Consider the following 72,089-nt stretch of genomic DNA (forward strand, 5'->3'; position numbering starts at 1 on the left):
GCACCTGGGAGGCAACATACCAAACGTGAGTCTCTGACGCTCCCACAAAATCTCCTATCTGTGCCCCTCACTATAGAGTCCCCAATTACTAATGCTCTGCTCCTCTCCCCCCCCCTTCCCTTCTAAGCAACAGGGACAGACTCTGTGCCAGAGGTCCGTACCCCATGGCTTACCCCTGGTAAGTCCCCCCCCCCACAAGTATCCAAAGCGGTATACTTGTTTCTCAGGGGAACGACCGCAGGGGATCCCTGCACTGACTGTTTTTTCCCCGTCCCTCTTACAGTTACCCATCTATCTCCAATCTTTGGTGTAACTAATTCCCTGAAGCTGCTATCTATGACCCCCTCTGCCTCCCGAATGATCCGAAGTTCTTCCAACTCCAGCTCCAGTTCCCTAACTCGGTCTTGGAGGAGCTGGAGATGGCAGCACTTCCTGCAGGTAAAATCAGCAGGGACACTAACGGCATCCCTCACCTCAAACATCCTGCAGGAATGTTCGATGGGCTGAATGGTCTACTTCTGCTCCTACGTCTTATACCCTGATATTGTGTAAATGTGTTCCGGTTCTTGTGTAAAACTCTTGTTAAAGCAACACAGACACCGTATGCCGACTGCATCTGATTATCTAGCGCAGAGAAGGTGATTGTGGAATACATGTCGTACCCATCAAACTCTGCTACTCACCTGACTGAGATTTGTTCTGTATCTGTAAATCACAGGTAGTGTTCGCGAGTGGAGGGAACACTCTGCACCTCAATCTCTGGAACAGGTTGTGAGAGCAGGATTCCTTCAATATGAGTCAATGTCTGGTACTTTTTGTGAGAGTGGAATTCAGTCTCTATCAGACATTGGTACTGAATGTCAGTGTGAAAATCTTTCTGTATTTATCAATCACAGTTACTGTTTGGGAAAAGTGAGATTAATCCGTAACATCATCACGGCTGTGACAGACAGAGAAAGGCACACAGAAATGCAGGAAGAGACTATCAGGACACACACACAATGACACAGAAAAGGTGCCGAGATGGAGAAACTGTTTATTTAGGAAAATGTGTTTTCTGCTGCACACAGAGAGGCCCTGTTTGTAAATGTTTCCTGCTCTGCAACCTTGCTCTCTCTGTCGGTGACAGATCTTCACTGTGGTTGTGTCAAATCATTCTTCTGTTGTGTAAACGTGTTCCCAGTTGTGGAAATTGATCCGCCTAGAAGCAGAACCTTTATGAGCTATTACTGAAACGAAATTTCAAATCCAGATTTATTAAAGCTTGTCACCAAGGGTTAGTTCAGACCTCTGAATTCGCAGTCCAGCGACATAACCTTGCGTTCTTGTTGTGAAGACAGTTCATTCTTCAATCTTTTCCGATAACAGTAAGGAAGCGCCCAACATGGGCTCGAAACCACGACCCTGGGATTAAGAGTTCCATGCTCTACCGACTGAGCTAGCCGAGCTGGTACTGCATTGCCCATTAAACCTCTTCTTGTGGAGAGTGGCTGTGGTGCTCATTCGGACGTTATGTGATGACGTGTTGGGCCGAATGGCCTTCTACGATTCTATGATGCAAGGAGGTTGATGCGCTCAAATGCTTCTGCTATAATGTCCACTCCTGACACCATGTAGAAATGCTCGTCTCTGAATGACTGGCAACCAAGGTGTTGTAATAAAAAATAATTGATTTCATAATTGAGCTACTCCTCCTGGCTTGTGCTCTGACCGCGATCCGGGGAGAATTGCCGGAATCCAGACACGTGATCATTTAGTTGCGTCATCCCGCGACCATTCGGTCTGCACTGGTCTCCCTCTGTGCTCTCATTTCTAGATTCATCATTTTAATTTTCTTCCAGACTGGGAAGTGTAGTGCTTCTGCATTTGAGAAGAAACATGAATTTCTAATGGAACACAGATTTTCGAATATCTGAAGGCTTCTCTCCAAATCGAATGGTTATTTTCCACAAGATTCAACCCCTCCTCACATAAATCCCGGGGCCTTTGATCGCTTGAATGCAATGACTTCCTGGAGTGATTCCAGGCTGGTTTTAGAATGTAATCTATCGACCAAATTACTGTTGAATGATGCAGCTGTGATGGCCGAATGGTCAAGGCATTGGACTTCAAATCCAATAGGGTTTCCCCCCCGCAGATTCGACTGTGATTCGAAATGTTTGTTCAACTCCCCCGGGAAGCTGCCAGCTCGACAATGAATCGGAATTTCGGTTGGTTGTCTGTTAACGGTATGAACATTTATCGAACGCAATTTTTTGGAAAAACGTCCTTTTTGGAAACTAAACGAAATATACAGATAAATAAGGAGATCACACTCAAAGCAACAATCAATAAATAATAACGTTTCCTGCAACGTTTGGAAGGAGAAGCAGCAACGGCAGCGAATGGAAACGTGGTTTGGTTTCATTCAGCTGAATGTATTTCTGGGTAAAAATATCGTGGCAGAAATGGAACATATTTTAAAAATATTTCCTTGTTCTCTTTCCGTTGTCTCTCTATCTGTTTCTTTGTTTCCTTCTCTCTCCCTCACTCACTGTTTTTGTGCTTCTCCGGGGACTGATTGGATACACAGTCAAACTCAGCCCCATCTCATCCCAACTCTTCTGGACGAATGCGTCCTGGTGATGGACGATCGTGAATCAGTGGAAGAATCGACAAACTATTCCATTCTTGCTCTGTACGAAGTTCCATTCCTGGTTGTGAGGTGGCTCTGGGATAAAGGGATCGAGAGAGAACGAGTCTTACTCTTACTCTGAAAACCATTTCGTGCTCCATAAACACACCACTGACCACACAAATGATTGGGGCTCTTTGATGGTTTTCATCCAATTTGGCTTTTTCGGGAATGAAAGTAAAGCTTTATCACGTCTGGTAATTAGTATTTTTATATAAACTACTCTAAACATATGAAACAATACTTGAGAAATGATTAACCAATATTCATCAATATTAAAAAAGTGTTCTGCAACGTTTGGAAGGAAAAGCCCATCCCATCAGGGCAGGATATGTTGGGAATGGACCGGAGTGAAACATTCCCAGACCATGTCCAACATGTTTCTCCTCAGCATGAAAACTCCCCGCGGAAAGACTGAAACAGACACTCATTTGATCACATCATGATTAACATCACTCACACCTTAACCATGAGGTCACTGATGAAGTCATGATGACTTCGAATTTCTCCTAAAATGCCAACTGAACCCACTGGCTGGCAGAATTACATTACCCACGTGATTGGCGAGGCGCATCCACAGGCCGACTTGGCGAGTGGTGCAAACTGACATCACTGCTTCTGGTCAGCTCCAGAACAGAGAGATAAATGTCACATTGTTCATTCATATTTCTGATTTATAATTGTGTGGGGAAACTGATGGGCTTTGGACGCAATTAAAAGTTGCTTTAAGTGAGATCAAATCAGCGGCTGGCTCGTTGGCCGAGGGAGACCTGTGCCACACAAAGCAATAGAGACTGCAGATAGAGAATGAATCGAATATTCACATGTCACACCAGAGAACACGTAGGAGAACAATTCAGCAGTCAAGGGCATTGAGCCTCTGATCTCCGGGTAAGCGTTCTGCAAGGCGGCCTTCAGGACGCGCGACAAGGAAAATCGCCGAACAGAAACTTCTAGCCAAGTTCCGCATACATGAGTACGGCCTCAACCGGGACCTTGGATTCATGTCGCATTACATTTATCCCCCACCATCTGGCCTGGGCTTGCGAAATCCTACCAACTGTCCTGGTGTGAGTCAATTCACACCCCTTTAACCTGGGGTTACCCCCTATCTGGTTTAGCACAGGGCTGAATCGCTGGCTTTAAAAGCCGACCGAGTCAGATCAGAAGCACGGCTCAATTCCTGGATCAGCCTCCCCGAACAGGCGACGGAATGTGGCTTTTCACGGTAACTTAATTTGAAACCTACTTGTGACAATAAGCGATTTTCATTTCATCTCTAGATCTGTAAAGACTTAATTACCTGCAAATGCTGGCATTCAAAGCATTGTCTTGCATTTTTGACTTTGCCTATATATATGTTTCCGAAACATACCTCTTCATTCACCTGAGGAACGAGCAGTGCTCCGAAAGCTAGTGTTTGAAACACACCTGTTGGACTTTAACCTGGTGTTGTCAGACTTGTTACTGTGCACAGCAGGGACTGACAGATAAAGATTCAGTCACCACCCAAATGTCTATATGCATCTCCCCCAACACACGCGCATGCCCACTGCCACTGAAAGTCTTGTCATGATTCTGATATGCAGACGTTTTAACGGAAACTGGCAAACAACATAATGATTTTATCCACTCAATAACAATATTAGAGATTGATCATTACAGATTTAGTTCCACCTTCACACAGATTTTCAGAGTATGAAAGATATTAAATGAATGACAGACTCTCATACAGTCCCAGAGACTCTCGCAAAGCGATTTAACTGAATCCCAAAGACAGATTGTTGCAGAAGATCTGTAACAAGCCGAAGAATGATTGGTATATTACAAATATGGAATGAATCTGACTCTGCCATATAGTGTCAGGGACTGAAATATGCAGCAATTGTATTTCAAAATTGATCGCACTTAGCAGGGTGGTAGTGTCAAATAACCGGATGGTGCGAATCCTCAATGTGCAAAGGGGACCTTGTCGCCACAATGACTGTGTAATGGTCACTCTGAACGTCAAGACTATGGGAGACAGAGCTCCACAGACTGACTCCTACTTTCCACAGACCACCACTGACTGAATCATGGTGAATACCAAGAGCTGAATTATGTTGTCAACACTCACATAGAAATGGCACACAGAATAAAATGGCGAGATCGTGGAAAATGTGGACCGTTTTCCATGACCGGAAGCCACCACTGGAAAAAAGCAGATCCAGCAGATAGGATTCGCCCTCACCTCCAATGTGTCAGCTCAGCCTTCAGCAGATTGAGAAAGAGAATACTTGAAGAGCAGCTTCATGACAGAATCGTTCGGAGTGACCATTGCACAGTGCTTACTCAGCAACGGCAAAGACTGGTCCCGTATGTGTTTTATTCTGTTCGCAGTGGAGGCCAACAAACCAAAAATAACCCAATTTACCCAATGATCCCAGTACGAAAAGCAAGGGACAAAAATTGTTTCTTTTGATTTGATTTCAACAACGAAACAAAATTGAACAGAAATTAAAAAGCGCATTGAGCTGATACGATAGGCGTCGGGACGCAATGATAAGCTGGTTTGAGTGACGTTTGCCTGTCGGTTGGCTCGTTGGTCTAGGGGTATGATTCTCGCTTAGGGATTTCCGTTAACGGTAAAATGCGAGAGGTCCCGGGTTCAAATCCCGGACGAGCCCTGTTTATTTTTAATCAGTGCGATCCATGTGTTGTCATTGACTGAAATCGGGAGCAAGTTTGAGCTCCAGAGAATGTGTCAGTACAGAACACGCGAAGAAACGAACGCGACATTTAAAGACCGTTTCACCATGGTGGAGGACTCTGAATTTATCCTCAGATATCAAGAAAAACAAACGAACGCTTGCGCATCCAGGTAGTTGGCTGAATGCAATGTTTGTATGTAACCCCGATAAACCTTTGATTTATTTGCTGAATCTCCGCCTTAAAAATAATCAATGTCCCGCTTCCGCCGCCTTCTGAGGCAGAGTTCCAAAGTCGCACAACTCTCTGAGAGTGAGAAATTTCCACATCTCCATCCGAAAAGGGCGACATCCTTGTTTTTAACTGCCCAGTAGTTCTGGTCTCACCCACAAGCAGTGACATCCTTTCCACGTCCACCTTGCCAAGACCATTCAAGATCTGATGTACTTCAATCAAATCAACTGTCACTCTTCACATCTCCATTGGAAACAAGTGCAGTCTGTCTAACCTTTCCTCATTAGAAAACCCGCTCATTCCTGGACCAATCGAGGAAACCTCCTCTGAACCGTATTTACCTAAAGAAGGAAACCAAAACTGCACAGAATTAGCGAAATGTGGACCTCCTGGAATAAAAGGGACAGTAGCAATATGGATATAAATGTGGTTGAATAATCACAAACAGAATATAATGGCCAGTAGAGAGTTTTCGGACTGGAAGAAGGTTTGTAGTGTTCGACATGGGTTCCTACTGGAATATTTGCTTTCCCTGGTATATAACAATGTGCTAGATCATGGTGTAGAGGGAACAGTTTCAAAGTTTGATGATGGTACAAACTTGGAAATGTTCTGAACTGATACGTGGACAGTCTAGAACTTCAAACGACGAAAGATGATTTTCAGTCTGGAGACGTGTGAGATGACTGGTTTAGACTAAAAACCAGACAAGGGCTGGTTTAGCACACTGGGGTAAATCGCTGGCTTTTAAAGCAGACCAAGGCAGCACGGTTCAATTCCCGTACCAGCCTCCCCGAACAGGAGCAGGAATGTGGCGACTAGGGGCTTTTCACAGTAACTTCATTTGAAGCCTACTTGTGACAATAAGCGATTTTCATTCATTCATTCATGATGCATTTTTTAAGGGAATATAGAATCATAGAATTTACAGTGCAGAGGTGGCCATTCGTACCATGGAATCTACACCGGCTCTTCAAATAGCACCCCACTGAAGCCCACGCGTCCACCCTTTCCCCGTATCCCAGCAACCCCATCTAACCTAAGGGTAATTTAGCATGGCCAATCCACCTAAACTGCACATCTTTGGAGTGTGGTAGGAAACCGGAGACCCGGAGGGAACACACGCAGACACAGGGAGAACACAGACAGTGATCCAAGTGGGAATCGAACATGAGACCCGGCGCTGTGAAGCCACAGTGCTAACCACTATTCTACCGTGCTGTCCCTGAATCATGCTGAATACCAAGAGCTGAATTATGTTGTCAACACTCACATAGAAATGGCACACAGAATAAAATGGCGAGATCGTGGAAAATGTGGACCGTTTTCCATGACCGGAAGCCACCACTGGAAAAAGGCAGATCCAGCAGACAGGATTCGCCCTCACCTCCAACGTGTCAGCTCAGCCTTCAGCAGATTGAGAAAGAGAATACTTGAGGAGCAGCTTCATGACAGAATCGTTCATAGTGACCATTGCACAGTGCTTACTCAGCAACGGCAAAGACTGGTCCCGTATGTGTTTTATTCTGTTCGCAGTGGAGGCCAACAAACCAAAAATAACCCAATTTACCCAATGATCCCAGTACGAAAAGCAAGGGACAAAAATTGTTTCTTTTGATTTTATTTCAACAACGAAACTGCGAGGGCAGCATGGCGGCACAGTGGTCAGCACTACTGCCTCACGGCGCCGAGGTACCAGATTCGATCCCGGCTCTGGGTCACTGTCCGTGTGAAGTTTGCACATTCTCCCGTGTTTGCGTGGGTTTCGCCCCCAGAATCCAAAGATGTGCAAGCTAGGTGGATTGGCCACGCTAAATTGCCCCTTAATTGGGAAAAATTAATTGGGTACTCTAAATTATTTTAAAACAAGGTGAAGACTGCGGATCCCGCTCCTGCTGTTTAATACAGATCACTATAACTGGCACAGTGAGCAGAAAGAAATTCGTGTTGTTTGTGTGCATTTCACTCCAATTTAAAACGCTCCTGAATGAAAGTGTCTGTGTCACACGGCTCCCGATCAGCCAGGAGATGGCACCAGTCCACAATAAATGTATTTATGCAATATATTTATGATGTTCTGTGTGTCATTACATTGGACTCTTACTCTGGTCTGAGACATTACCTTGTCCTTGTGCCCTGATGCTGTCCTTTTCTTCCTGTTTCAGTAATAACTTTTTACTGGTATTAATTTTGTAACTTACTTAGTGATTAATTTATTCAGCCACTAGGAGTGTTTTAAGCTCATTTTGTAAACGGAACTTTGCGTGGCTCGTATTTTTGACCCGTTTAACCCACCTACTTACTATTGTTGCAGACTGAGAACTTAGTTATTAATGTTGAAGATTGTTCGTTTATTTAAACTAAGTTTCCACTCAAAACAAATTGATGCTGGTTATTACATAAGGAACCCATGGATGATGAAAACAATTGGTGAATTTTATTTGAGGAGTGTCCACTCCTTTTCTGTCCTGACCTGCGGTATCTAATGAAATAATTCACCACTGTGATGGGCAGGAACTGAATCTGGGTCAAATGCTGGGACAGTCACCACTATACCACCACCTGTCCCTGGGCAATGTTGCCCCCTCTGTATTTATAGAACGAATACACAAACAATGAAGCGGGTGAATGTATTCATTCAGGGATTCGATATTCTTGTAACCAATATGGCTGTAATGGGAATCTTTCATATTCCCATAGGTCGGGTAGAGCTGGGCAGCTCAGTCAGAAATCAGATATCTGGGGATTTCAAGATGATTACTACAATGATAATATTTAACCATGTTAATATTCTTTTGCTCCAATTGAAATGTGTTACGAATACAGCGTTACCGTGTTGTACAATTCGCGTTCAACCAGGAGATGGCAGCAGTGCGCAATAGTTTGGATATCCTGTTTGTGTCCACAGATCTCGACAGGAATGGAGCTGCTGCTGCACGGGCAGCTGGACAAGCAAGCGGCACAGATATTAACCAACTGCACCCGCTCCAAATAGATTCCCCAAATTATTGAACAAAACAAAAACAAGCACAAATCATATTTTAAGAAAGTATGACAGTGTCTCTGAAAACAATATACCAACACCTCATAAATAATCGGTTTGCCTAAACTAATTCAAGATCAACCGTTTCAATAACAGCCTTAATTCCTTGCCAGTTCTCAGACAGGCGCTGACTGGTTAGAAGATTGCATCACTTTTCAAGGTCCTGCTCTATAAAATCAATCACAGACCCATGATCTGCTTTCCTCCTGTTCTCAGACACATCCACTTTGTACAAGGGCGCACTAACTGGTTTTCAGAGTAAGAGTCAGACTGCAGTCACCTCTTTCTCTCTCGATCCCTTTATCTCAGAGCCACCTCACAACCAGGAATGGAACTTCTCACAGAGCCAAGAATGGAATAGTTTGTCGATTCTTCCACTGATTCAGGACCGTCCATCACCAGGACGTGTTGGTCCAAAAGAGTTGGAATGAGATGGGGCTGAATTTCGCTGTATCCAATCAGTCCCCGGAGAAGCACAAAAACAGTGAGTGAGGGAGAGAGAAAGAAACAAAGAAACAGATAGAGAGACAAAGGAAAGGGAACAAGAAAATATTGTTTAAAAATGTTCCATTTCTGCCACGATCTTTTTACCCAGAAATACATTCAGCTGAATGAAACCAAACCACGTTTCCATTCGCTGCCGTTACTGCTTCTCCTTCCGAACGTTGCAGGACATATTATTATTTACTGATTACTGTTTTGGGTGTGAGTTCCTTATTCATCTGAATATTTCGTTCAGTCCCCCCCCAAAAAAAATGTTAATAACTGACTGAACTTGATTAACGTTCACGCAGCTTATTTACAAACCATCGGAAAACGTATTAATTTTCGAGTCAGCGGCTTGTGCGGCGAGTTGAACAAACATTTCGAATCACAGTCGCTGCGAGCAGGATTCGAACCTGCGCGGGGAAACCCCATATGATTTCAAGTCCAACGCCTTAACCACTCGGCCATCGCAGCTGCGTTCAATGTGTCATTCATTAGTTATTTGGTCGATGGAATACATTCTAAAACCAGCCTGGAATCACTCCAGGAAGTTATTCCATTCAAGCGACCAATAGTCGGCCGGTGCAGACACGGTGGGCCGAATGGCCTCGTTCTGCACTGTATAATCTATGATTAATCTCGGAAAAAGGTTCGGCACAACATCGTGGGCCGAAGGGCCTGTTCTGTGCTGTATTTGTCTATGTTCTAATAGTGTTTATGTGAGGAGGGGTTGATACTTCGTGGAAAATGGCCATTGGATTTGGAGAGAAGCCTTGAGAGACTCGAAAATCTCAACTCCCTAAACGCACAATTCCACTGATTTAATAGTTTGTGTAACAACATCAGTTACATTGGAAATATATTAGAAATTCAAATGGAACAGGACCACACTTCCCAGTCTGGAAGAAAATAAAAATGATGGAATCTAGAAATTACGGCACAGAAGGAGACCTGTACAGGCCGAATGGTCACGTGATGACCTGATGAGGCAAGTAACATGATCACGTGTCTGTATTCGAGCAGTTCTCCCCGGATCGCGGTCAGAGCACAAGCCAGGAGGGGCTGCTCAATTATTAATTTAATTATTTTTTATTACAAGACCTTGGTCGCCAGTCATTGAGAGAGCAGCATTTCTACCTGGTGTCAGGAGTGGGCAGTATGGCAGAAGGACTCCACCGCATCAACCTCCTTGTATCATCGAATCGTAAAATGTCCAGCGCAGAAGGAGGCCATTCGACCCAACGAGTCAACACTGACCCTCCGAATGAGCACCTCCGCTACTCTGCAAGAAGAGGTTTAATAGATAGTGCAGCACCATCCCGGCTAGCTCAGTCGGTAGAGCATGGTACTCTTAATTTCAGGGTCGTGGGTTCGAGCCCCATGTTGGGCGTTTCCATATTAGCATCTTAAAATATTCATGCTGAATTAACTGTCTTCATAACAAAAACACAAGGTTATGTCGCTTGACTGGGAATCCAGGGGTGTGAACTAACCCTTGCTGACAAGATTGAATAAATCTGGGATTGAAATTTCGTCTCTGTAATGGCGCAGAAAGGTTCTGCTTCAGACGGATCGATTTCCACAACCGGGAACACATTTACACAACAGGGAATGATTTGACACAACCAAAGAACAAAGAAATGTACAGCACAGGAACATGCCCTTCGGCCCTCTAAACCCGTGCCGACCATGCTGCCCGGCTAAACAAGAGTCTTCTACACTTCTTGGGTCCGTATCCCTCTATTCCCATCCTATTCATGTATTTGTCAAGATGCCCCTTAAATGTCACTATCGTCCCTGCTTCCACCACCTCCTCCGGGAGCGAGTACCAGGCACCCACTACCCTCTGCGTAAAAAACTTGCCCCTCTCACCTTAAACATAGTAATTGACCCCTCTACACTGGGGAAAAGCCTCTGACTATCCACTCTGTCTGTGCCCCTCATAATTTTATAGACCTCTATCAGGTCTCCCCTCAACCTCCTTCGTTCCAGTGAGAACAAACCGAGTTTATTCAACCGCTCCTCATAGCTAATGCCCTCCATACCAGGCAACATTCTTGTAAATCTCTTCTGCACCATCACTAAAGCCTCCACATCTTTCTGGTAGTGTGGCGACCAGAATTGAACACTATACTCCAAGTGTGGCCTAACTAACGTTCTATACAGCTGCAACATGACTTGCCAATTCTTATACTCAATGCCCCGGCCAATGAAGGCAAGCATGCCGTATGGCTTCTTGACTACCTTCTCCACCTGTGTTGCCCCTTTCAATGACCTGTAGACCTGTACTCCTAGATCTCTTTGACTTTCAATACTCTTGAGGGTTCTACCATTCACTGTATATTCCCTACCTGCATTAGACCTTCCAAAATGCATTACCTCACATTTGTCCGGATTAAACTCCATCTGCCATCTCTCCGTCCAAGTCTCCAAACAATCTAAATCCTGCTGTATCCTCTGACATTCTTCATCGCTATCCACAATTCCACCAACCTTTGTGTCGTCTGCAAACTTACTAAACAGACCAGTTACATTTTCCTCCAAATCATTTATATATACTACAAAGAGCAAAGGTCCCAGCACTGATCCCTGTGGAACACCACTGGTCACAGCCCTCCAATTAGTGCAGTGCAGTGCAGATCTGTCACCGGCAGAGTCATTGTTCCACGACAGAGAGAACAGTCACACAGCAGAGAGCTCAGTTACACAGCTGAGAGCTCAGTTACACATCAGAGAGCACGGTTACACAGCAGGATATACATTTACAAACAGGGCCTCTCTGTGTGATTACATAGATTACATAGAACATACAGTGCAGAAGGAGGCCATTCGGCCCATCGAGTCTGCACCGACCCACATTAATCCCTCACTTCCACCTTATCCCCGCAACCCAATAACCCCTCCCAACCCTTATGGACACTAAGGGCAATTTCAGCATGGCCAATCCACCTAAACTGCACGTCTTTGGACTGTGGGAGGAAACCGGAGCACCCGGAGGAAACCCACGCGGACACGGGGAGAACGTGCAAACTCCGCACAGACAGTGACCCAGCGGGGAATCGAACCTGGGACCCTGGCGCTGTGAAGCCACAGTGCTAATCACTTGTGCTAGTGCAGCAGAAAACACATTTTCCTAAATACCCAATTTCTCCATCTCAGTATCTTGCTGGTTTGCACTGCACCTTTTCTGTGTGTCACTGTGTGTATCCTGATAGTCTCTTTCTGTGTGACTTTCTCTGTCTGTTACAGCCATGCTGATGTTACGTATTCATCTCACGTTTCCCAAACAAGAATTGTGATTGATAAATACAGAAAGATTTCCACACTGACATTCAGTACCAATGTCTGATAGAGACTGAATCCCACCCTCACATACAGTACCAGACATTGACTGAGAGGGAAACCGAGAATGGGAGGCAGTGTCATACTGGACTCGGAACTGTAACTTTCTCTCTCCACAGATGTTGCCAGACCAGCCGAGTTATCCAACATTTTATATTTCTCTTTCAGGATTTTAGGAAGAATTTCCATAGCGGCATTGCCCTTGTGCTCGACGCTTCTATTTATAAAGATTGGTCCCGGATGTCTATTGTTCTGTTCGCAGCGGAGGCCAACAAACCAGAAAGAACCAAATTGACCCAATGACCCCGATAAGAAAAGCAAGGGACAAAAAAGAGTTTCTTTCGATTTTACTTTAACAACCAAACCAAATTGAACAGGAATTAAGAAGCCCATTGAGTTGATAAAATAAATTTTGCTTGGGAGGTAATGGTAAAATGGTGTCAGCGGCACGCTGACCACCGGCTGGCTCGTTGGTCTAGTGGTATGATTCTCGCTTAGGATCTTCTGCTGCCATAAAATGAGAGAGATCCCGGGTTCAGATTGCGGACTGTGCAAATAACTTTTTAAAATCTGTACGATCGATATGGTGCCATTGACTGAACTCGGGAGTAGTTTGGAGGAAAGGGCGGGAGGGAGCGAGGGTCATGTTTAGAGCTTAACCACTTCTTCACGCCAGTTCTTCGGCTGCCAACAGTCCAGTCGAGGTGACCCAGTTGACCTCGTCCAGAATCCTCCTCTGCCGCTTCCACTGGATGAATTTCCTCATGTTTGTCCACTGGAGGGGTTCTTCGGCTACTTGTCTGTGAAAGCAACACGGGTAGCAGCTGTGGAGACAGATTCCAATCTCCAGGATGCAACTCTCCAATTGGATACTTCACTTTGATCAGATCTTACACTCTCGTTTAGAGAATCATTGAATAGTTACAGATCAGGCGCAATCCATTTTGCCCACCGTGTCCACGTTGGTCGCCGAGAGCTGGCGGTAGTCCCGTGATAAAAACAGAAAGTGCTGGAAAATCCCAGCAGGCCTGGCAGCATCTGTAGAGAGGGAAACAGAGTATGAGAAGCAGGGTCATACTTGACTCGGAACTGTAACTCTCTTTCTCTCTCCACAGATGTTGCCAGACCAGCCGAGTAATCCAACATTTTCCAATTCTCTTTCAGAATTTTATGAAGAATCTGCATTATGAAGAATGTGCTCGACGCTTCTATTTATAAAGATTGGTCCCGGATGTCTATTGTTCTGTTCGCAGTGGAGGCCAACAAACCAGAAAGAACCAAATTGACCCAATGATCCCAATTAGATAAGCAAGGGACATAAAGTAGTTTATTTGGATTTTACTTTAACAACCAAACCAAATTCAACAGGAATTAAGAAGCCCATTGAGTTAATAAAATAAGCTTCGGTTGGGAAGTAGTGGTAACATTGTTTCAGCGGGACGTTGATCACCAGGTTGCTCGTTTGTCTAAGGGTATGATTCTCGCTTTGGCGATTCTCACGTAGGCAATTCTGCTGCGATAAAATGCCAGAGGTCCCGGGTTCCAATCCCGGACGAACCCTGCAAAGCACTTTTTAACATCTGTGCGATCGATATGGTGCCATTGACTGAACGCGGGAGCAGTTTTGTGGAAAAGTAGGGAGGGACGTGTTTGGCGCTTAACCGCTCCTTGACACCTGTTCTTCGGCTGCCCACAGTACAGTCGAGGTGACTCAGTTGACCTCTTCCAGAATCCTCCTCTGCCGCCTCCACTGAATGAAGTTCCTCCTGTTTGTCCACTGGAGGCGTTCTTCACTGAGTTCTGAATTTGGTGCATTTGCGTGCTATAGTGAGAGTTTCGTGACTGAGGGTGTATAAGGGTTAATTTTGATCTAAAGTCTAATCTTTCTTTTATTTAGTTAATTAACTTAAAAGTTCCTGTTTGGTTGAGAAGGTGAATTTTCAACAAGCTTGAAACAAAGGTTCTACTTGTAGGTACTTGCAGCTGGAGCTTAGTAATTAGCTAATTGGATTAGGCCAGTCTCCATAGGCTAGATTCACAGTATAAAAGTGATCCAGCTACAGTGCACACTTTGTTTGCTCTGAGTGATGAATTTGGTGCATTTGACTGCTACAGTGAGTGTTTGGTGACTGGGGGAGTTAGGTGAGGAGGGAGTAAGGTGCTCCTTTAATTTCATTTCAGCAAAGAGCGAGAACGGAACCAGAAGTTTATAGAGTGTGCAGCTGACTGGGAGCAGAGTCAGAGGCCGGAAGTCCAGTTGATCCACAGGGCAGCTAAATTCTGTAAGGTAAGAAGGGTTGGAGGCTAGGGCAGTTACATGCTCATCCTGTAGGATGTGGGTGGTGAGGGATACCACCGGTGTCCACGCTGACTGTACCTGAGGGAAGTGCACCCAACTCCAGCTCCTCAGAGACCGTGTTAGGGAACTGGAGCTGGAGCTGGATGAACTTCGGATCATCCGCGAGGCAGAGGGGGTTATAGAGAATAGTTACAGGGAGGTAAGCACACCTAAGGTACAGGACAAGAGTAGCTGGATTACAGTCAGGGGAAAGAAAACAAACAGGCAGACAGTGCAGGGATCCCTCGTGGCCGTTCCTCTTCAAATCAAGTATACCGTTTTGGATGCTGTTGGGGGGGGGGGGGATGACCTACCGGGGGAAGGCCTAAGCGGCCAGCTCTCTGGCACTGAGTCTGGGTCTGGGGCTCAGAAGGGAAGGGGGAGAAGAGAAAAGCAATCGTAATAGGAGATTCAATGTTTAAGGGAATAGATAGGAGATTCTGTGGTCGCGAGCGAGACTCCCAGCAGGTATGTTGCCTTCCGGGTGCCTGTGCCAGGGATGTCTCGTATCGTGTCTGCAGGATCCTTAAGGGGGAGAGTGAGCAGCCAGAGGTCGTGGTGCACATTGCTATCAACGAGGTAGGTAGGAAAAAGTGTGTGGATGTCATAAATGGAGTTCGGCTGGAAGGTAAAAGCCAGAACAGACAGAGTTGTCATCTCTGGTTTGTTGCCGATGCCACGTGATAGCGAGGCTAGGAATAAGGAGAGAGTGCAGTTAAACACGTGGCTGCAGGAATGGTGTAGGAGGGAGGGCTTCAGGTATTTGGATAATTGGAGTGCATTCTAGGGGAGGTGGGACCTGTACAAGCAGGATGGGTTCCATCTGAACCAGAGGGGCACCAATATCCTGGGAGGGAGGTTTTCTAGTAATCTTCGGGAGGGTATAAACTAATTTGGCAGGGGAATGGGAACCGGAGTTGTAGTCCAGCAACTAAGGTAGCCGATATTCAGGACGCCAACGCGTGTAGTGAGGCAGTGGGGAAGGAGACACTGACAAAGGAGAGTACTTGCAGGCACGGAGATGGGTTGAATTGTGTATACTTCAATGCAAGAAGCATCAGGAATAAGGTGGGTGAACTTAAGGCATGGATCGGTACTTGGGACTACGATGTGGTGGCCATCACAGAAACTTGGATAGAAGAGGTGCAGAAATGGTTGTTGGAGGTCCCTGGTTATAGATGTTTCAATACGATTAGAAAGGGTGGTAAAAGAGGTGGGGGGTGGCATTGCTAATTAGAGATAGTATAACAGCTGCAGAAAGGCAGTTCGAGGAGGATCTGCCTACTGAGGTAGTATGGGTTGAAGTCAGAAATAGGAAAGGAGCGGTCACCTTGTTGGGAGTTTTCTGTAGGCCCCAAATAGTAGCAGAGATGTGGAGGAACAGATTGGGAAACAGATTTTAGAAAGGTGCAGAAATCACAGGGTAGTAGTCATGGGTGACTTCAACTTCCCAAACTTTGAGTGGAAACTCTTTACAAAGAACAAAGTAAATTACAGCACAGGAACAGGCCCTTCGGCTCTCCCAGCCTGCGCCGATCCAGATCCTTCATCAAAACCTGTCGCCTATTTAACAAGGATCTACTTCCCTCTGTTCCCCGCCCGTTCATATATCTGTCTAGATGCATCTTAAGTGACGCTATCGTGCCCGCCTCTACCAGCTCCGCTGGCAAAGCGTTCCAGGCACCCCCCACCCTCTGCGTAAAATACTTTCCACGCACACCTCCCTTAAACCTTCCCCCTCTCACCTTGAAATCGTGTCCCCTTGTAATTGACACCCCCACTCTTGGAAAAGGCTTGTTGCTATCCACCCTGTATATTCCTCTCATAATTTTGTAGACCTCAATCAGGTCCCCCTTCAACCTCCGTCTTTCCAACGAAAACAATCCTAATCTACTCAACCTTTCTTCATAGCTAACACCCTCCATATCAGGCAACATCCTGGTGAACCTCCTCTGCACCCTCTCTAAATTATCCACATCCTTCTGGTAACGTGGCGACCAGAACTGCACGCAGTATTCCAACTGTGGCCTAACCAAAGTTCTAGACAACTGTAACATGACCTTCCGACTCTTTTACTCAATACCCCATCCGATGAAGGCAAGCATGCTGTATGCTTTTTTGACCACTCTATCGACGTGCGTTGCCACCTTCAGGGTACAATGGACCTGAACTCCCAGATCTGTCTGTACATCAATTTTCCCCAGGACTCTTCCATTGACCGTATAGTCCGCTCTTGAATTAGATCTTCCAAAATGCATCACCTCGCATTTGCATGGATTGAACTCCATCTGCCAATTCTCTGCCCAACTCTCCAATCTATTTATATTTTCCTGTATTCTCTGACAGTCCTCCACGCTATCTGCAAATCCACCAATCTTAATATCATCTGCAAACTTGCTAATCAAACCACCTATTCCTTCGTCCGGATCATTTATGTGTATCACAAATAACAGTGCTCCGAGCACGGATCCCTGTGGAACACCAATAGTCACCTTTCTCCATTTTGAGACACTCCCTTCCACCACTACTCTCTGTCTCCTGTTGCCCAGCCAGTTCTTTATCCATCTAGCTAGTACACCCTGAACCCCATACGACTTCACTTTTTCCATCAACCTGCCATGGGAATCTTTATCAAACGCCTTACTGAAGTCCATGTATATGACATCTACAGCTCTTCCCTCATCAATTAACGTTGTCACTTCCTCAAAGAATTCTATTAGGTTTGTAAGTTATGACCTTCCCGGCACAAAACCATGCTGCCTATCACTGATAAGTCTATTTTCTTGCAAATGTGAATAGATCCTATCACGCAGTATCTTCTCCAACAGTTTGCCTACCACTGACGTCAAGCTCACAAGTCTATATTTCCCTCGATTACCTCTGCTACCCTGCTTAAACAAAAGGACAACATTAGCAATTCTCCAGTCCTCCGGGACCTCACCAGTGCTCAAGGATGCTGCAAAGATATCTGTTAAGGCCCCAGCTATTTCTTCCCTCGCTTCCCTCAAAAACCTGGGATAGATCCCATCCGGACCTGGGGACTTGTCCAACTTAATGCCTTTTAGAATACCCAAACTTCCCCCTTGCTTATGCCGACTTCACCTAGAGTATTTAAACATCTATCCTTAGCCTCAACATCCGTCATGTCCCTCTCCTTGGTGAATACCGATGCAAAGTACTCATTAAGAATCTCACCCATTTCCTCTGACTCCACGCATAAATTCCTTCTTTTATCTTAGTGTGGGCCAATCCTTTCTCTAGTTACCCTCTTGCTCCTTTCCACGAATAAAAGGCTTTGGGATTTTCCTTAACCCTGTTAGCCAAAGATATGTCATGACCCCTTTTAGAACTCTTTATTGCGCGTTTGAGATGTGTCCTACTTTCCCGACATTCCTCCAAAGCTTCATCAGATTTAAGTCGCCTAGATGAAAAAGGTATGCTTCCTTTTTCATCTTAGCAAGTCTCACAATTCCACCCGTCATCCATGGTTCCCTAATCTTGCCATTTCTATCCCTCAATTTCACAGGGACATGTCTGTCCTGCACTCGAATCAACCTTTCCTTAAAAGACTCCCACATTTCAAATGTAGATTTACCCTTAAAGAGCTGCTCCCAATCCACATTCCCTAACTCCTTCCGAATTTTGTTATACTTGGCCTTTCCCCAATTTAGCACTCTTTCTTTAGGACCACTCTCGTCTTTGTCCATGAGTAATCAAATAGTTTGGATGGGGTGGTGTTTGTGCAGTGTGTGCAGGAAGCTTTTCTAACACAGTATGTAGATCGTCCGACCAGTGGGGAGGCCATATTGTATTTGGCACTTGGTAATAAACCAGGGAAAGTGATAGATTTGCCAGTGGGGGAGCATTTTGGAGATAGTGACCACAATTCTGTGACTTTCACTTTAGTAATGTAGAGGGATAAGTGCGTGCAACAGGGCAAGGTTTACAATTGGGGGAAGGGTAAATACGATGTTGTCCGGCAAGCGTTGAAGTGCATAAGTTGGGAACATAGGCTGTCAGGAAAGGACAGTGAAATGTGGAACTTGTTTAAGGAACAGGTACTACGTGTCCTTGATATGTATGTCCCTGTCAGGCAGGCAAGAGATGGTCGAGTGAGGAAACCATGGTTGACAAGAGAGGTTGAATGTCTTGTTAAGAGGAAGAACGAGACTTATGTAAGGCTGAGGAAACAAGTTTCAGACAGGTCGCTGGAGGGATACAAGATAACCAGGAGGGAACTGAAGAAAGGGATTAGGAGAGCTAAGAGAGGACATGGAAAATCTTTGGCGGGTAAGATCAAGGAAAACCCCAAGGCCTTTTACACATATATGAGAAATATGAGAATGACTAGAGCGAGGGTAGGTCCGATCAAGGACAGTAGCAGGAGATTATGTATTGCGTCTGAAGAGATAGCAGAGGTCTTGAACGAGTACTTATCTTCAGTATTTAGAAATGAGAGGGGCCATATTGTTGGAGAGGACAGTGTGAAACAGTAAGCTCGAGGAAATACTTGTTAGGAAGGAAGATGTGTTGGGCATTTTGAAAACCTTGAGGATAGACAAGTCCCCCGGGCCTGACAGAATATATCCAAGAATTCTATGGGAGCAAGAGATGAAATTGCAGAGCCGTCTGCAATGATCTTTTCGTCCTCACTGTCAACAGGGGTAGTACCAGGGGATTGGGGAGTGGCGAATGTCGTGCCCCTGTTCAAAAAAGGGAATAGGGATAACCCTGGGAATTACAGGCCAGTTAGTCTTACTTCAGTGGTCGGCAAACTAATGGAAAGGATACTGACGGATAGAATTTCTGAGTATCTGGAAAGACACTGCTTGATTAGGGATAGTCAGCGCGGATTTGTGAGCGGTAGGTCTTGCCTTACAAGTCTCATTGAATTATTTGAGGAGGTGACCAAGCATGTGGATGAAGGTGAAGCAGTGGATGTAGTGTACATGGCTTTTACGAAGGCATTTGATGAGGTTCCCCATGGTAGGCTTCTGCAGAAAGTAAGGAGGCATGGGATAGTGGGAAATTTGGCCAGTTGGATAACGCACTGGATAACCGATAGAAGTCAGAGAGTGGTGGTGGATGGCAAATATTCAGCCTGGACCCCAGTTACCAGTGGAGTACCGCAGGGATCAGTTCTGCGTCCTCTGCTGTTTGTGATTTTCATTAATGACTTGGATGAGGAAATTGAAGGGTGGGTCAGTAAATTTGCAGACGATACGAAGATTGGCGGAGTTGTGGATAGTGAGAAGGGCTATTGTCGGCTGCAAAGTGACATAGATAGGATGCAGAGCTGGGCTGAGAAGTGGCAGATGGAGTTTAACCCTGCAATGTGTGAGGATGTCCATTTTGGAAGGACAAATATGAATGCGGGATATAGGGTTAACGTTAGGGTTCTTGGCTATGTGGAGGAGCAGAGAGATCTTGGGGACTATGGTCATAAATCTTTTAAAGTTACCACTCAAGTGGTAGAGCTGTGGAGAAAGCCAATGCTGTGCTAGCGTTCATTAACAGAGGGATTGAATTTAAGAGCCGTGTGGTGATGATGCAGCTGTACAAAACTTTGGTAAGGCCACATTTGGAGTACTGTGTACAGTTCTGGTCGCCTCATTTTAGGAAGGATGTGGAAGCTTTGGAAAAGGTGCAAAGGAGATTTAACAGGATGTTGCCTGGAATGGAGAGTAGGTCTTTCGAGGAGAGGTTGAGGGTGCTAGGCCTTTTCTCATTAGAACGGAGAAGGATGAGGGGCGACGTGATAGAGGTTTATAAGATGATCAGGGGAATAGATAGAGTAGACAGTCAGAGACTTTTCCCCCGAGTGGAACAAACCATTACAAGGGGGCATAAATTTAAGGTGAATGGTGGAAGATAAAGGGGGGATGTCAGAGGTAGGTTCTTTACCCAGAGAGTAGTGGGGGCATGGAATGCACTACCTGTGGAAGTAGTTGAGTCGGAAACACGAGGGACCTTCAAGTCGCTATTGGATAGGTACATGGATTACGGTATCATTTTATAGTGTAGATTAATTTGATTCTAAGGGCAGCATGGTAGCATTGTGGGCAGCACGATTGCTTCACAGTTCCAGAGTCCCAGGTTTGATTCCGGCTTGGGTCACTGTCTGTGAGGAGTCTGCACATCCACCCCGTGTGTGCGTGGGTTTTCTCTGGGTGCTCCGGTTTCCTTCCACAGGCCAAAGATGTGCAGGTTAAGACCATAAGACCATAAGACAGAGGAGCGGAAGTAAGGCCTTTCGGCCCATCGAGTCCACTCCACCATTCAATCACGGCTGATTTCAACTCCATTTACCCGCTCTCTCTCCATCGCCCTTAATTCCTCGAGAAATCAAGAATTTATCAACTTCTGTCTTAAAGACACTCAAAGTCCCGGCCTCCACCGCCCTCTGTGGCAATGAATTCCACAGACCCACCACTCTCTGGCTGAAGTTAGGTGGATTGACCATGATAAATTGCCCTTAGTGTCCAAAATTGTCTTTAGCGTTAGATGCGGTTAATGGGATATGGGGATAGGGTGGAGGTGTTGACCTTGGGTAGGGTGCTCTTTCCGGGAGCCGGTGGGCCGGGTGGCCTCCTTCTGCATTGTTCTGCAATATTCTATGATAATCTATGATCAATCTAGGACACAGGCTGTGAAAGCAGCACCGGAAGCAGCAGGAGAGAGAGATTCCAGTCGCCAGGATGCAACTCTCCAATTGAGTACTTCACGTTGCTCAGATCTTACACACTCGTTTCGAGATTCATAGAATGCTTACAGGTCAGGGTGAGCCCATTCCGCCCACCGTGTCCACGTCGGTCGCCTCGACCTGGCGTGTAGTCCCGTGTTAAAAACAGAAAATGCTGGGAAATCTCAACAGGCCTGACATCAGCTGTGGAGAGGGGAACAGAGAATGGGAAGGAGGGGCATACTGGATTGGGAACTGTAACTCTCTTTCTCTCTCCACAGGTGTTTCCAGACCAGCCGAGTTATCCAACATTTTCTGTTTCTCTTTCAGGATTTTATGAAGAATCTCCATAGCGACATTACCCTTGTGCTCGACGCTTCTATTTATAAAGATTGGTCCCGGATGTCTATTGTTCTGTTCGCAGCGGAGGCCAACAAACCAGAAATAACCAAATTGACCCAATGATCCCGATTTGAAAAACAAGGGCCAAAAAAGAGTTTATTTTGATTGTACTTTAACAACCAAAAAAAATTCAACAGGAATTAAGAAGCCCATTGAGTTGATAAAATGTGCTTTGCTTGGGAGGTAATGGTAAGAGGGTTTCCGCGGGACGTTAACCACCCGGTGGCTTGTTGGTCTAGGGGTGTGATTCTCGCTTAGGGTCGTCTTTTAAAATGCGAGAGCTCCCGGGTTCAAATCGCGGACGAGTCCTGCAAAGCACATTTTAACATCGCTGCGATCGATATGGTGCCATTGACTGAATTCGGTAGCAGTTTGGAGGAAAAGGTGCAAGGGACGTTTTTGGCGCTTAACCGCTCCTTGACACGAGTTCTTCGGCTGCCCACAGTACTGTCGAGGTGACATAGTTGACCTCTTTCAGAATCCTCCTCTGCCGCCTCCACTGGATGAATTTCCTCCTGTTTCTCCACTGGAGGGGCTCTTCGGCTACTTCACATCGGTCAGATCTTACACTCTCGTTTAGAAAATCATAGAATGGTTACAGATCAGGGTGAATCCATTCCGCCCACGGTGTTCATGTCAGTCGCCCTGACCTGGCGTGTAGACCGGTGCTAAAAACAGAAAATGCTGGAAAATCGCAGCAGGATGGCAGCAGGTATGGGGAGGGAAACAGAGAATGGGAAGCAGGGTCACACTGGTCTCGGAACTGTAACTGTCTTTCTCTCTCCACAGATGTTGCCAGACCAGCCGAGTTATCCAACATATTGTATTGCCCTTTCAGGATTTTATGAAGAATCTGCATTATGAAGAATGTGCTCGACGCTTCTATTTATAAAGACTGGTCCCGGATGTCTATTGTTCTGTTCGCAGTGGAGGCCACCAAACCAGAAAGAACGAAATTGACCCAATGACAGGATAATTTCTTACACTCTCGTTTCGAGAATCATAAAATGGTTACAGATGAGGGTGAGTCCATTCCGCCCACCGTGTCCATGTCAGTCGCCTACAGCTGGCGTGTAGTCCCGTGATAAAAACAGAAAATGCTGGAAATCTCAACAGGCCCGGCAGCAGCGGTGGAGAGGAAAAGAGAGAATGGGAAGCAGGGTCATACTGGATTCGGAAGTGTAACTCTCTTTCTCTCTCCACGGGTGTCGCAAGATCAGCCGCGTTATCCAACATTTTCTTTTTGTCTTTCAGGATTTTATGAAGAATCTCCGTAGCGGCATTGCCCTTGTGCTCGACGCTTCTATTCAGAAAGGCTGCTCCCGTGTGTCTATTGTTCTGTTCGCAGTGGAGGCCAGCAAACAGACATAACCAATTTGACCCAGTGATCCCGATAAGAAAAGCAAGGGACTAAAAGAGTTTCTTTTCATTTTACTTCAACAACGAAATCATATTCAACAGGAATTAAGAAGTCCATTGACTTGATAAAATAAGCTTTGCTTGGGAGGTAATGGTAAGATTGTTTCAGCGGGATGCACAAAGCGATTTAAATTCTATCTTCATTGTCGTTTCATTTGAAACTAGATGTGCTTTTCCTATTTTTGAACCCCAGCCAGTGTCCTGTATCTGAGTGCCATCCATCTCCAAGCCGCTGGTGGTTCAGGAGCTTCCGATTGCTGCATTGATCAGTTTGCTACAATCAACAAAGACCGAACTGCCGCCTACCTGTTCCTCACACGAAGGCGTTGAGAGACTAAGATCTGAGCGGCGTGAAGGATCCGATTAGACAGTTGTATCCTGGCGACTGGTGTCTCTCACCACAGGTGCTTCTGGTGCTGCTTTCACAGACACGCAGCCGAATAACCCATCCAGTGCGCAAACAGGAGGAGGTTCATTCAGTAAATGCGGCAGAAGAGAATTCTGCGAGATGTCAACTGAGTCACCTCGACAATCCAACCAGCCAGACTATTTACAGCAAGGTTAAGAGGAAATTTACCCGGAGTCCTGGGATCATTATTAATTCCTCAACCAGAGTCACTGAGCAGATCATCCAGTCATTAAATGGGCTTTTGCCAGTGGGGTTTTACTGTGCCAATTTAAGCAGGAATCTCACGTCCTGAGGCCATCGATTCCCCATTGAATGGGAGGTATAGGATGTTTTGTGGTTGAACATTTTGCTGGAGACATGTCACCTCGTGGAGGAAACGTTAATGTCAGAAGTGGGATTCGAACCGAGACCTCCAGGGAAGACTGCGACCTTAACGCAGCGCCTTCGACGGTTCGGCCATCCTGACGCGCTGTGTCAAAATATATGGTCCGTGCACAAATCGATTTTAATTCGAGCTTCATCGTTGTTTCCTTTCAAACTAGATGTGCTTTTCCTATATTTGAACCCCAGCCAGAGTCCTGCATCTGGGTGCGATCCTTCTCCAAGCCGCTGGGGGTTAAGGGGCTTCTCATTGCTGCATTGATCAGTTTGCACCAATCAACAAAGACCGAACTGCCGCCTACCTGTTCCTCACACGAAGGCATTGAGAGTCTAAGATCTGAGCGGCGTGAAGGATCCACTTAGACAGTTCTATCCTTGCGACTGGAATCTCTATCCACAGCTGCTTCTCGTGCTGTTTTCACACACAAGTCGCCAAAGAAGCCCTGCAGTGTCCACAGAGGAGGAAGTTCATCGAGTAAAGACGGCAGAAGAGGATTCAGGGAGAGGTCAACTGAGTCACCTCAACAATCCAACCAGACAGGCTATTTGCAACAAGAGAAGAGGAATCTTACCCAGCGTCCTGGAATGAATACCAATTACTCGACCAGACTCCCTGCGCAGCTCATCCAGTCATGAACTGGGCTTCTGTTGTGGGTCTTGCTGTGCGCATATAAGCAGGAATCTCATGCCTGAGACCCCCACTTCCCCATTGACCCGGAAGTATTGGGTCTTCCTGGGGTTGAACGTTTATTTGAAGAAACGTAACCTGGTGGAAGAAGAGTGAATGCCAGAAGTGGGATTCGAACCCACGCCTCCGGAGAAGGCTGCGACCGTATGGCAGCGCTTTCGACCGCTCGGCCATTCTAACGCTTTGTAGCAAAGCACATGCTCCGTGCACAAATCGATTTAAATTCTATCTTCATCATAATTTATTTTCAAACTTGATGTGCTTTTCCTATTTTTGAGCCCCAACCAGAGTCCTGTATCTGAGTGCCATTGTTCTCCAAGCCGCTGGGGTTTAACGAGCTGCTCATTGCTGCATTGATCAGTTTGCTACAATCAACATTGACCGAACTGCCGCCTATCTGTTCCTCACGCGAAGGTATTGAGAGTCTAAAAGATCTGTGCGGGGCGAAGTATCCAATTCGGCAGTTGCATCCTGGCGACTGGAATCTCTCTCCACAGATGCTTCTGGTGCTGCTTTCACAGACAAGTAGCCAGAAAACCCTTCAGCGTCCAAGCAGGAGGACATTCATCCAGTAAAGGCGGCAGATGAGGATTCTGGGAGAGGTCAACTGAGTCACCTCGATAATCCAGCCAGACAGACTATTTACAACACGAGAAGAGGAATTTTACCTGGCGTCCCGGGATCAATATTAATTCCTGAACCAGACTCACAGAGCAGATTATCCAGTCATTAACTGGGTTTCTGCCTGTGGTGTTTTGCTGTGCCAACTTAAGCAGGAATCTGACGTCCTGAGGCCACCACTTCACCATGGAATGGGAGATAATGGATATTCATGGGGTTGAACATTTTGCTGGAGAAATGTAACCTCGTGAGGAAAAGCTAATGCCAAAAGTGTGATTCGAACCCACGCCTCCAGAGAAGTCGACAACTTTAAGGCAACGCGTTCGACCGCTCGGCCATCCTGACGCGCTACGGCAAACCATATGCTCCGTGCACAACTCAATTTAAATTCTACCTTAATCGTCTGCTATTTGCGATTTCTATCAATGACTTGGAGGAGGGAGCTGAAGGGTGGGTCAGTAAATTTGCTGATGACACCAAGATTGGTGGAGTAGTGGATGAGGAGGAGGGCTGTTGTACGCTGCAAAGAGACATTGATAGGATGCAGAGCTGGGCCAGAAAATGACAGATGGAGTTTAACCTTGATAAGTGCTAGGTGATTTATTTTGGTAGAAAAAAATTGAATGCGGATTACAGGGTCAACAGCAGGGCTCTGAGGAAGCTGGAGGAACAGAGAGATCTTGGGGTTCATGTCCACAGATCTCTGAAGGTTGCCACTCAAGTGGATAGGGCCGTGAAGAAGGCTTATAGTGTGTCAGCGTTTATGATCAGGGGACTTGAGTTTAAGAGCCGCGGGATTATGCTGCAACTATACATGACCCTGGTGAGACCACATTTGGAGTATTGTGTGCAGTTCTGGTCACCTCATTATAGGAAGGATGTGGAAGCATTGGAAAGTGGGTAAAGGAGATTTACCAGGATGCTGCCTGGTTTGCAGGATAGGTCTTATGAGGAAAGGTTGAGGGAGTTAGGGCTTTTCTCTTTGGAGCGGAGGAGGATGGACATAAGAACATAAGAACATACGAACTAGGAGCAGGAGTAGGTCATCTGGCCCCTCGAGACTGCTCCACCATTCAATGAGATCATGGCTGATCTTTTGTGGACTCAGCTCCCCTTTCCGGCCCGAACACCATAACCCTTAATCCCTTTATTCTTCAAAAAATTATCAATCTTTATCTTAAAATAATTTAATGAATGAGCCTCTACTGCTTCACTGGGCAAGGAATTCCATAGATTCACAACCCTTTGGGTGAAGAAGTTCCTCCTAAACTCAGTCCTAATTCTACTCACCCTTATTTTGAGGCTATGCCCCCTAGTTCTGCTTTCACCCGCCAGTGGAAACAACTTGCCCGCATCTGTCCTATCTATTCCCTTCATAATCTTATATGTTTCTATAAGATCCCCCCCTCATCCTTCTAAATGCCAACAAGTACAGTCCCAGTCTACTCAACCTCTCCTCGTAATCCAACCCCTTCAGCTCTGGGATTAACCTAGTGAATCTCCTCTGCACACCCTCCAGTGCCAGTACGTCCGTTCTCAAGTAAGGAGACCAAAACTGAGCACAATACTCCAGGTGTGGCCTCACTAACACCTTATACAATTGCAGCAGAACCTCCCTAGTCTTAAACTCCATCCCTCTAGCAATGAAGGACAAAATTCCATTTGCCTTCTTAATCACCTGTTGCACCTGTAAACCAACTTTTTGCGACTCATGCACTAGCACACCCAGGTCTCTCTGCATAGCAGCATGTTTTAATATTTTATCATTTAAATAATAATGCCTTTTGCTGTTATTCCTACCAAAATGGATAACCTCACATTTGTCACCATTGTATTCCATCTGCCAGACACTAGCCCATTCACTTAGCCTATCCAAATCCCTCTGCAGACTTCCAGTATCCTCTGCACTTTTTGCTTTACCACTTATCTTAGTGTCGTCTGCAAACTTGGACACATTGCCCTTGGTCCCCAACTTCAAATCATGAGAGGTGACTTCATAGAAATTTATAAGATAATGAGGGAGATAGATAGAGTGGACGCTCAGAGACTATTTCCTCGGGTAAATGTAGCTGTTACAAGGGGGCATAAATATAAGATTCAGGGTGGGAGATATAGGAGGGATGTCCAAGGTAGGTTCTTTACTCAGAGAGTGGTTAGGGTGTCGAATGGACTGCGTGCTGTGATAGTGGAGTCGGACAATTTAGGAACTTTCAAGCGGTTATTGGATAGGCACATGGAGCACACCAGGATGACAGGGAGTGGGATAGCCTGATCTTGGTTTCGGAAAATGCTCGGCAAAACATCGAGGGCCGAAGGGCCTGTTCTGTGCTGTACGGTTCTATGTTCTATGTCCTTTCATTTCAAACTAGATTTGCTTTTCCTATTTTTGAAGCCCAGCCAGAGTCGTGTATCTGAGTGCCATCCTTCTCCAGGCCGCCGGGGGTTAAGGAGTTTCTCATTGCTGCATAGATCAGTTTGCTCCAATCAACAAGGACCGAACTGCCGCCGACCTGTTCATCACACGAGGATATTGAGAGTGTAAGATCTGAGCGGCGTGAAGGATCCAATTAGTCAGTTGTATCCTGATGACTGGGATCTCTCTCCACAGCTGCTTCTGGTGCTGCTTTCACAGACAAGTAGCCGAAGAACCCTTCAGTGTCCACACAGGAGGAGGTACATCCAGGAAAAGCGTCAGAGAAGGATTCTGCGAGAGGTCAACTGAGTCACCTCGACAATCCAACCAGACATGCTTTTTGCAACAAGAGAGGGGGAATTTTTTCCGGGTTCCTGGGTTTAATATTAATTCCTCAGCCAGTGTCACTGAGCAGGTCATCCAGTCATGAACTGGGCTTCGGCCTGTGGGGTCTTGATGTGCGAATTTAAGTAGAAATCTCTTGTCCGGAGACGACTGTTTCCCCATTGAATTGGCGTAATTGGAACTTCCTGGAGTTGAACATTTTGCTGGAGAACTGTAACTCGTGGAGGGAAACTTAATGTCAGAAGTGGGATTCAAACCCACGCCTCCAGAGAAAACTGCGACCTTAACGCAGCGCCTTCGACTGATCAGCCATCCAGCCGCGTAGTGGCAAACGACACGCTTCTTGCACAAAACGATTTAAATTATATCTTCATCGTCATTTCTCTGCAAACTCGATGTGCTTTTCCTCTTTTTGAAACCCAGCCAGAGTCCTGTATCTGAGTGCCATACTTCTCCAAGCCGCTGGGGGTTAAGGAGCTTCCAATTGCTGCATTGATCCGTTTGCTCCAATCAACAATGACCGAACTGCCGCTCTACCTGTTCCCACACGAAGGTATTGAGAGTCTAATATCTGAGCGGCATGAAGGATCCAATGAGATAGTTGCATCCTGGCGACTATAATCTCTCTCCACAGCTGCTTCAGGTGCAGCTTTCACAGAACTGACAGATGACTGCCTCTCAGCAAGTAGGGTGGGGGCAGCTTCAGCAAGTCATACACTAAGCTAAACACTGCACCTTTAACTGAGAAGCAGCAGAATTTGACTTCCCACTTCCCTTTCCTGATTTCCTCACTCACCAAATTACCAAGTTTCAATTCTCATTCTGGATGTGTCTCACTCACTCAGGATGTGTCTCCTTGAACTGGGCAAAATCAGATGTGCTTTTCCTATTTATCAACTCCAGCCAGAGTCCGGTATCTGAGTGCCATCCTTCTCCAAGCCGCTGGAGGTTAAGGAGCTTCTCATTGATACATTGATCCGTTTGCTGCAAACAACAAAGTCCGAGCTGCCCCCTACCTGTTCCTCACACGAAGGTGTTGAGAGTCTAAAATCTGAGCGGCGTGAAGGATCCAATTAGACAGTTGCATCCTGGCGACTGGGATCTCTCTCCACAGCTGCCTCTGGTGCTACTTTCACAGGCAAGTAGCCGAAGAAGCCCTTCAGTGTCCACACAGGATGAGGTACATCCAGGAAAGGCGGCAGAAGAGGATTCTGGGAGACGTCAACTGAGTCACCTCGGCAATCCAACCAGACAGGCTATTTAAATAATGAGAAGAGGAATTTTACACGGAGTCGTGGTATCAATATTAATTCCTCAAGCAGACTCACTGAGCAGGTCATCCAGTCATGAACTCGGCTTCTGCCTGTGGGGTCTTGCTGTGCGAATTTAAGTAGAAATCTCATGTCCTGAGGCCACCGCTTCCCCATTGAATGGGAGGTATTGGATCTTCTTTGGGCTGAACATTTTGCAGGAGAAACGTAACGTCGTGGAGGAAATGTTAATGCCTGAAGTTGGATTCGAACCCACGCCAACAGACGAGACTGCGATTTTAAAGCAGCGACTTCGACGGCTCCAACATCCTGACGCGTTGCGGCAAAGATATGCTCCGTGCACAAATCGATTTAAATTCTATCTTCATCGTCATTTCTTTTCAAACTTGATGTGATTTTCCTAATTTTGAACCCCAGCCAGAGTCCTGTATCTCAATGCCATCCTTCTCCAAGCCGCTGGGGGTTAAGCAGATTCTCCTTGCTGCATTGATCAGTTTGCTCTAATCAACAAGGACCGAACTCCCGCTCGACCTGTTCCTCACACGAAGATATTGAGAGACTAAGATCTGAGCGACGTGAAGTATCCAATTGGAGAGTTGCAACCCGGCGACTGGAATCTCTCTCCACAGCTGCTTCCGGTGCTGCTGTCACAGAGAAGTTGCCGAAGAACCCCTCCAGTGTCCAAACAGGAGGACGTTCATCCAGTAGAGGCGCCAGAAGAGTGTTCTGGGAGAAATCAACTTAGTCACCTCGACTGTACTGTGGGTAGCTGAAGAACAGGTGTCAAAGAACGGATCAGACTGAAAGCAAAACTTTGATACTAATAAAGAAAAAGGCAGATATGCTGCTGGCAAACAATGACTTGTTTCCGTTTGATGTGAGAGAGAATATAAATGGCAGATGATGGTTTCGATCCATGGGGTTATGGGCACAGCACGCTTCCGCTGCGCCACTCTGCTCGTGGTTGTGCTCTTTCGGGGTCGGACTTGAGGCAAAGTTTGAAGAAATCAGTGACAGCGTGATCGATGTTCCCGGAGAGGTGAAACTGCCGCCCGAAATTCATTCTATGACGGTGATTCCAGACACTCCCCACTTTCCCATCAGAACAACGTCACAGAAGAAATCACATCACCTTCACAGACAACCATTGCGCACGAAAGTAAATTATCTGACCTATGCTGACCAGAATCAGTGTGCTCAAACGTGTGTTCCTGTTGAAAGAATAAATGAGGAAGTGAATAGTTGAGTGGCTACCGCAGGGCAGTAATGTTGTAGCTCCTGGTTTAAGGAGCAGAGTGCCGCAGCGGAAGCGTGCTGGGTCATTACCCCGAGGTCGAGGAATCGAGGCAATTTTCTGCAATTTACATTCTCCCTAACACCAAAAGTAAACATAACGCACGCTCCTGTTTGCTGTGCACCAAATACCTGTCAGAATGTTTCTTGCAGTCTCATCCCGTTATTTGTCCCAGGAATGAATGAGACAAAAAGACACATTACAACATTGTAATGCTCACAAATATGGAACCACGGAGAAAACGTTTTAAAATCTCTGCCGGTCTGACAGCATCTGTAGGGTGACAAATGAGGTAACGCTTCGAGTCCAGGTGACGCTTTGTCAAAGCTGGACTGGAAACGTTATCCAGGAGAACGCCACAGAGGGGCAACATAGATATATAATGATATCCAGTAATCCCTCACAGGGGGCAATAAGGAAATAAAACGAGTTCCCATCTTCCTCTCTCGGACGGATGTGAACAATCCAACCAGCACAACTTTTAAAACAAGAGAAAACCAATTTTACTCGGAGCTCTGGAATCAATATTATTTCCTCAACTAGAGTCACTGAAGCAGATTATCGAGTAATTAACTGGGCTTTTGCCAGTGGCGTCTTGCTGTGCGTATTTAAGCAGGAATCTCCTGTCCTGCGACCGACGTTTATCCATTGAATGGGAGATATTGGATCTTCCTCAGGTTGAAAATCTAGCTGGAGAAATTTTACCTGCGGGGGGGGAAAAGTCAATATCAGGAGTAGGATTCGGACCCAAGCCTCCAGAAGAGACTGCTACCTGAATGCAGAGCCTTAGAACGCTCGGCCTTCATAGAACATAGAACGATACAGTGCAGTACAGGCCCTTCGGCCCACGATGTTGCACCGACATGGGAAGTCAAAAAACAAAAGCCATCTAACCTATACTATGCCATTATTATCCATATGCTTATCCAATAAGCTTTTAAATGCCCTCAATGTTGGTGAGTTCACTTCTGTTGCAGGTAGGGCATTCCACGGCCTCACCACTCTTTGCGTAAAGAACCTACCTCTGACCTCTGTCCTATATCTATTACCCCTCAGTTTAAGGCTATGTCCCCTCGTGCTAGCCATTCCCATCCGCGGGAGAAGGCTCTCACTGTCCACCCTATCTAACCCCCTGATCATTTTGTACGCCTCTATTAAGTCTCCTCTTAACCTTCTTCTCTCTAACGAAAACAACCTCAAGTCCATCAGCCTGTCCTCATAAGATTTTCCCTCCATACCAGGCAACATCCTGGTAAATCTCCTCTGCACCCGTTCCAAAGCTTCCACGTCCTTCCTATAATGAGGTGACCAGAACTGTATGCAATACTCCAAATGCGGCCGTACCAGAGTTTTGTACAGCTGCAACATGACCTCATGACTCCGGAACTCAATCCCTCTACCAATAAAGGCCAACATCCCATAGGCCTTCTTCACAACCCTATCAACCTGGGTGGCCACTTTCAGGGATCTATGTACATGGACACCGAGATCCCTCTGCTCATCCACACTTCCAAGAATTTTACCATTAGCCAAATATTCCGCATTCCTGTTATTCCTTCCAAAGTGAATCACACTTCTCTACATTAAACTCCATTTGCCACCTCTCAGCCCAGCTCTGCAGCTTATCTATGTCACTCTGTAACCTGTAACATCCTTCCGCACTGTCGACAACACCACCGACTTTAGTGTCGTCTGCAAATTTACTCACCCACCCTTCTGCGCCCTCCTCTAGGTCATTTATAAAAATGACAAACAGCAACGGCCCCAGAACAGATCCTTGTGGTACGCCACTTCTAACTGAACTCCATTCTGAACATTTCCCATCAACCACCACCATCTGGCTTCTTTCAGCTAGCTAATTTCTGATCCACATCTCTAAATCACCCTCAATCCCCAGCCTCCGTATTCTCTGCAATAGCCTACCGTGGGGAACCTTATCAAACACTTCCTGGCGCGTTGCCGTCGAAATGAAGATCCATGCATGAATAGATTTAAATTCTGTCTTCATCGTCATTTCATTTCAAACAAGATACGCTTTTCCTACTTTTGAACCCCAGCCTGAGTCCTGTATCTGAGTGCCATCCTTGTCCAAGCCGCTGGGGTTAAGCAGCTTCTCATTGCTGCATTCATCAGTTTGCTCTAATCAACAAGGACTGAATTCCCGCTCTGCCTGTTCCTCACACGAAGTTATTGAGAGTCTGAGATCTGAGCGACGTGAAGTATCCAATTGGAAAGTTGCATTATGGCGACTGGAATCTCTCCCCGCAGCTACTTCCGGCGCTGCTTTCACAGACAAGTAGCCGAAGAACCCCTCCAGTGTCCAAACAGGAGAACCTACAGCAAGTAGAGGCGGCAGAAGAGTGTTCCGGGAAAAGTCAACTGAGTCACCTCGACTGTACTGAAGGTAGCTGAAGAGCAGGTGTCAAAGAGCGGATCAGACTGAAAGCAAAACTTTGATACTAATAAAGAAAAAGGCAGATGTGCTGCTGACGAATTGCCACTTGTTTCCGTTTGGTGTGAGTGAGAATATAAATAGCAGAGGATGGTATTGATCCAACGACCTCTGGGCTATGGGCCTAGCATGCTCCCACGGCGCCACTCTGCTCGTCATTGACTCGCTTCGGGGTCGGACTTGAGGCAAAGTTTGATGAAATCAGTAACAGGTTGATCAATGTTCCCAGAGAGGTGAAACTGCCGCCCCGAACTTCCTTCTATGAAGGTGATTCCAGTCACTCCCCACTTTCCCATCAGAACAACATCACAGAAGAAATCACATCACATTCACAGAACAACCATTCAGCACGAAAGTAAAATATCTGAACTATGCTGACCAAAAGCAGTTGAGTCGGGTTCGATTCCCAGCCTTCGCAGTAATAGTTGTATTGGATGTTCTTGCGCCACATCGTTAGTTTCAAACTGAGGAAGACTGGCCAACAGCTTTGCACTCAGAATTTATGCGCCATTATCTAATTGAGATGCATAAGGTGTCAGAAGGTATGGATAAAGGAGTTGATGCTTCCTCTTGTGGGTCATTCTAAAACCAGAGGTCATGATCTGACTATAAGAGATCGCAAATTTAAAACCGATTTGAGGAAAAACTACGTGTCCCAAATGCTTTTGATTCTGTGGAATTCGCAACCCCACAGTGCGTTGGATGCAGGGAGAGTGAGTAATTGTAAGGAGGAGTTAGAGAGATTTTTATTGGTAAGCAGTTGAAGGTTTATGGAGAGCGTGCAGGACGGTGGTGTTGAGGCCTCGATGGGATTTGCTAAGATCACATGGAAGGTGTTAGACTCAGGAGGCTAAATTGCCTACTCCCGCTCCTAGGTCATGTATTCTTGGGAGAAGGTGTTCTGGCTGATATCATAATCGATCTCTTGGTCTGTAACATTCTAAGTAGCAGCTGAGGAACCTTTCAGCCATGATGGAATGACGGGCAGATTCGATGGGTCGACTGGCTTAATTTTGCTTCTACACCTGATGAACTTATCTTTTTGGCGCGACTTCATGCCTTTCAAACTGAAGGAAAGAAATCGTTTCCAACACAGAATTTATGCGCTATTAGGGCGGGGAGTGAATAAAGTCAATTCCTCGTCATTTTGTAATGTGGTTTGAATATGGAAAGTGTTCGAGTATTCACCACCTCCAAGCCCTGAAACAAAAGCTAAAAATCACAGCATTTTTACTTCACCCTCATGAAGTGGACCAGACAGAGACGCTACAGACACGTTACAGACGATGATGGGATACGGACCCACGAGCGCAGAGCACAAAGGGTTATGGTGCATCCCCTTAACCACGTGGTACAACTCCTTCACTTCATGGATCTTTAATATTTGATCTTCGCACAGACATGGAACCGAGGTACCCCTCCAATGTACAAATAGAAGGAATTTCATCTGGGAGAGGTGGCAGAACTTAATTATAGGAGAGGTCAACACGGAAACATCGACTTTCCTGTGTTCGGCCGAAGACGAACAGGTGTCAACGAGCGGTTAAGCACCAACACGTCTGTCTTCGTTTCTCCCTCCACTAACCCAACTCGATGCAAAAGGCCTGAAAAATTGGAATAGATTGACACATCAGTTATTGCAGATCCATCATGGAAAAAGTAGCCCCACTTCCGAGAAACACTAGATGAAAATTCGACGAGGATGGGATTCGAACCCATGTTTTCAGAGCACAATGGACCAGCAGTCCATCGCCTTAATCATTCGGCCACCACATTACAGGCACGCATCCGCTAATACGTTTAAATTCGGTTCGCATCCATGAACTGATGGAAATTATCTGCCTCGTTCTATTCAACCTGGTGTCCAAAATTTGAAATGGAGCGATGGTGGTACAGTGATGAGCACAGCTGCCTTCCAAACAGTTGATCTGGGTTCGATTCCCAGCTATGGCAGTAATAGTTGTATTGGATGTTTTTGCACGACATCGTGAGTTTCAAACTGAGGAGTGCTGGCGGACAGTTTTTCATTCAGAATTTATGCGCCATTATCTAATTGAGATGCATAAAATGTCAGAAGGTGTGGATAAAGTAGACGTGGAGTTGATGCTTCCTCTTGTGGGGCATTCTAAAGCCAGAGGTCATGATTTTAGAATAAGAGATCGCAAATTTAAAACCGATTTGAGGAAAAACTACGTGTCCCAAATGCTTTTGATTCTGTGGAATTCGCAACCCCACAGTGCGTTGGATGCAGGGAGAGTGAGTAAATGTAAGGAGGAGTTACAGAGATTTTTATTGGTCAGGAGTTGAAGGTTTATGGAGAGCGTGCAGGACGGTGGAGTTGAGGCCACGATGGGATCAGCTAAGATCACATGGAAGGTGTTAGACTCAGGAGGCTAAATTGCCTACTCCCGCTCCGAGGTCATGGATCCTTGGGACTGGGTGTTCTGGCTGGTATCATAATCGATCTCTTGGTCTGTAATATTCTAAGTAGCAGCTGAGGAACTTTTCAGCCATGATGGAATGGCGGGCAGATTCGATGGGTCGACTGGCTTAATTTTGCTTCTATACCTGATGAACTTATCTTTTTGGCGCGACTTCATGCCTTTCAAACTGAGGGAAAGAAATAGTTTCCAACACAGAATTTATGCGCTATTAGGGCGGGGAGTGAATAAAGTCAATTCCTCGTCATTTTTTAATGTGGTTTGAATATGGCAAGTGTTCGAGTATTCACCACCTCCAGCCCTTAATGAAAAGTTAAAAATCACAGCATTTTTACTTCACCCTCATGAAATAGGCCAAACAGAGACGCAACACACACGTTCCAGAAGATGATGGGATGCGGACCCACGAGCGCAGAGCACCAAGGGTTATTGTGTATCCCTTAACCTCGTGATACTCCTTCACTTCATGGAACTTTAATATTTGATCTTCTCGCATACAAGGAACCGAGGCACCCCTCCAATGCACAAACAGAAGGAATTCCACCTGGGAGAGGTGGGAGAACTTAATTATAGCTGATGTCAACACGGAAACATCGACTATACTGTGTTCGGCCGAAGAAGAACTGGTGTCAACCGGCGGTGAAGCCCCAACACGTCTGCCTCCGTTCGTCCCTCCACTAACCCAACTCGATGCAATCTGGCCTGAAAACCTGGAATAGATTGTCACATCAGTGATTGCAGATCCATCTTGGATAAATGAGCGACACTTCAGAGAACCAGTGGATGAAAATTCCACGAGGATGAGATTCGAACCCACGCGCGCAAAGCACAATGGATCAGCAGTCCATCGCCGTAACCACTGGGCCACCACGTCCCACGCACTCAGCCGCAAATACGTCTAAATGCGGTTCGCATCCATGAACTGATGGAAATTATCTGCCTCATTCTATTCAACCTGGTGTCCAAAACTTAAAATGGAGCGATAGCGGTACAGTGTTGAGCATAGCTGCTTACCAAACAGTTGACCGGGGATCTGTTCCCGGCCATCGCAGTAATAGTTGTATTGGATGTTTTTGCGCCACATAGAACATAGAAAAATACAGCACAGAACAGGCCCTTCGGACGACGATGTTGTGCCGAACCTTTGTCCTAGATTCATTATAGATTATCATAGCATTTACAGTGCAGAAGGAGGCCATTCGGCCCATTGAGTCTGCACCGGCTCTTGGAAAGAACACCTCCACCCAACACTAAGGGCAATTTTGGACACGAAGGACAATTTATCGTGAGTTTCCAACTGAGGAACACTGGCCAACGGGTTTTCACTCAGAATTTATGCGCCATTATCTAATTGAGAAGGAAAAGATGTCAGAAGGTATGGATAAAGTGCGGAGCACAATGGATTAGCAGTTCATCGCCTTAACCACTCGGCCACCCCGTCCCGCAAGCTCGCACGTCTATACGTCTTCGTTCATTTTGCACCCATGAACTGATGGATTATATCTGCCTCGTTCTATTCATCCTGGTGTTCAATATTGAAAATGCAGCGATAGTGGCATAGTGGTGAGCATAGCTGCCTTCTCAGCAGTTGAACAGTGATCGATTTACCGCTATCGCAGTAATAGTTGTATCGGATGTATTTGCGTGACACCGTGAGTTTCAAACCGAGGAAGACTGGCCAACAGTTTTTCACTCAGAATCTATGCGCAATTATCTAATTGAGGGGTATAAGATGCCAAAAGGTATGGATAAGGGAGACGTGGAGTTAATGCTTCCTCTAGTGGGGCATTCTAAAACGCGAGGTCATAATCATAGAATAAGAGATCGCAAATTTAACAAAGATTTGAGGAAAAACTACTTCTCCCAAAGGCTTGTGATACTTGTGGAATTCGCAACCCCACAGTGCGTTGGATGCAGTGAGAGTGAGTAAATTTAAGGAGGAGTTAGAGAGATTTTTATTGGTAAGGCGTTTCAACTCCTTACCAATAAGGAGAGCGGGCAGGACGGTGGAGTTGCGGCCACGATGGGATCAGCCAAGATCACATGGAAGGTGTTAGGCTCAGGAGGCTAAATTGCCTATCTCCGCTCCGAGGTCATGTGTTCTCGGGAGGAGTTGCTCTGGCTGATTTCGCAATCGACCTCTTCACCTGTAACATTGTAGATAGCAGATGAGGAACATATCAGCGATGATAGAATGGCAGGGCAGACTCGAAAGGTCTAATGGCTTAATTCTGCTCCTATATTTTATGAACTTATCTTTTGCGCGAATTCGTGAGTTTCACACTGAGGGAAAGAAACGGTTTCCAACTCAGAATTTATGGGCAATTATGGTAGAGAGTGATTTAAGTAACTTCCTCATCGTTTTTTAATGTTGTTTCAATATGGAAAGCGTTCTACTATTCACCACCCGCCAAGCCCTTAAACAAAAGCTAACTATCACAGCATTTTTATTTTATCCTCATGAAGTTGACCACTTTACAGACGAGAATGGGATTGGAATCCACGTGCGCAGAACACAATGGATTATTGTGCATCACCTTAACCACGTGGTATACCTCCTTTACTTCATGGAAATTTAATATGCGATCTTCTCACAGACAAGTAGCCGAAGAACCCCTCCAGTGTACAAACAGGAGAAGGTTCATCCAGGAGAGGTGGCTGATGAGAATTCTGGGAGAAGTGAACCCGGTAACCTCGACTGTACTGTGGGTAACCGAAGAAAAACTGGTGGCATTGAGCGGTTAAACCACAAACACGCTTGCCTCCATTCGTCCCTCCTCTCACCCAACTCGATGCAATCCGGGATGACAACTTTGAATAGACTGTCACATCAGTGATTGCAGATCCATCTTTGAAAAATGAGTCCCACTTTCGAGAAACGGTGGATGAAAAATTGACGAGGATGGGATTCGAACCCACGCGTGTAGAGCACAATGGATTAGCAGTACATCGCCTTAACCACTCGGCCACCCCGTCCCGCGAGCTCGCACGTCTATACGTCCTAGTTCATTTTGCACCCATGAACTGATGGATTATATCTACCTCGTTCTATTCATCCTGGTGTTCAATATTGAAAATGCAGCGACAGTGGCATAGTGGTGAGCATCGCTGCCTTCTCAGCAGTTGAACAGTGATCGATTTACCTCCATCGCAGTAATAGTTGTATCGGATGTTTTTGCGCGACACCGTGAGTTTCAAACCGAGGAAGACTGGCCAACAGTTTCTCACTCAGAATCTATGCGGAATTATCTAATTGAGGGGTATAAGATGCCAAAAGGTATGGATAAGGTAGACGTGGAGTTGATGCTTCCTCTAGTGGGGCATTCTAAAACGAGAGGTCATAACCTTAGAATAAGAGATCGCAAATTTAATAAAGACTTGAGGAAAAACTACTTCTCCCAAAGACTTGTGATTCTGTGGAATTCGCGACCCCAGAGTGGGTTGGATGCAGGGAGAGTGAGTAAATTTAAGGAGGAGTTAGAGAGATTTTTAGTGGGAAGGAGCTTAAGGGTTATTGAGATCGGGTAGGACGGTGGAGTTGAGGCCAGGATGGGTTCAGCCAAGATCACATGGGAGGTGTTAGGCTCAGGAGTCTAAATTACCTACTCCCGCTCCGAGGTCATGTCTTCTCGGGAGGAGGTGCTTTGGCTGATATCGCAATCGACCTCTTCATCTGTAACATTATAGATAGCAGATAAGGAACATACCAGCGATGATAGAATGGCAGGGCAGACTCGAAAGTTCTAATGGCTTAATTCAGCTCCTATATTTAATGAACTTACCTTTTGCGCGAATTCGTGAGTTTCGAACTGAGGGAAAGAAACGGGTTCCGACTCAGCATGTATGCGCAATTAGGGCAGAGAGTGAATTAAGTAACTTCCTCATCGCTTTTGAATGTGGTTTCAATATGCAAGGTGTTCTACTATTCACCACCCGCCAAGCCCTTCAACAATTGCTACATATCACCGCATTTTTATTTTATCCTCATAAAGTTGACCACGTTACAGACGAGGGTGGGATTGGAATCCACGTGCAATGGATTATTGTGCATCACCTTAACCACGTGGTCCAGCTCCTTTACTTCGTGGAAATTTAATATGCGATCTTCTCACAGATAAGTAGCCGAAGGACCCCTCCAGTGTACAAACAGTAGAAGGTTCATCCAGGAGAGGTGGCTGAAGAGAATTATGGGAGAAGTGAATACGGTAACCTGGACTGCGCAGTGGGTAACCGAAGAAGAACTGGTGGCATTGAGCGGTTAAACCCCAAACACTGGCAGATACAATCACACAGTCACAAAAAGTGACATACGCTGACAGGTACTATGGCACACTCACAGTTAGTGAAATATAGTGATACGCATAATCACACATTCAGAGACAGTATCAGAAACAGATAGATGCAATCACACACTCAGACAGTAACAGATACTGACAGATACAATCACACACTCATAGACTGTAAGCAACGCTGACAGATACAATCACACACTCACAAATAGTATCAAACATTGATAGATACAATGACAACGCACAGACAGTGACACACGCTGATAGATCCAATCACACACTCACAGTCACAGACACTGACAGATACAACCACACACTTAGAGACAGCGACAGGCACTGAAAGATACAATCACACACTCACAGACACTGAAAGATGCAATCGCACTCTTACGGACAGTCACAGACACGGAAAGATGCAATTGCACACTCACGGACAGCCACAGACACTTATAGATGGAATGGCACACTTACAGACTGTAAAAGACACTGATAGATGCAATAGATCACCCACAGACTGTAACAGACGCTGATAGAGGCAATTACACACTCACAGACAGTAACAGACACTAGCAGGTCCAATAGTACACTCACTGATTGTAACAGGCACTGATAGATATAATCACAGACAGTAAGAGACACTGACAGATACAGTCGCACACACACAGTCAGTAACAAACACTGGCAGATATAATCACAACTCACAGACAGTAAGATACAGTGATCGATGCACTCACACACTCACAGACAGTAACATAAACCGACAGATTAAATGACACATTCGTCGGCAACACTGCACACTGATAGATGCAATCACACACTCAGACAGTAACAGACACAATCAGACACTCACAAACTGTAATAGACACTTATAGATACAACACAAACTCACAGACAGGAACAGACACTGATAGCTGCAATCGCGCCGCACAGACAGTAGCAGACACTTATTGATACTGTCTCACACTCACAGATAGAACGAGGCTGACAGATTCATCCACATACTCATATACCGAAACAAAGAATTGCAAGCCGTTCACACGGTAAATGACAGGCTCACAGATAGAATCAGGCACTCACAGACAGTAACAGAGGCTGGCATGCACAATCACACAATCACACACAGTAACAGACACTGACAGATACAATCACACACGCACAGAGAGAAACAGACTGGCAGCAACAGAGACTGACATATATAATCACACACAGACAGCAATAGAGACTGACAGATATAATAATCGAATAATAATCCACGTTTTTAGTACCACACAGGTTTCCATTAACACAGCCATGAAGTTACAATGAAAAATCACTAGTCGCTGCACTGCGGCGCCTGTTTCCTCCTCTAAGGGGGAGAGCTGACTGGTGTTGATTTAACCTGAGAACCGCTGCACTTCGGGAGAGGGGTGAGGTTGAGAAGGTGGCCCTTCCTGAACCAAATACCCAAGTTAGTCGCATTGGGGTAATATTAAGTAAATTGGCACCACTCAATGGTCCACTCACACACTGTGACCTCATTGGCTGGGGGCCGGATAAAGTTCTAGAAAGGCAGGGGGAGGGGTATAACAATCAAATCCCGGTCCCCCGAACAGCGAAGACTCCATTCAGCAGAGCCGGTAGGAAGCAGCGTGTGAGGCCCACCCTGGCAACGAAGTCCCCGAGGAAATCAAGGCTCAGAGAATGAGAGGAACAGACACAGTTTCTAATTCGGGAGACACAACAGATATTTTACAGACGACGATGGGAGCTGAAACCACGTGTACAGAGCAGAATGGATTATTGAGTATCGCTTTAACCACGTGGTACAAACATTTGATCACATCATGATGAACATCGCTCAGGCGCCTTAAGGATCAGGTCATGTGGAACTCAGGACAAATCTCATTTGTTATCCATAGAATCCCTCAAATTCCGAAGAAGGTCATTCGGCCCATTAAGTCTGCACCGACCCTCCGAAACAGCCCTCTGTCCAGAACCCCCCACCCCCACCCCAATCCCCCGCCCGCCCTATTCCCCTAACACCACGCATTGCCCATGGCCTATCCACCTAGCCTGCATAGCTTTAAAATGAGGTACGAATCCGCAGCACCCGGAAGATCCTCTTTCCGCAGAGACGGGGAGAATGTGGAAACTCCACACGGATAGCCACGCAAGGCCGGAATCCAACTATTACGAAACGCCAACTGACAGGCAGAATTGCTGTAACTCCACATGATTCGGACAAGTTGAGTGAGTGGGCAAATGAATGGCAGATGCAGTACAATTTGGATGAATGTTAGGTTCGCAACTTTGGTAGCAAAAACAAGAAGGTAGATTATTATGTGGATGGCAATAAATTAGGAAATGTGAATGTGCCACGAGACCTGGGTGTCCCTGTGCACCAGTCGCTGAAGATAAACGTGCAGGTGCAGCAGGCGGTAAAGAAGGCAAGTGGTACGTTGGCTTTCATCGCGAGAGCATTTCAGTGCAGGAGCAAGGATGTCTTGTTACAATTAGATAAGATGTGGAGATGCCTGCGTTGGACTGCAGTGAGCACAGCAAGATATCTTACAAGACCAGGTTAAAGTCCAACAGGTTTGTTTCAAATCACTAGCTTTCAGAGCATTGCTCCTTCCTCAGGTGAATGAAGAAGTAGGTTCCAGGAACATATATATCGACAACGTCAAAGATGCAAAACGATACTTAGAATGCATGCACTTGCAGGGGTGATCCCAGATTTAAGAGGAGTGTGAATTGCCCAAGCCAGGATAGATGGTAGGATGGTTTTGCAAACCCAGGCCAGATGGTGGGTGGGGGTGAATGTAATGTGACAAGGATCAAAGGTCCCGGTTGAGGCCGTAGCAATGAGTGTGGAACTTGGCTACACGTTTCTGCTCGGCCATTCTGCGTTGTCGCGCGACCTGAATGCTGCCTTGGAGAACGCTTACCCAAAGATCAGAGCCTGAATGCCCTTGACAGCTGAAGTGTTCCCCGACTGGAAGGGAACATTCCTGCCTGACGATTGTCGTGCCATGTCCGATCATCCGTTGTCCAAGCTTGTACATGGTCTCGCCAATATACCACGCTTCGGGACAAACTTTCCTGCAGCGTATGAGGTAGACAACATTGGTCAACTCGAACCAGTATGTACCACGTACCTGGTGGGTGGTGTTCTCATGTTTAATGGTGGTACCCATGTCGATGATCTGGCACATCTTGACGAGATTGGCATGGCAGAGTAGTGTGCTGGCGTGGTCGTTGTTCTGAAGCCTGGGTAGTTTGCTGCAAACAATGGTTTGTTTGAAGTTGCGCTGTTGTTTGAAGGCAAGTTGTGAAGGTGTGGGGATGACCTTGGAAAGATGTTCGTCTTCATCGATGACGTGTTGTAGGCTGGAAAGAAGATTTCGTAGTTTCTCCGCTCCAGGGAAGTACTGGACGACGAACGGTACTCTGTCGGTTGTGTCCAGTTTTTGTCATCTGAGGAGGTCCGTGCGGTCTTTTGCTGTGGTGCGTTGGAACTGTTGATCGATGAGTCGAACGCCATATTCTGTTCGTACGAAGGCATCTTTCAGCGTATCAACTCTCATTTTCTGCTTCACTCCATTGTTCTGGAGTGATGTTCCTCGGATGTCGGAAGAACCATCACCACGTGATACAGAAGGATCACATTTGAATTCAGAGCTGAAAACTGTGTGTGAATCACATTCTGTACACGAATCCTATTATTTATTTGTGATAAAGAAGTAGGTTTAGTGAAATTAAAGTCACAATAAATGGATTGAAGGGCGGGTTGTTCATGGACAGATTGCAGAATTTGACGAATATTTATTGTCAGAGATCTCAGAACAATTGATATTTGACGCGATTAAGGAGATTAACATTGAACGAAGCATGTCCTTATCTATGATTTATCATTATCTAATTTTGTGAAATTTGCTCTGACAGATGGCATTCAAAGTCCTGAAGTCATCAGGATTCGAAACTGCGGAGAGAAATCCCGATGGATTATGAATCCATCGCCTTAACCACTAGGCCAGGGTTGCGTCCCCTGACGTATGCAAACCGCACACACTGCTGGTGAAACCACATGTCAAAAATGTACTGCCGCATTTTGAATTCCGGTGCTGCATCTTAATGTATTTCGGCATTCTGATGGTTATGTAGATCTGTACTCTGCATTTAGAGTGAATCGTATTTAATCGGGGTGGGTTTTAATCAGCCTTTGTAGCCATCTGGGATGGCCACTTACCACGAGGGACAGAGAAACTCGCAAAGCCTAAAACGGACAAGGCAAGACTCAGCCAGTCACGGAGCTTGAGATGTATATTTGCAAGCAAGAAGTCCAGACGGTATCGAAACTCCGACCAATTAGCGTTTTGGTGGGGCCGATTAGCATTTGATGGCCCATTTTCACGTAAACAAAGGACTGGTACTCCAGAGACCGTACAGTCCCAGACATTTCGGCGCCACTCCCTTTTCAGGGGAAGCTAAAGCAATTCCGCTTGGCACACGTTCAGCCATCCAGATCCCCGCCCACCTATTGGTTAGGAATCGAACAGAGTGATCAGGGATCACCCAATTAGTGGGGTCCAAACTGAAGGACCGCCCAAAAGAGCGCGAAAACCCCCAAGTATAAGAAGAAGAGTTCGCCATGTGATCGACCTCTTTTCGACCTGGCGCCCTGGCAACGACCATCTCCACTCGCAGCAACACCAGAAGCAAGTCCAAGTTCAACGCTCGCTACCAGACGGATGAGCCTAGCTGAGCAGCACTTCCTTCTCCAGACTCGATAGATCCAGAATCAGACAGCGGCCACTGTTCCTCTGACCAAAGCCGGGTGCCTGAAGTTAATTACAGGTGTAGTTAACTAGTAGTGTTTATATTGCATGACTAATTGTGTGTAAATAAAGTATCCTTCACTTTGAATTAACTGACTCGGGTTTGGCTCTTTGATCAATAGTCGGTTGAACCTTGTGGTGGTATCATTTGATACCTGGCGACTCTGAGCATTAGAACATAGATATCAAAAGAAAGGAGGGCAAACTAACTGATTGCCATAATTGGAACAGAGCCACAGAAAAAGACAGGGGAATAAAAGGCAACAGTCACTGGCGACACCTGACGGGAATTGACCCAAACGTGACCGTGTCACTCCGAGAGAACCCACAAAAGTGTTTGAATTAGAAATCCAAATTTTCAAAGTAAAAGAAACCACAAGCGAAACCAATATCGATCAAACCTCCAAAATTCAGGAGTGTGTAATCTGCATGCGTACTAACTAATTGATATAAGGTAAACTCGATAGGTTTTCTTGCGTGAAACTCTCGGGAGTTGCGTAAACCGGAAAATAGCTTGAGCCTTACCCGTATTGGCATCACCGCTTTATTCCCCCTTGTTCCAAATTTCCGGTAGAGACAGAAGTAATTGTTGGGATTGCCATGAAGGCAATGGAATGCGCTATGCATCCACAGGCACCCGAGGGTGCAGCGAGCAACAGATCAGAACAGTGTCCCGTATGGGAAGAAGAGCTTAGGAGATACCTAAAGGGGAAAGGATGGCCCCAATGGTCGGAAATTTGCGCAAATGAGGCAAGTGTTCCTGGCAGCATAGGACAGACTTGGTGGGACAGCCTGACAGAGATCCACAAGAAAAGTTTAAGTAAGGTTCGTAAGCCGATGGCAATCGTGTCCTGTCTGGCAATTGCGTGTCACGGAGGAGGTCATGAGGGCACTCCGTAAGCAGCTTGAGGAGAAGGAGAGATGTAGATAGGGAGATATTAGTGCAAGCGAGAGATTAAATGTGCAGCTGCGGTACCAGCTAGCGGCGAAGGACAAGGAGATGGATGATGTCAAGAAGACACACCAATCCTGTCTCGCCCACCGTAGCAGCTTCCAAATTCACTATGATAAGGCCTACCAGGACACGCAACGCGATGTGATGGCAAGAGAAGAAACAGCGAACCAGTTAGAACAATTGAGGAAACAGTGCTATGATTTGTAAGCAGCCCTCCGAGCACTCCATAGTTCCACCACGGGACAGAGGCAGAGTTGGTGGGTCATGCCAAGTGCAGGCAGCAAATTGCAAAATTGCAATCCCTGCTATCTGTTCAAAATGGGTTCAGAGACACCTTTGGCCCACAGCTAGATGAGGAAGACGGCTCTGATTGGCAGGAACTCAGTGAAACGGCCCAACGGTACATGAGTGAGATCGAAAATCAAAATAGAGCCCCCCCCTCCCGCCCCCCCCCCCCCGGCTCCGAAAAGAAAAGCACCCGCACCACCGACTGCACAGGCAGCACCCAACACAATGAACCCCATCACCATGCAGCGCAGGGTCAGCACGGAAGACCAACCCGATTTTCTTTATACAACCCCATTAACCATCATCCAGTTAAGAGATGCCGACGATAAGATTGAGACTTTCCACCGCACATCAGACATACACCACCTTTTCGAGCTAGTGAAGCAACAGACACTAATGTACAGTTTAGATGAGAAGGAGGAGGTAACGCTCATAGTTATGTGCCTCGACCCGTCAGTTAGTTCAGCCCTTCCCAACTCACAAACGGTAGGAGGTGGTTGCCTCCAAGGCATGAAAACAGCCATTTTAGACGCCATTGACTATAATAGAGGAGATGCGTAGAAGGACTCAACCGGTGCAGACAGAAAAAGGGAGAGCATACAACAGCTTTTGCTGAACACCTTTGGATTCACTTTACTGCTGTATTTGGTGAGTTAGCCCGCGCCCGTTTATCAGCAGACGATACGGTCAAATGGACCCATACACTAGTATCCCATGCCACAGAAGCAGGACAGAAGATGTGCCAGTTACGACTCCTCAGACCCGGCACACAATGAAGTGTGGGGTCGGAAACGTTGATCTGATCGAGAGCTTGGGAACAATCTGTACAGAGAACGACAGAGCAGGAGAGAGTGGGCGCCACAATGAACCCAGTAAGGGCACACCAAGACCCCGCATGGGTAACTTAAGGTAGAAGAAGCACGCAGCATGCTAAAGCATAGGAATGTTATAATTGTGGACACGAAGGACATTATGCCCGAGAATGCAATACCGCCCGAAGCAGCAAAGGAATAAGCCCCCCCCGCCCCCCCCCCCGCCCAGAAACAATGCCAGACCCATCCACAGTGTTAGCACCCGACCAGATAATTCGGCCATGAATGGCACCGACTGACGGTCTTCGCGCTCCGCAACCTGGGTCCATGATACACTTTAGGATAACTCCGGAAAACCGGTAGTTGCATGCACCATCCGGGGACGCCCTGTAGAGTTCCTTTGGGATACAGGAGGGTCCTGAACCACGGTAAACTCCTCCACCATGTACCAAAGATAGATATGGCCCACTACGGACACCATTACCCTTCATCGCTTTACAGGTCAACTCCAGTGGATGTAAAGATTGGCAATATTAAAACAAAACACTTGATCATTTTTGTAGATTTACCCCAGACAACAGAACACACATCCTAGGCATAGATTTCATGAGTGCACCAACCTTTCATTGGACCCAGTCAACAGATGTATATGGGAAATGGCTAGAGCAGCGCGAGCCCCGCCAGGCTCACAGTAGTAGATTATGCCCATTGACTCAGCTCATTAGGAGAGTACTGGTTTGATGCACAAACCATTACCACAGGCAAAGCGGTTAGAGAGGTCTTGAAGAGACATAAAGCAGCGTTTGCCCAGCACAAGCACGACTGCGGCAAATTCCCAAGAGTGGTTAACATAACAGGTCCCAATCCTAAGCCCCAGAAACAGTATGGCTTCCCCCAGCAAGCCGAGGGAGAGATAGTCAAGGTAATTGCTTATTAAAGCTTATTAAATCAAGGAGTGATTCGACCAGTAGCATCGACGAACAATGCCCCGATTTGGCCAGTAAGAAAACCAGACGGTTCATGGCGACTGACCATCGACTACAGGGAATTGAACAAAGTGACTCCCCTAGCAGCCCCCACTGTTGCCACGAGCTCCGAGACCATGTTAAAACAGGGACTCCAGTCGAAAGTTTTCACGGTATTGGACATTAGCAATGGTTTTTGGTCCATACCACTGGACAAAGGTTGCCAGTATAAATTTGCGTTCACGTTCCAGGGACAGCAGTACACGTGGACGTGCCTTCCACAACTTCTCCTCCATTTTTCACAGACAATTGGCGAATGGCTTATCTAAATGTTCCCGCCCTGAATGACTTGTTCAGTATGTGGATGACTTGCTCCGACAGACGGACACCAAGGAAACGCACATCTTGCTTCTTTCAGAATTATTAGGACTACTCACAACAATTGAATGCAAAATTAACTCCAAGAAAGCCCAAATCCTCCATGGAAATTTCACAAATGTAGGTACGGTCATCACGCATGGGAAGAGTAAAATAGAATACAAACGCATAGATTCCATTCTAAATTTGCCTTTGCCCCAGAATGTTACAGCACTCCGGTCATTTTTAGGAGTGGTTGGATCTTGTAGAAACCCCATAGACGGATTCGCCGCGAAAGCAGCCCCACTTTCCGAGCTCAGAAAGAAACAGGCCCCATGGAAATGGCTTCCACAGCACAGGATGCCATGAATGTTTTAAATCGCGCCCTGAGCACAATCCCCGCCTTGCAAGCCCCAGATCCACACTCCCCATATGCGATAGAGGTAGCGACCACCGACCGAACCCTTTTGGTCGTACTCCTGCAGGAAAGGCACGATCGTTTCGGACCCATATCCTATGCCTCACGTGTTTTAGATGCAGTCGAGCAGGGATTTTCAGCCTGCGAAAGCTGTTAGCAGTTTTCTGGGCAGTACAGTGCTTCTCGTACATAACCGGACTCAACCCAGTAACCATTTTGACCGAGCATACCCCGACACAGCTTTTACTGGACGCAGACTAAAAGACGGCACAGTAAGCGACATTCAAACAGCACGATGGATCCTACTCGTACAAGGAAGCGACATTACGGTAAAACGGACAAAAACGCACATGTTTCTGGCCGACCATTTGCACGATGCAGGAACCCCACATGAGTGCGAGATCATAGCCCCCAAGCACAGTACAGGCCCCTTTGTTCCCAAATCGGTACCAAAAAAGACAGGCATCCGACGATAGACGAACACAGACAAAGCATTGAGAATCTATGTAGATGGCTCCTCCACAGTCCTTGATGGAAAAAGGATCACAGGATGTGGTATTTATGTCGAGGATGCGCAGGGACGCGCTTCAGAAGAAATTGCTTTAAAGTACCTGGGCACTTAGGTTCGCAGGCAGCCGAGTTAGCAGCCATCGCTTACATTGTCCAGCACCCCGATTCGTTCCCGACCCCAGCAGACATATATTCAGACAGTTTGCATGTCTGCAACAGCCTAACAGAATTCCTATCCCTGTGGGAGTCTAAAGGATTAATTTCCGCCAACGGAAAACCTCTACCCTCAGCCCCATTGATCAAATATATCCTTCAGAATGCGAGAGGCAGAAAATATGGTGCGGTAAAAGTAAGACGTCACCATCGTTCCTCCCCACCCGGCAACATGAAAGCTGATGCCCAAGCGAAGGCAGGCTCACGACATGGCCACTTTTGGCAACTTCCCGAGACTGCCCCAGTACACACAGTTCAGGTCTCACAGACCAACATCCAAGACTTAACCCAGGCCCAGAAGGAAGACGAGACATTGAAGGGAATTTTAAAAGGAAACTTCTCAGCTCCCTGCGAAAATGTTAGGAATTGTTTAACGATCCATGATGGAATCGTTTTAAAAGATGGCATTTCTGTAGTCCCCACCCAGGACAGGAACCAAATATTTTGTTATTTCCATGACGGATATGGACACCAAGGAATTGAATCCACCCTTGCCCACCTCAGACCTCTCTGCTGGTGGCCTGATTTTAAAACCGACGTATCCCATTACGTTGAAAATTGCTTGATTTGTGCACAGAACAGCCCGGATAGATATGCGAAAAAAGCCCAGCTACGACACACCCGCCCTGTGAATGGCCCGTGGACAAACCTTCAGCTAGATTATATTGGTTCCCTCCACCCCGCCCCCCACCCTGCAGAAATGGATACAAATATGTGTTGGTTGTAAGCGATACATTTACGAAATGTGTCGAAAATTTCCCCTCGAGAACAAATACAGCCAAGCCCACGGCAAAGATCCTAACCGAGCAAATTGTCACCAGATGGGGACTCCCCTGTAGTACTGTGTCGGACCAAGGTTCGTACTTTACAGGCAGGGTTATGAAAAACGTTATGCCCATTTTTGGTATAATGCATAAGTTCCACATTGCCTATCACCCGCAGTCCAGCGGCATTGTGGAACACACGAATCGAACACTAAAGGCAACACTTAAGAAAACGGTGCAGCAGCACAACACGACATGGCACACAGTTCTCCCATTCGCACTGATGTTTGTTCGGAACACAGTGTCGAGTTCAACAGGATATACCCTGAGAAAATCGCACGTCCACATATACTCTCATAACCGGACGACCCATGAAGTGTACCGAGTATTTATTTGGACTTGATTTGGCTAGCCCCGCAGTCCCCACCCTGACCCATGAGAAAGCAGTCCAGCACATGGTAGAAAATATTAAAGCAGCACAAGTCGCTGCAGCTGTTCGACTAGGTGCAAAATGAAAGCAGAGTAAAGCCTGCTTTGATAAGACAGTACACCCGACAGAGTATACAGTCGGACAGCAAGTAATGGTCACCTTATACAACCACAGCTCATTCCTCTCCCCTAAATTTGCAAGTCCCTATTCAACCTCGGACAAAGTAAGCCCCCCAGTTTATGAAATCACGTATCCGAACGGAAAATCAGGATGGTTCCATGCAAATCAGCTTAAGGTTTATGGAACCCAGTGCAGCCACTCGCACCACCTCTCGTCGGCGATGGCAGACAATGAAGACCCGCCCACTGACAACCCAATCCCCCCTCCCCCAGCAGCAGCAGCACGTCCACACACACAACCTTGACCGGGCGCCGAGAATCAAATTTCACCCTGACGCTTGATTCTGCTGACAGCGACAGCACAACTGAAGCCCATGAGAAAACCGAACAATGGACACACAGGCCAGACCCCAGTCTTTGCAGCCCCAGAAACACCGATCAGGATACATTGATCCCCTTCGTGACGATTTATTTGCCCACACCGGAAACTGACCCACCACCCGCCGATAGGGACAACCCCCTTGCCCAGACCGCCATATGGAACATGAAACACTGGCAAAGCGATCATTCCTGTCGTCTGACACGGAATGATGAAATGGACCCCACATCGGCAAACGCGGTGTTAGCACGGAAACTCTACACGCGAGTTTGGCACCTGGGAGATGCTGATGACTCCATGTCTGACTCCCACCATGGTAACCCCTTTGAAACCCTTTTCAGAATGGAACCTTGAGGTGTCCAGATGATGAGAGACAGGAACCGATTGAGATTTACGGTGTCCTATACTCTAATGGAACCTGCCCGCTTTTGTTCTTTACTTCGTTTTTAAATGTTGTATATTCTCTCTTGTACGATTTTGTGTCAGCCTCACGAATACTTTCCTGATACAGTAATAACTACTCTTCTGACGCCACATGGCAGTTAAGAAAACAAATTTCCAAATTCGTACCGCTCTTGGAAGGTCACTCAGGCAGTAGAGTAACGGCATTTATCGCCGCCCTGCCTGAGGACCCCTTATACATTTGGTCAGCCAAGATCGGGGAGTGGTGTAAAGGCACTGGTCACCACCCTACCCGGGGATTCCACCCATTCTTGCCCTGCCGCGGATCATACGCACTCCATTCAGAGAATTATTTTCGAATCTCTTTGCTGTTCTTTTTCACTCCTGTGGTTTAAAGAATGCATTTTGCCACAACTTTGCCCCTTTCAGGCAACCCTTCGGTTGTTATCCCTCACCTACTATTTACATGTCAGAATCACTTCGTTGGAAAAACGAGTTTGCAGAGGACGGAGAAATTGTTCGTCCACTCAGCCCATCAAACAACAGCTGCGAGACTGCTCGCACTGTGACAGAATTTGTTTTTCGGATGTCTTGTCTCCGCAAATAGTTGGTATACAAATAAAATGAGGGAGTCACATATGGTGACGATTCTAACGGGAAATTGACGTTAAGGAGAAACAGACAGACAAACGAGATGTTAAGCAACAAGATAATAACAGACATTTTGCTTGCTCCCCGAAGAAGATACGAAGATACCTACAGACGGAGAAAAGTCTGAACAAGATGAAGACGACCCTGATGATCTGCATCATGACCGTAGCTGGAACAATACAGTTGCGCGAGTTACCTACCTCTACCTCCCTCACCACAGAGGCCCCGAACACGACTACCCAACACAACAACCCCAGCCTGGACACGACATCACACATAGACCCAGCCACCGATACCCCCACATGGTGTGAGAATCTGATTAAATGGTACTCCCTGTCAAAAACAGTAGAAGCCTTACTAGTGATAGCCATATTCTTCAGAGTCACCCAGGCAATCAGATTGCGGAAATGGAGAAGGAGAGCCTCCCGCCCTCCAGTATACACAGTTAGAGTCCCTATCCTCGGACTCCAGCAAACCCCACACTCTTTCTGAACTTTTTTATTTCATAAATTCCACAGTTGTTGCTTCGTTAATAAAGTTAATTTTCTGTATATGAATGTTAGTGATATGAAGAAATGTGATACTGCTATTGGATTTTTGTGCTGCAAGATAAGTTCTTTGATTGTTAAATAGCAGCATGAGGGTAGTTTACTGAGACACAGTTAGAGGTTCTCCTTTTATATTATTTATAAGGAGAATGGAATATAGGATTGAATGTTAAGAGGCCCCTTAGGAATATTTAGGTACGTGTTGTATCAGGGAGATTTAGGTAAATGCTTTCGACCCGTGGCACAGAGTAGGGTAGAACCTGTCCTTGATTGAGGGTACCCGGCATTTCAGAGAACAGGAGAAGACCCAGTATTGTGATCCTTCACGCTTCGCGATGAGGATCAAGAGGACGGAGTGTAGCCATCTGGAATGGCCACTTACAACTAGGGACAGAGAAACGCGCAAAGCCTAGCGGGTAAAACGGACAAGGCAAGGCTCAGGCAGGCTCAGAGCCTGAGATGTATATTTGCAAGCAAGAAATCCAGACGTTATCGAAACTCCGACCAATTAGCATTTTGATGCGGCCGATTAGCATTTGATGGCCCATCTTCACCAAAACAAAGGACTGGTACTCGAGCGACCGGTACAGTCCCAGACATTTCAGCGCCACTCACTGTTCAGGGGAAGCGTAAGCAACCGGGTCAGTGACCGCTTGGAACACGGCCAGCCATCCAGGTCCTCACCAACTTATTGGTTAGGAATTGAACAGAGTGATCAGGGATCACCCAATTAGTGGGGCCCAAACTGAAGGACCGCCAAAAGAACACGAAGCCCCCCCCCCCCCCCCCCAAGTATAAGTAGAAGAGTTTGCCAGATATTCGTCCTCTCTTGGACCTGGCGCCCCGGCCACGACCATTTCCAAGTGCAGTAACACCAGACGTAAGTGCAAGTTCAACGCTCGCTACCAGACGGATGAGCCGAGCTGAGCAGCACTTATTTCTCCAGACTCGAGTGTTCCAGAATCGGACAGCAGCCACTGTTCCTCTGACCTAAGCCGGGTGCCTGAAGTTAAGTACAGGTTGTCTTAGTCGATAGGTATAGTTAACTAGCAGTGTTTATGTTGCATGACTAATTGTGTGTAAATAAAGTACCCTTGACCTTGAACTATCTAACTGGTGTTTGGCTCTTTGATCAATAGCCGGTTGAACCTTGTAGTGGTATCATATGACACCTGGCGACTCTGAGCATTAGAACATAGATATCAAAAGAAAGGTGGGCAAACTTATTGATTGCCATAATTGGAACAGAGTCACAGAAAAGACAGGAAAAGAAAAGGCAACATCTTTCCTTCAGTTTTCAATCAGGTCAAAACACATTGATACACAAAGCAGCTCAACACAAACAGATTGAGAGATAACAGAAATAAATACACAATTATTCTATTATTCAACGCACTATCATGCTCCTACACATAAAATTCAAATGCAAACGTCGCAATAGTAATCATAAATATTGTTTTATTTAGAGCTTGATATTATCCAATACCTGCAACAGCTACGTTGAAGATGCCATCGGAGTGCGTTCTTCAGCGGGAGGAACTCGAAGATTTTATATTCTTCTGTCATTTGTCGCATCCATTCTGCAATTTAGATTTGCGGAGATATGAAAAAGGAATATGTGAATTCCTCGGCTAGAACGAAATAAACTGATATGTGCCAGTAGAATACAGGCTGGAAATGCAATGAATAGTAGACGCAGAGGCAGTCAGTAAAGATGTGCGGGGTTACACAACAGCCTCACATTGCAGGACCAGTGGGAAATTGGTGTACTTTGCAGATGGTGAGAAACGATAGACCTTGGAGGAGCAAAGGGATTGGAGACCCTTGTTTCGGAGTCATTCACCGTCAGTGGAAATATCCGATTACTAGTTTCTCGTTCTCAACTTCCAGGCTGTCATATCAGAGGCGACATTCATTCCTCCAGTCCATTGTCTGGGCAAATCTCTCCAATGAGCTGCTGTAATTAATTGAAACATCGATTCCCTAGCGGGCAGAGTGGGGCTATTCGGTCCATTAAGTGGTGACCGACCCTCCGAACGAGCATCATACCGTTCCCGTACCTGCCTCCCCGAACAGGCGCCGGAATGTGGCGACTAGGGGTTTTTCACAGTAACTTCATTTGAAGCCTACTTGTGACAATCAGCGATTTTCATATTTCATATTTCATTTCATACCCTGTCCATGCCCTGCCCATAACTCCACCTAATGTCTGGAAAGTAAAGGCCTAGTAAACATGGCCCATCCAACTAAGCCGCAGATGGTTGAAGTGTGGAAGGTAGCCGGTGCAGTCCCACTGCCTGCTCGCACCTCGTTCTATTCATCCATTAGCCTTTGATTTGAACAATAAAATGATATCCAGACATTTTGCTCATTTGTCGGCGAGATCAGCGGCCATTAAGAACGGCAGAGAAGTCTTGCCGTTCGACACATTTTCACGAAAGTTCCTTTGACATTTTTGTGTTTTACACTACCTCACAGCTTTCCATGTAAGGCATAACTTATGACAACGAAACTTGCGTGAATTTGTAAATTGCATGAGTAAAGGAAGACACGTTGTCATCAGGATTCGAACCTCCGCGGGGAAAGCCCAATGGATTTCTAGTCCATCGCCTGAACCGGCATAGTGGGGAGCACCGCGGTGTTCCCGGTGGTTAACCAGCGTTCGATTACCGGCCATTGTTGCGCCGATTTATTTAGAAATTTATGCGAGCTGGTCAATTTCAAAATAAGAGAACAAAAAGATCTAACAAATGACAGACAAAAATAAATTTGAAGCTTTGTTATCATCGATTTTCACAATTCTGGTGCCCGGTGAAGTTAATATGAACGTGACTGAGGTTGTGAAACTATCCTGACAAATAAGAAAATTCAGAGCGAAAGCAGAATGAGAAAAAGGAAGGTTCTTCTGTCATGACACAGACATTTAATCCGAATACATTGAATGAACAAGAACTTCAAATTGATACTTAGACTGACATCGTGTTCTGCAAACAGATTGCTCCAAACCGAGTAAAGATTTCGGATCATAGCCGCTGCGAGTAGGATTCGAAACTACGCGGGGAAACCCCATTGGATTTCGAGTCCAACGCCTTAACCACTCGGCCATTGCAGCTGACCGCTCGTTTGTAGAAAGCATTGTAAAATGTACTCCAGGTATTCCAGTAATGCAATGAACGATGTCCCAGTCTTTATTTGGGAAGGGTAGAATTAACATGGAAAAAGACCATGAGATTTGGGGCAACGCCTTGAGCTGCACGAAAATCTCACCTTCCATAACGCACTGTTCTACTTTTGTGTCACAATATCAGTTGCAAAGGAAATATGCGATAAATTCATGTTTTTTGAATGGACCAGTACATAACTTCCCAGTCTCGGTCAAAATTAAAGTAATGGAATCGAAGAATCTTACAACACAGAAAGAGACCTGCGCAGACCGAGTGGTCACGTGATGACTGGGTTATCAGGAAGTTCCACCAGATTTCTGTGTGAAGTGACCGCAGCAGGTCTACCACATGGACTCAACGTTAAATTCCTCGACGTCAGACGCCGTTTCCATCCGCTGCAAAGAGGAAGCTGATGTTTTCACCCTGTCAATAATCACTGTCAATATTTCCATTTCAGTTCTGTTTTTGATGATACCCTTTTTCCCAGATCACAGAAAATACACGGAAAGCTCCAGCTGCCGGATATGGTCATTTTCGATGTCGCAAAAGTCCTTCACATTGCTAGCCGTGAAGATTCATGGAGCATCATCCTCAAATTTAGCTGCTCACGGGCATGTGTCACATCCTCTGCCTGTTCGGCAATCACATAGAGTCAGTGATCCTCACCAAGTGAATCAACACAAACCCGGCTCAATAAGAACTGCAGACAAACAAAGGGTGCGTCATAGCACCAATTTTCTTTTCCATTTTCCACACTACAATATTGTACCTGTCACCCAGCAACTTCCCGACAGGCCTGGAGATAATCAAAGGAACTACAGGAAATTGTTCAAACTACAATCGTTTTCATTAGAAAGTCAAACACTATCTTCAGACATTGAGCTCCAGGCTGGAGGCAAAGTTTGTGTGGGTGTTCAATCAGAATCTCAGAATCAAGCAGATTCAGCACGGCTTTATGAAGGGAACGTCATGGACGACAGATTAATTGGAATTCTTTGCGGCGTTAATCACCAGGATAAATAAAGGAGACCCAAAAGGTGTAATATACTTGGATATCCAATAACGCGTTCGACAAGATGCCACACATAAGTTAACTTAATGAGATAAGAGACCATGGTTTTCTGGCTAATATATTCGGACGGTCTCCTTGGATTTTATTTTGTATATTGTCACGTTCTCCAAGGTACAGTGATATGTATTCTTCTGCGAGCAGCTCAACAGATCATTAAGTACATGAAAAGGAAAGGAAATAAAAGAAAATACATAATAGGGCAACACATGTTACACAATGTAACTCCATAACACCGGCATCGGGTGAAGCATACAGGGGTGTAGTGTTCATGAGGTCAGTCCATAAGAGGATCGTTTAGGAGTCCGCTAACAGCGGGGAAGAAGCTGTTCATGCGTTATCTCAAACTTCGGTATCTCCTGCCCATTGGAAGAAGTTGGAACAGTGAGTAAGCCGGGTGGGAGGCGTCGTTGATTGTGCTGCCCGCTTTCCCCAGGCAGCAGAAGGTGTAGATGGAGTCAATGGAGGGGAGGCAAGTTCGTGTGATGGACTGGGCGGTGTTTACGACTCTCTGAATTTTCTTGCGGTCATGACCGAGCAGTTGCCTTAACAGGCTGTGATGCAGCCAGATAGATTGCTTTCAATGGTGCATCTGTAAAAGTGGGTAAGAGATAATGTGGACATGCCGAATTTCCTTAGTTCCCTGAGGACAGGATAATATCCCAAACTTGTATCCTGCTATTGTCACCTTGCTCCACCACCTTGTTCTCTTCACAAAACATCAGGAATCTCAGACCAAATCTTCAGACATTTGATTCTCTCTTCAACCAACATCTTGTCCCTGATTAAGTCCACCTTGGGAAGAGGGGCTTGACATTCCGAGATCCCCTGCAGACAGCCGGCTGCTGTTGATGGATCAAAAGAGGCCTAACCCCTGAAAGAAAGCCTCTCTCACAGTCCTGTGAGAATGTCTCCATTAGACGGCGCAGTCACAACCTGCAGAGTACCTAACGGCACAGAGGTCCCACTTTCGATCCCGGCCCTGGGTCACTGTCCGTGTGCAGTTTGCATATTCGCCCCGTATTTGTGTGCGTTTCATCCCCACAACCCAAAGATGTGCAGGGTAGGTGGATTGCCCCTTAATTAGAAAAATGAATTGGGTACTCTAAATTTATATTGAAACAAAACACTGAATAGATCCTCTGGGAGCTGGACTCAAATCAAATAGGGAATATCCGATGAATTTCTGGTCGAAAGATTTAACAACTGGATAACGTCAGCTGACATAAGCAATTGTGTTAAAATCCCTGTTGATATTCCACAGGAAAGGGAAGGAGAATTTGCAAAAGACAGATATCCCGCTGTTATGGAGGAAGTTCTCATTCTTACACATGGTCAAAGGGAATAAGGCTCGGCTGAGATTTGAATTTAGATTTTTCTTTAGGGAACAGACACTTTAACGTACTAAACTACAGTGTGTGAGTATGTTGAGCTAATCACAAGGGAATGCTGGAAATAATTTACGGATCTGTAGTATCTGTGAAAAGAGAAATAGTTACCATTTCAGATCCTGACCTTTCATTGGAACGACCTGTTCCTCTCTCCACAGAAGCTGCCGGATGCAGCATTTTCTGTCTTTGTTTCGGGTTTGCAGCATCCACAGTATTTTGGTTTTGGGCCTAAGGACAATGAGTTGTCCTTCCTGCTCTGAGGGTTATTGCAGGTCTCTCTGGATGTGATTATCGCTGATTATCCATCTCTGGGATCTTTATGAATCATTGAACGATTTATCGTGAGCTAGTCCCATTTACTGCATTCAGGAGCAGCATTCCCTATCAGTGAGCAGGTCACACACGTTGCAGCCGCCTGCTGCCTGTGACCAGCAACAAAAGCAATTGCAGAGACAGACTTAGATTATCATCATGGGACAAATAACAAAAATAATAATCGCTTATTATCACAAGTCGGATTCATTGAAGTTACTGTGAAGTCGACACATTCCGGCACCTGTTCGGGGAGGCCAGAATGGGAATTGAATCCGCGCTGCTGACTTTGTTTTGCAGAACAAGCCAGCTGTTTCGACTACTGTGCTAACCCGGTCCCTCAATACAAAGCCCGAGAGACAGGATCAGAGGGAAGGTTGTTTTTCTGCAGTGTGGACTTCACTCCAGAACAATGAGAAAAGCAGAACATGAGAGTTGAATGTGGTAAAGAGACGTTTCTTCACACAAAAGGTAACGGAAATTAGGAACTCGCGCCGAACAAGCCAGTGAAACTCAGAGTCAATAATATAGTTTTGAATATTTCACATATTTTTAACCAGCTCTGGTCTGATTGTTTCTGAAATCCTGTAAGGGAGCTGCAGTGAAGATGCAGCCGAGCCCTAATTCAATTTAAATAAAGCGTGGAACAGTGTCGAGGGGCTGAATGGCCAGCACAGTTTGTTTGTTCCTGGGAATACAACAGAATATCAAGAGAAACAGTTGAAAACACACATTGCATTTCATTCATAGAGTCATAGAACCATACAGCACAGAAAAGGCCCTTCGGCCCATCACGTCTGTGCTGCTCAAAAACAAGCACCTAACCATTCTCATCCCATTTTCCAGAACTTGGCCCAAAGCATTGTGTGCCCTGGGATGGCAAGTGCACATCTAAATACTTCAATATTATGAGGGTCTTTGCTCTACCATCCTTTCAGGCAGCGGAAAAACATGTTTTCACAATAAAATATTTCACAACAAACACTGCAATCAGAATCTGAAAAGGGAGAGAGGTCATCTGGCAGGAAGGATCAAGGAAAACCCAAAAGCTTTCTATAGGTATGTCAGGAATAAGCGAATGACTAGGGAAAGAGTAGGACCAGTCAAGGACAGGGATGGGAAATTGTGTGTGGAGTCTGAAGAGATAGGCGAGATACTAAATGAATATTTTTCGTGAGTATTCACTCAGGAAAAAGATAATGTTGTGGAGGAGAATGCTGAGCCCCAGGCTAATAGAATAGATGGCATTGAGGTACGTAGGGAAGAGGTGTTGGCAATTCTGGACAGGCTGAAAATAGATAAGTCCCCGGGACCTGATGGGATTTATCCTAGGATTCTCTGGGAGGCCAGGAAAGAGATTGCTGGACCTTTGGCTTTGATTTTTATGTCATCATTGGCTACAGGAATAGTGCCAGAGCACTGGAAGACAGCAAATGTGGTCCCTTTGTTCAAAAAGGGGAGCAGAGACAACCCCGGCAACTATAGACCGGTGAGCCTCACGTCTGTAGTGGGTAAAGTCTTGGAGGGGATTATAAGAGACAAGATTTATAATCATCTAGATAGGAATAATATGATCAGGGATAGTCAGCATGGCTTTGTGAAGGGTAGGTCATGTCTCACAAACCTTATTGAGTTCTTTGAGAAGGTGACTGAACAGGTAGACGAGGGTAGAGCAGTTGATGTGGTGTATATGGATTTCAGCAAAGCGTTTGATAAGGTTCCCCACGGTAGGCTATTGCAAAAAATACGGAGGCTGGGGATTGAGGGTGATTTAGAGATGTGGATCAGAAATTGGCTAGCTGAAAGAAGACAGAGGGTGGTGGTTGATGGGATATGTTCAGAATGGAGTACAGTCACAAGTGGAGTACCACAAGGATCTGTTCTGGGGCTGTTGCTGTTTGTCATTTTTATCAATGACCTAGAGGAAGGCGCAGAAGGGTGGGTGAGTAAATTTGCAGACGATACTAAAGTCGGTGGTGTTGTCGATAGTGTGGAAGGATGTAGCAGGATACAGAGGGGTATAGATAAGCTGCAGAGCTGGGCTGAGAGGTGGCAAATGGAGTTTAATGTAGAGAAGTGTGAGGTGATTCACTTTGGAAGGAATAACAGGAATGCGGAATATTTGGCTAATGGTAAAGTTCTTGAAAGTGTGGATGAGCAGAGGGATCTAGGTGTCCATGTACATAGATCCCTGAAAGTTGCCACCCAGGTTGATAGGGTTGTGAAGAAGGCCTATGGAGTGTTGGCCTTTATTGGTAGAGGGATTGAGTTCCGGAGTCGGGAGGTCATGGTGCAGCTGTACAGAACTCTGGTACGGCCGCATTTGGAGTATTGCGTACAGTTCTGGTCACCGCATTATAGGAAGGACGTGGAGGCTTTGGAGCGGGTAGAGAGGAGATTTACCAGGATGTTGCCTGGTATGGAGGGAAAATCTTATGAGGAAAGGCTGATGGACTTGAGGTTGTTTTCGTTGGAGAGAAGAAGGTTAAGAGGAGACTTAATAAAGGCATACAAAATGATCAGGGGGTTGAATAGGGTGGACAGTGAGAGCCTTCTCCCGCGGATGGATATGGCTGGCACGAGGGGACATAACTTTAAACTGAGGGGTAATAGATATAGGACAGAGGTCAGAGGTAGGTTCTTTACGCAAAGAGTAGTGAGGCCGTGGAATGCCCTACCTGCTACAGTAGTGAACTCGCCAACATTGAGGGCATTTAAAAGTTTATTGGATAAACATATGGATGATAATGGCATAGTGTAGGTTAGATGGTTTTTGTTTCGGTGCAACATCGTGGGCCGAAGGGCCTGTACTGCGCTGTATTGTTCTATGTTCTAGATGTTCTATCTTGTCCTCTGTGCCCCTATTAATAAAGCCGAGGATACCGTCTGCTTTATTAACGGCTCTTGCAACCTTTTCTACCTGCTTAAACGATTTATACACTTGTCCATCCATTTCCCGCTGTTCCTGCACACACTTTTGGAATTATATCCTTTATTTTATATTGCCTACTTGTGTTCTTCGTACAGAAATTAATCACTTCATTTCTTGTCTGCCATATGTTCTCCTGTTGCACCAACAAGTCTATGTCCTTTCAGTGTTCGACGGTGTTCAGAATTCCTGGAGCTCTTTTCACAACCACAGGCCGGCCCAAAACATTTCAGACAATAATGTTCTCTTGAAATGTACCCTTTGAACTGTGCAAATTGCTGAACTTTTGAACTGCCTGTTGGACAACATCGGAAATTCCCATGTGGGGATGGGCGGTTACTGCAAGTGTGGCTCTATGGCGCAACGGATAGCGCGTTGGACTTCAGGTTGTTGTCGTGGTGAGACGTTCAATGGTTGTGGGTCCGACTCCCATGAGGGTCACGTTTTAAATAATGTTTTACGAAATCAGTCACGGGTTGATCAATGTTCCCAGAGGACTGCCGCCCGGAACTTCCTTCCAGAAAGGTTCCTCCAGTCACTCCCCCACTTTCTCATCAGAACAACGTCACAGAAGAAACCACACCACCTTCACAGAACGACCATTCAGCAGGAAAGTAAAATATGTGAACTATGCTGACCCGAATCAGTCTGCTCAAACGTGAGTTCTTGTTGAAAGAAAAATTGAGGAAGTGAATAGTTGACTGGCAACCGCAGGGCAGTAATGTCGTAGCTCCTGGTTTAAGGAGCAGAGTGCTGCAGCGGAATGATGGGCCATTACCCCGAGTACGAAGAATCGAGGGTATTCCCTGCTATTTACAATCGCCCTCACAAGAAAGCAAACAGAAACAACGTTCCTGTTTGCTTTACAGCAAATACCTATCAGAATCCTGCTTGCAGTCGCATCCCGACAGTTGTCCCAGGAATGAAGCAGACAGTATTACAATATTGTAAAGGTAAAAAATGGGGAACCACAGAGAAAATGCTGTAAAAAAGGATGGGTGAGTAAATTTGCAGATGACACTAAAGTCGGTGGAGTTGTGGATAGTGCGGAAGGATGTTACAAGTTACAGAGGGACCATAAGACCATAAGACATAGGAGCGGAAGTAAGGCCATTCGGCCCATCGAGTCCACTCCACCATTCAATCATGGCTGATTTCAACTCCATTTACCCGCTCTCTCTCCATAGCCCTTAATTCCTCGAGAAATCAAGAATTTATCAACTTCTGTCTTAAAGACACTCAACGTCCCGGCCTCCACCGCCCTCTGTGGCAATGAATTCCACAGACCCACCACTCTCTGGCTGAAGAAATTTCTCCTAATCTCTGTTCTAAAGTGACTCCCTTTTATTCTAAGGCTGTGCCCCCGGGTCCTAGTCTCCCCTGCTAATGGAAACTACTTCCCTACGTCCACCCTATCTAAGCCATTCATTATCTTGTAAGTTTCTATTAGATCTCCCCTCAACCTCCTAAACTCCAATTAATATAATCCCAGGATCCTCAGACGTTCATCGTATGTTAGGCCTACCATTCTTGGGATCATCCGTGTGAATCTCCGCTGGACCCGCTCCAGTGCCAGTATGTCCTTCCTGAGGTGTGGGGCCCAAAGTTGCTCACAGTATTCTAAATGGGGCCTAACTAATGCTTTATAAAGCTTCAGAAGTACATCCCTGCTTTTATATTCCAAGCCTCTTGAGATAAATGACAACATTGCATTTGCTTTCTTAATTACGGACTCAACCTGCAAGTTTACCTTTAGAGTATCGTGGACTAGGACTCCCAAGTCCCTTTGCACTTCAGCATTATGAATTTTGTCACCGTTTAGAAAATAGTCCATGCCTCTATTCTGTTTTCCAAAGTGCAAGACCTCGCACTTGCCCACGTTGAATTTGATCAGCTATTTCTTGGACCACTCTCCTAAACTGTCTAAATCTTTCTGCAGCCTCCCCACCTCCTCCATACTACCTGCCCCTCCACCTATCTTTGTATCATCGGCAAACTTAGCCAGAATGCCCCCAGTCCCATCCTCTACATCGTTAATATATAAAGAGAACAGCTGTGGTCCCAACAATGAACCCTGCGGGACACCACTCGTCACCGGTTGCCATTCCGAAAAAGAACCTTTTATCCCAACTCTCTGCCTTGTGCCTGACAGCCAATCGTCAATCCATGTTAGTACCTTGCCTCGAATACCATGGGCCCTTATTTTACTCAGCAGTCTCCCGTGAGGCACCTTATCAAAGGCCTTTTGGAAGTCAAGATAGAGAACATCCATTGGCTCTCCTTGGTCTAACCTATTTGTTATCTCTTCAAAGAACTGTAACACGTTTGTCAGGCACGACCTCCCCTTACTAAATCCATACTGACTTGTCCTAATCCGACCCTGCACTTCCAAGAATTTAGAAATCTCATCCTTAACAATGGATTCTAGAATCTTGCCAACAACCGAGGTTAGGCTAATTGGCCTATAATTTTCCATCTTTTTCCTTGTTCCCTTCTTGAACAGGGGGGTTACAACAGCGATTTTCCAATCCTCTGGGACTTTCCCTGACTCGAGTGACTTTTGAAAGATCATAACTAATGCCGCCACTATTTCTTCAGCTATCTCCTTTAGAACTCAAGGATGTAGCCCATCTGGGCCCGGAGATTTATCAATTTTTAGACCTCTTAGTTTCTCTCGCAATTTGTCCTTTGTGATGGTTACCATATTCAACTCTGCCCCCTGACTCTCCTGAATTGTTGGGATATTGCTCATGTCTTCTACTGTGAAGACTGACGCAAAGTACTTATTTAGTTCCTCAGCTATTTCCTTGTCTCCCATCACCAGATTACCAGCGTCATTTTGGAGCGGCCCAATGTCTACTTTTGCCACCCGTTTGTTTTAATGCATTTAAAGAAACGTTTACTATCATTCCTAATGTTACTGGCTAGCCTACCTTCATATTTGATCCTCTCTTTCTTTATTTTTCTCTTTGTTATCCTTTGTTTGTTTTTGTAGCCTTCCCAATCTTCTGACATCCCACTACTCTTTGCCACATTATAGGCTTTCTCTTTTGCTTTGATGCATTCCCTAACTTCCTTTGTCAGCCATGGCTGCCTAATCCCCCCCCCCCCCCCCCCTGATAACCTTTCTTTTCTTTAGGATGAACCTCTGTACTGTGTCCTCAATTACTCCCAGAAACTCCTGTTATTGCTGTTCTACTGTCTTTCCCACTAGGCTCTGCTCGCAGTCGATTTTAGTCAGTTCCTCCCTCATGCCCCTGTAGTTAGCTTTTTTTTAACTGTAACACCTTTACATGTACATAGATGACTGCAGCTCTGGGCGGAGAGGTTGCAAATGGAGTTTAATGCAGAAAAGTGTAAGGTGATTCATTTTGGAAGGAATAACAGGAAGACAGAGTACTGGGCTAATGGTAAGATTCTTGGCAGTGTGGATGAGCAGAGAGATCTCGGTGTCCATGTACATAGATCACTGAAAGTTGCCACTTAGGTTGAGAGGGTTGTTAAGAAGGCGTACGGTGTGTTAGTTTTTATTGGTAGAGGGATTGAGTTTCGGAGCCATGAGGTCATGTTGCAGCTGAACAAAACTCTGGTGCGGCTGCATTTAGAGTACTGCGTGCAATTCTGGTCACCGCTTTATAGGAAGGATGTGGAAGCATTGGAAAGGGTACAGAGGAGATTTACCAGAATGTTGACTGGTATGGAGGGAAGATCTTATGAGGAAAGGCTGAGGGACTTGAGGCTGTTTTCGTTCGAGAGAAGAAGGTTAAGAGGTGACTTGATTGAGGCATACAAGATGATCAGAGGATTGGATAGGGTGGACAGTGAGGGCCTTTTTCCTCGGATGGTGATGTCTAGCACGAGGGGACATAGCTTTAAATTCAGGGGAGATTGATATAAGACAGACGTCAGAGGTAGGTTCTTCACTCAGAGAGTAGTAAGCGCGTGGAATGCCCTGCCTGCAACAGCATTGGACTCGCCAACACTAAGGGTATTCAAATGGTCATTGGATAGACATACGGACGATAAGGGAATAGTGTAAATGGGCTTTAGAGTGGTTTCACTGGTCGGCGCAACATCGAGGGCTGAAGGGCTGTACTGCGCTATAATGTTCTATGTTCTATGTTCTAAATCTCAGCTGCTTTGGCAGCATCTATGGGGAGAGAAAAGAGCTAACGTTTGGAGTCCAGGTGACACTTTGTCAAAGCTGGACACGAAACATTATCCAGTAGTACCACACAGAGGGGCAATATAGATATATAACGATAACCAGTAATACGTCACAAGGGAGCAATAAAGAAATAAAACATTATCGAGGAATAAGTCACAATAGAAACTGAGTGCCCAGCTTCCCCTCTCGGACGGATGCGGACAATCCAACCAGCCAGACTATATGCAACAAGGGAAGAAGGATTTTACCCGGAGTCCTGGGATCATTATTAATTCCTCAACCAGAGTCACTGAATAGGCTATCCAGTCATTCACTGGGCTTTTACCTGTGGGATCATTCTGTGCGAATTTAAGAAGGAATGTCTTGTGCTGAGATCGCCGCTTCCCCATTGAATGGGAGGCATTTGATCTTCGTGGGTTGAACATTTTGCTGGAGAAATGTAACCTCGTGGAGGAAAAGTCAATATCAGGAGGCGGATTCGGATCCACGCCACCAGAGAAGACTGTGACCTTCGACCGCTCGGCCATCCTGACGCGTTGTGGCAAAAGATATGCTCCGTGCAGAAATCGATTTAAATTCCACCTTCATCGTCATTTCATTTCAAACTAGATGTACTTTTACGATTTTTGAACCCCAGCCAGAGGCCTTTATCTGAGTGCCATCCGAGCCGCTGGTGGTTAAGGAGCTTCTCATTGCTGCATTCGTCAGTTTGCCCCAATCAACAAGGTCCGAATTCCCGCTCTACCTGTTCCTCACACGAAGGTATTGAGAGTCTAAGATCTAAGCGACGTGAAGGATCCAATAGGAAAGTTGCATCCTGGCGACTGGAATCTCTCTCCACAGCTGATTTCACAGACAAGTAGCCGAAGGCGCCCTCCAGTGTCCAAACAGGAGAAATTCCATCCAGTAGATGCGGCAGCAGACGATTCTGGGAGAAGTCAACTGAGTCACCACGACTGTACTGTGGGTAGCTGAAAAACAGGTGTCAAGGAGCGGATCAGACTGAAAGCAAAACTTTGATACTAATAAAGGTATAGTCAGAAGTACAGCTGGGTGACACCAAACTGTTGGCTTTTCGTATGAGTGAACGTATAAATCGCAGAGAATGGTTTCAATCCATCGACCTCTGGGATATGGACCCAGCACGCTTCCGCTGCGCCACTCTGCACCTCGTTGAATGCCTCTGGGCTTGGACTTGAGGCAAAGTTTAAAGAAATTAGTAACAGGTTGATCAATATTCCCAGAGAGGTGAAACTGCCGCCACGAACTTCCTTCCATGAAGGTGTTTCCAGTCACTCCCCACTTCCGCATCAGAACTACGTCACAGAAGAAATCACATCCCCTTCACAGAACAACCATTCAGCACGAAAGTAAAATATCTGAACGATGCTGACCAGAGTCAGTGTGCTCAAACGCGTGTTCTTGGTGAAAGAAAAAATGAGAAAGTGAATAGTTGTGTGGCTACCGCAGGGCAGTAATGTTGTAGCTCCTGGTTTAAGGAGCAGAGTGCCGCAGCGGAAGCGTGCTGGGCCATTAGACCGAGGTCGAGGAATCGAGGCCATTCTCTGCAGTTACATTCACACTGACAAAAACGTAAACATAGCGCACGTTTCTGTTAACTTTGCAACAAATACCTATCAGAATCTTGCTTGCAGTCTCATCCCGACATTTGTCCCAGGAATTAAGGAGACAGCATTACAACACTGTAAAGTTCACAAACAAAGATCCACAGAGAACATGATGAAAAATCTCCAAGCAGGAGGAAGTTGATCCAGCATTGACCCTTTGTCAGTGCTGGACTCGAAGCGCTTTCCAGTAGTACCCCACAGAGGGGCAATATAGATATACAACGATTTCCAGTAATACCTCACAGGGGGCCAATAAGGAAATACATCTTTATCGAGCAATGAATCACAATAGAAACCGAGTCCCCAACTTCCCCTCTTGGACGGATGTGAACACTCCAACCAGCCAGACATTTTCCCACAAGAGAAGACGATTTTTCCCCGGAGTCGAGGAATCAATATTTATTCCTCAACCAGAGTTTCTGTGCAGATTATGCAGTCATTAACTGGGCTTTTGCCTGTTGCGTCTTGCTGTGCGAATTTAAGCAGGAATCTCATGTCATGAGGTCACCGCTTCCCCATTGAATGGGAGGTACTGGATCTTCCTTGAGTTGAACATTTTGCAGGAGAAATGTAATCTCTTGGAGGAAAACTCAATCTCTGGAATGGTATCCGAAGCCACGCCTCCAGAGGTGACGGCGACCTTAACGCAGCGCCTTAGATCGCTCGGCCATTCTGACACTTTGCGGCCGAAGAATTTCTCCGTGCACAAATCGATTTAAATTCTATCTTCATCGTCATTTGATTTGAAACTAAATGTTCTTTTACTATTTTTGTACCATAGCCAGAGTCCTGTATCTGAGTGCCATGCATCTCCAAGCCGCAGATGCTGAAGGAGCATTTTATCGCTGCATTGATCAGTTTGCTCCAATCAACAAGGACCGAATTCCTGCTCTACCTGTTCCTCCCACGAAGGCATTGAGATTCAAAGATCTGAGCAACGTGCGGTATCCAATTGGACAGTTGAAACCTGGCGACTGGAATCTCTCTCCACAGCTGCTCCTGATGCTGATTTTACAGACGAGTAGACGGAGAACCCCTCCAGTGTCCAACCAGGAGGAATTTCATCCAGCAGATGCCGCAGAAGATCATTCTGGGAGAAGTCAACTGAGTCACCTTGACTGTACTGTGGGTAGCTGAAGAACAGGTGTCAAGGAGCGGATCGGACTGAAAGCAAAACTTTGATACTAATAAACAAAACGGCAGATGTGCTGCTGGGTGACAGCGACTTGTTTGCTTTTGGTGTGAGTGAGGATACACTGGGCCCAGCACGCTTCCGCTGCGCCACTCTCCTCGTGGTTGAGTCTGTCTGGGATCGGACTTGAGGCAAAGTTTGATGAAATCAGTAACAGGTTGATCAATGTTCCCAGCGAGGTGAAACTGCCGCCACGAACTTCCTCCTGTGAAGTTGTTTCCAGTCACTCCCACTTTCCCATCAGAACAACGGCACAGAATAAATCACAGATCCTTCACAGACCAACCATTCAGCACGAAACTAAAATATCTGAACGATGCTGACCAGAGTCAGTGTGCTCAAACGTGTGTTCTTGGTGAAAGAAAAAATGAGGAAGTGCATAGTTGTCTGGCGACCGCAGGGCAGTAATGCCGTAGCTCCTGGTTTAAGGAGCAGAGGACCGCAGCGGAACCGTGCTGGGCCATTAGCCCTAGTTCGAGGTTGTTCTCTGCTGTATACATTCTCACTCACACCAAAAGTAAACATAGCGCACGTTCCTGTTGGCTTTGCAGCAAATACCTATCATCCCGACATTTGTCCCAGGAATGAAGGAGACAGCATTACAACATAGGGAACCACGGAGAAAATGCTGTAAAATCTCAACAGGTTAGGCATGTCCTGAGACCTAGGATTTCCCTTGAATGGGAGGTATTAGATCTTCCCAGGTTTGAAAATCTTGCTCGAGAAATGTAACCTCGTGGAACACAAGTCCATGTCAGGAGTGGAATTCGAACCCAGAGCACCAGAGTAGGCTTCGACTTTAACACAGCGCCTTTGGCCGCCCAACCATCAGAACACGTTGCGATAGAAGATACAAATCGATTTAAATTATATCTTGAACGCCATTTCATTTCAAGTTAGATCTGCTTTTCCCATTTATTTATTTTAAAAATAAATTTAGAGCACCTAATTCATTTTTTCCAACTAAGCGGCAATTTAGCGTGTTCAATACACCTATTTGGCACATCTTTGGGTGATGGGGGCGACCCCACTCCAACATGGGGCGAATGTGTAAACTCTACGCGGACAACTACCCAGAAAAAGATCGAACTTGGGACCTCGGCGCAGTGATGCTTTTCCTATTTCTCAACCCCCGCCAGAGTCCTGTATCTGAGTGCCACCCTTCTCCAAGCCGCAGGGCATAAAGGAGCTGCTCAAAGCTGCATTGGTCAGTTTTCACCAATCAACAAGGAGCGAATTCCCACTCTACCTGTTCCTCACACCAAGGTATTGAGAGTCTAAGATCTGAGCGACGTGACGCATCCAAATGGAGCGTTGCAACCTGGCGACTGAAATCTCTCTCCACAGCTGCTTCCGGTGCTACTTTCACATACTAGTAGCCGAAGAACCCCTCCAGTGTCCAAACAGGAGGGAGTTCATCCAGTAGAATCGTCAGAAGAGAATTATGGGAGAAGTCAATCCGATCACCTCGACTGCACTGTGGGTAGCCGAAGAACTGGTGGCAATGAGCGGTTAAGCCCCAAACACGTCTGCCTCCATTCCTCCCTTTAATCCAACTCGATGCAATCTGGCCTGACAAACTGGAAAGGATTGTCACATCAGTGATTGCAGATCGATCGTGGAAAACTGAATTCCACTTCCGAAAAATGTGTGGATGAAAAATCGACGAGGACGGGATTCGAACCCACGTGTACACAGCACGAAAGATAAACAGTCCATCGCTTTAGTCACGCGGCCACTTCGTCCCACAGGTTCAGACGCCAATACGTCTCAATTTGTTTTGCATCCATGAACTGATGGAAATTATCTGCCTCGTTCGCTTCAAACTGGTGTTCAACGATGGAAATGAAGCGATGGTGGTATAGTGGTGAGCATAGTTGCCTTCCAAGCAGTTGATTCGAGTTCGATTCCTGGCCATCGCAGTAATTGTTAGCTCGGATGTCTTGACATCGTGAGTTTCAAACTGAGAAAAACTGGTCAACAGTTTCTCACTTGAATGTATGTGTAATTATCTAACTGAGGTGTATCAGATGCCAAAAGGTCCGGAAAGGTAGACATGGAGCTGATGCCTCCTCTTGTGGCGCATTCTAAAACGAGAGGTCATGACCTTAGAATAAAAGATCGCAAATTAAAAAAGAGTAGAGGAATAACTACTTCTCGCAAAGGGTGTGAGTCTGTGGAATTCGGTACCCCAGAGTGTGTTGGATGCAGGGAGACTGAGTAAATTTCATGAGGTGTTAGATAGATTTTTATTGGTGAGGAGTTGAAGGGTTGTGGAGAACGGGCCAGACGGTGGAGTTGAGGCCAGGATGGGTTCAGCCAAGATCACATGAAATGTGTTAGGCTCACGAAGCTAAATTGCCTACTCCAGCTCCGAAGTCTTGTTTTCCAGAGAGGATGTATTCTGGCTAAAGCGCAATCGACCTCTTCATCTGAAACATTGTCGGTAGCAGATGAGGAACAACTCAGCCATGATAGAATGGCGTGCAGACTCGATCGGTCTAATGGCTTAATTCTGCTCCTATACCTTATGAACATATCTCTTGCGCGACTTTGTGAGTTTCAAATTGAGAGGAAGAAGCAATTTCGAACTCAGGATTTATGCGCAATTAGGGCAGGGAGTGAAATAAGTAACTTTCTCATCTTTTTATAACGTGGTATCAACATGGACAGTGTTGGACGAATTCACCACCCTCCAAGCCCTTGAACAAATGCTAAAAATCACAGCATTTTTACTTTTTGCTCATGAAGTGGACCAAACAGAGACACAACAGACACATTACAGACGAGGATGGGATTTCATTCCACGTGTGTAGAGTACAATGGATTCTTGTGCATCTCCTTAACCACATGATACAACTCCTTTACTTTATTGAATTTTAATACGCGATCTTCTTACAGGCAAGTAGCTAAAGAACCCCTCCCGTCTACAAACAGGAGGAGGTTCATCCTGGAGAGCTGGCTGAAGAGAATTAGGGGAGAAGTCATCCCGGTAACCTCAACTGTACTGTGGGTAGCCGAAGAACTGGTGTCAAGGAGCGGTTCCACTGACAACGTATCCACAGGCACATATAGTGACGAAGACTGTCAGGTTCAGATTGTCTCTTTCACTCTCACTCATTACCTGAGAGTGACAGGAATCCCCCATTTACAAACGGGACCAGAGAAGGGCAGAGCGAATGCACCTCACTCCCACATACAACATGTTGACGGATTCAACACAACCAAAATATAAGAAAAGATCATCACCAAATATTATGTTCTCATAAATCCCGCCGTCCCAAGTTCAATATAATATAAACAATTGTTATCAGTTGTGTGTCACTCTGACCTGCGAACTTCGTTCCACCAGAGTGTGCTGACATCTACTGGCCACGACACAGAACCGCAACAGAGCGGGGGAGATTCACATGAACTGTCGGTGTTGCAGAAACAGGTCAACATGAAGAACCGGTGATAGAATGTGATCGGCAGGACTGAGAGGTGTTAGAAGTAAGTAAAAGTTAAACAATCTATATTCATGTATTTCCCAATGGAGGTGGTAGAATTTGGAAGTGCTTATCTTGAGGATCAATTAAGACGAATAGCAGAAATGTTTTTAAGTGAAATCTGGACGAGTACAGGAGTGAGAATGGATTTCAGAGACAAACAAATAATGTTGCATGAAGTAGTCCATAGAATCCACCAATTCTATAG

The 72,089-nt window shown here is 46.0% G+C and overlaps 8 non-coding genes across 8 annotated transcripts; 3 read left to right on the plus strand and 5 right to left on the minus strand.

Moving 5' to 3' along the window:
• Positions 1–1,376: 1,376 nt before the first annotated feature.
• On the minus strand, positions 1,377–1,448 carry trnak-cuu (transfer RNA lysine (anticodon CUU)). Its single transcript has one exon. It is a non-coding gene; the product is annotated as a tRNA-Lys (tRNA).
• Positions 1,449–5,249: 3,801 nt separating this feature from the next.
• On the plus strand, positions 5,250–5,340 carry trnap-agg (transfer RNA proline (anticodon AGG)). Its single transcript is given in 2 exon segments — positions 5,250–5,285; positions 5,305–5,340. It is a non-coding gene; the product is annotated as a tRNA-Pro (tRNA).
• A 4,177-nt stretch (positions 5,341–9,517) lies between these two features.
• On the minus strand, positions 9,518–9,599 carry trnas-uga (transfer RNA serine (anticodon UGA)). Its single transcript has one exon. It is a non-coding gene; the product is annotated as a tRNA-Ser (tRNA).
• An 843-nt stretch (positions 9,600–10,442) lies between these two features.
• Positions 10,443–10,515, plus strand: trnak-cuu (transfer RNA lysine (anticodon CUU)). Its single transcript has one exon. It is a non-coding gene; the product is annotated as a tRNA-Lys (tRNA).
• Positions 10,516–35,063: 24,548 nt separating this feature from the next.
• Positions 35,064–35,135, plus strand: trnag-ucc (transfer RNA glycine (anticodon UCC)). Its single transcript has one exon. It is a non-coding gene; the product is annotated as a tRNA-Gly (tRNA).
• A 1,272-nt stretch (positions 35,136–36,407) lies between these two features.
• Positions 36,408–36,497, minus strand: trnas-gcu (transfer RNA serine (anticodon GCU)). Its single transcript has one exon. It is a non-coding gene; the product is annotated as a tRNA-Ser (tRNA).
• Positions 36,498–38,517: 2,020 nt separating this feature from the next.
• Positions 38,518–38,599, minus strand: trnas-gcu (transfer RNA serine (anticodon GCU)). The gene has a single exon. It is a non-coding gene; the product is annotated as a tRNA-Ser (tRNA).
• A 16,971-nt stretch (positions 38,600–55,570) lies between these two features.
• Positions 55,571–55,652, minus strand: trnas-cga (transfer RNA serine (anticodon CGA)). The gene has a single exon. It is a non-coding gene; the product is annotated as a tRNA-Ser (tRNA).
• Positions 55,653–72,089: the final 16,437 nt, after the last annotated feature.

This window comes from Scyliorhinus torazame, chromosome 24, assembly GCF_047496885.1.
Source record: "Scyliorhinus torazame isolate Kashiwa2021f chromosome 24, sScyTor2.1, whole genome shotgun sequence".
In the NCBI taxonomy this organism is placed as follows: domain Eukaryota; kingdom Metazoa; phylum Chordata; class Chondrichthyes; order Carcharhiniformes; family Scyliorhinidae; genus Scyliorhinus; species Scyliorhinus torazame.